The sequence below is a fragment of the Pseudoliparis swirei genome, chromosome 18 (genome assembly GCF_029220125.1).
Source record: "Pseudoliparis swirei isolate HS2019 ecotype Mariana Trench chromosome 18, NWPU_hadal_v1, whole genome shotgun sequence".
Taxonomy (NCBI): domain Eukaryota; kingdom Metazoa; phylum Chordata; class Actinopteri; order Perciformes; family Liparidae; genus Pseudoliparis; species Pseudoliparis swirei.
In genome coordinates, this window is record NC_079405.1 from 7,150,535 (window position 1) to 7,222,623 (window position 72,089).

Consider the following 72,089-nt stretch of genomic DNA (forward strand, 5'->3'; position numbering starts at 1 on the left):
GGAAACATTCATGAATCTAAAACACATTTTGAAACTTAATTTAAAGCCAAACTACATTTTTTAAATTTTTTTTTTTACTAAAACTAACAAAGTAGTTGTGTTGCCTAAACCTACACTACCGTTCAAAAGTTTGGGGTCATCCAGACAATTACGTGTCTTCCATGAAAACTCACTTTTATTTATCAAATGAATTGAAAATTGAATAGAAAATATAGTCAAGACATTGACAAGGTTAGAAATAATGATTAATATTTGAAGTATTAATTTTGTTCTTCAAACTTCAAGCTCAAAGGAAGGCCAGTTGTATAGCTTATATCACCAGTATAACTGTTTTCAGCTGTGCTAACATAATTGCACAAGGGTTTTCTAATCAGATATTAGTCTTCTTAGGCGATTAGCAAACACAATGTACCATTAGCGCGAACCAAACAGCAGAAGTGATGCCCCCGGTAACCGTGTTGTACTGCCGCTCTGTCGTCTCTCATTCTGCTCCTCCGGAACCCCCCCGTTGGCGTCCTGATGTGTGGTAAAGGCCTCGCCTCACATGAGGAACTGACCTGGACTCCAGAAGGTGGAGTTTTCACTGAACAAAAGATATAGTGCTGAAATCTGTTCTCTGACACACTCCGTGTTGTAGCGGATTTCTCGGCTAAGCTAGATCCAGTGGACACTGAGGAGTTTTCTTAGGAAACTGGACACAAATCAAAGAACAAATTGGCCGCGACTGTTTTCATTGAAGATGAGAATTAGAGATAAACCTTTTTATTTTTGTTTTTGGGGTTGGTGAAAAATTGTGACGAGGACAAGCAGATTTTAGTCGGTCAATGCAGTCCGATTTGAAAATGATGTAACATCGATTCTCTTTCTCAAGCATTTTTTTCTGGCATTGCACGTGCATGCTATGACCAATGAAGATGTAAAAAGATCAAATCAGCTCTAATGCACATCCATCTTCAGCTGAGAGCTTTTTTATTATTAACACCCTTATCAAAATGCATCCTGTCAGTTCTTACGAGGAGACCACAGCTCTTCTCAGAAACCACACACACACACACACAAACCAGTGCTTCATGTGAGCGAAACTATTGCTGCAGGGCACTGCAGATAGCGAGGTCCCTCCCCTAAATTTTATTAACTGTTTTTTAGAGTGAGAGAGAGAGTGATCAAGGATCTGGAGGGGAAGCGATGCGCTGAAATCCAGTCTTGCTCAAAGCTTGAACAAAATGCTGAGGATTAACTGCTCAACATCCTTTCGGGAGCACAAGGGACACACATCGTGTAAATGTGGGAACGAGAAAAAGTACTTCTTTGAGCTAGAGAAAACACACATCTTGGAAGATGCTTTTGCTGAATCAAAACCCAAAGTGGAGGTATGACGTTTTAACGACCAATTTACCGATTTTTTTTTTTTGAGTCGTAGAAATGTCTTCTTCTCCTGGTATCAGGCGTCGGGAACATGTGGACATGATGTACATCTCCATTGAGACGGCTATTGCGCTGGCCTCTGTGGTGGGGAATGTGGTGGTGGTGCTGGCTGTGTGTGTGAACCGGGCTCTACGCAACACCACCTTCTGCTTCATTGTGTCTCTGGCCGTGGCGGATATCGCTGTGGGGGTTCTGGTCATCCCTCTGGCTATTATCATCAGTCTGGGATTTAAAACTCAGTTCTACACCTGCCTCTTCCTGTCCTGCCTGCTGCTGATCATCACCCAGAGCTCCATCCTCTCTCTGCTGGCCATCGCCATCGACCGATACCTGCGCGTCAAGATTCCCACCAAGTGAGGATCTTTTGCGAAACGGTTATACTTTCATTTTAAAGAGTTGCAAATTGAGAGTGAGACATAATGATGGAAAGTAGAGATTAGTTTGATTAAGATGGTGTTGGATGGTGGAAGTGGTGAAGACATTGTTTAGAAAAGCATTACAGTATCGAATTGCTGTGTTTATTAATGTCTTTACGGTAAGAACAATAGAATATTCATGATTGAGAGTAATAGGAAGCGGATGTCATTTTCACGCTCGTTATCTATGACTGGTTGTGATTTCCTGTTCGAGGACAATGTAGCTTGCATGAAAAAAATAGCCTCTGAAATATGTAACTGACGTGCTATTTATTCACGATCATATTTTCGCGATACGGCATGCATCAGTGCCTTACAAGTCAAATTCAGTACATTTGACTAACTTTACACACAATTACCAAATTGTCTCTCAGAATCAACATGTAGGTGAGTTGAATTCCTTCCTCAAACAGCAAAAACCTTCAATTTCCTGATAATCCTTCGATATCTAAAGTCACCCGAATAGTAGTAAGAATTTTATTTCCTCTCTATGCTTTTAGAGTCTGGGCGAGGTGGCTCTCAGTGTCTGACATGGCCATATATCTGTGTAAGGTTTATTGTAAATCAATGGGCTGGACACCAAAAGCTTTTAAGAAAATGAAAACGTTCCTGTCTGCCTAGATAACGGACTTAAGCACAGTTTGATACACGACTTTGGCATTTGCCTATATTACTTTTTCTTTGCTAATGTCAAAGCTGGCACTTAACCCTCCTGTTACCTTTAGGGTCAATTTGACCCCATTCAATGTTTAATGTCGGTGTTCTTTGGGGTCAATTTGACCCCAGGCTGTTTTTCACTGTGTAAAACATATAAGAAATATCAACTTTTTAATATATTTAAAGGGCTATTTAGGTAGTCAACAAACAAACATAAAGTACCTCACACTTTAACTTGGAAAACAATATTAATTCTAATAATTTTCTGGAGGTTTTAATTGCTGGGGTCAAATTGACCCCGAGGGTAAAATATGTCAGTAAATATAAAGGTAACAGGAGGGTTCAACATTGAATGGGGTCAAATTGACCCTAAGGTAACAGGAGGGTTAAGAGACATCCGAATAATAATCTATGGAATGGCGTGTTAAAAAAAACAACACCAATGTAGATGGGCAGTATGCATTTTAGTTATTAAAATATAGACTTGTCTTCATTTGTGTTCCAATAACTTTGCTCAGGTACAGCACCATAGTGACCCAGAAGAGGGCGTGTGTGGCAGTGTGTCTGTGTTGGATCCTCTCCTTCCTCACTGGATTGGTTCCAATGATTGGATGGAATAACCGCAATGCTCAAGGAAACCTCAGCAGTTCCAGCGACATTGTCTGTGAATTCACAGCGGTCATGAGGATGGACTACATGGTGTACTTCAACTTCTTCGGCTGGGTGGTGGCGCCGCTGTGCATAATGATCACCCTGTACGCCGAGATCTTTCGGGTGATCCGGCGGCAGCTTAATCGGCGTGCTGAGGCCACGTGCGACGGAGAAAGGTACTATCGGAAGGAGCTGAAGCTGGCCAAATCTCTGGCCCTGGTGGTCTTTCTCTTCGCCGTGTGCTGGCTGCCGATACACATCATGAACTCCGTTCACTTCTTCTGCCCGAAGTGTAGCATACCCAAGTTTGCCATGTACTTTGGCATCTTCATGTCCCACGTGAACTCGGCACTCAACCCGATGGTTTACGCATTCAGGATAGAGACGTTCCGGGTCACGCTGATCAAAATCAGTCACCGCTGCATCTTATGTAAGCCAGCGGAGCCCACCCGGTGTCCCACCGGCCCTGACGGAGAAAGTGGATGTAAACCTTTAACAAAGGACTGAAGCACCTCTGGGACAGCAGACAGCGAGATGGTGCAGCGGTGACAACCATGGGATTATTTGAAATGTCAACCTATTAACCAACACAAAAGCAAAGCACGTCATTGAAACTCGGGACAAGTTCATGTCTGACCCATTCTTGATTCATTGACATGGATCAATTTGAAGAAAATGTGCCTGCAATCGTAAAAATGTAAAAACATGCATTAATTATTATAATTATGCATTGATTTTTTTCGCTCAGGATTTCCTTAATTGATTCATATTGAATTATAATAAATATGTCAACATAATAATTGATGCAACACACATTTCGTGTGAACTGGAAATATATCAGAATAAACATGCATAGCTTCTTTTACATTACATTACATGTCATTTAGCTGACGCTTATGTCAAAAGCGACTTACAATAAGTGCATCAACCATTAGTACAAACTCAGAACAACAAGAACTAGAACGGCACTCGGTAGAGCGCATACCTTCGCATATCACAAGATTGGGCATTGAATTATGAACATTTTGGCATTAGTTGCATGCCAATTGGACAAAAATGTATCGTGCTCTGGTAAAAAAAAGATGTTGACCTTTCCATGACCTTGACCTTGACCTTTGACCCGATTGATCCCAAAATCTAATCAAATGGTCCCCGGATAATAACCAATCATCCCACCAAATTCCATGTGATTCAAGAAGATTTGACCTGTTCATGACCTTTGACCTTGACCTTTGACCCGATCGATCCCAAAATCTAATCAACTGGTCCCCGGATAATAACCAATCATCCCACCAAATTTCATGCGATTCGGTTCAATACTTTTTGAGTTTTGCGAATAACACGCATACAAATAAATAAATAAATACAAGGCGATCAAAACATAACCTTCCGGCATTTTCAATGCGAAGGTAATAAAGAAAGTATCGTTAATTAATGAAAGCCACACTACAAAAATACCATAAGTAAAAGCCATGTAAGTGCCACTGAAGTGCTAATCTGTTTTTAAGTATAGTCTTCATTTAATATACCAACATTTCATTTATAACAATGCAAATACATTCTAAACAAGAGTAAGAATCTACAGCTCTGCCATCAGCTCTGTGTGGGGCTGTATTTAGGTACAATGGTGCTGTGAGCTAAATGCTAACATGTTGATGCTAAGCAGCAACCTCCAGTGCTGAGAAATAAAGCCAGCGCTAACATGCTAATAACTGCAGTTCACCAAATGGCCACTTGAGAATGGCTCCAAAAGCGAGCCCTATGTTAAAACTTTACCTAACTTAACTTTACAGCAGAAATGAACATGTTATATAAGCTTAAAGTCAGGCATAATGATGGAGTGGTCGCTTTGAGTGGCAGGTGGGTGTTGTCTCAGGACGCTAGCTGCTAGCTTACCGCTATGCAGCGTCACCTTTCCTAAACTCCACCCGCAATCCACCTTTTTGCATATTTTCAGAGTTATGCTGTGCCATCACTGTCAAGATGGCGACGGCCGGAGAAACCCACTGTCAAAGAGATTTCGTCAATATTTAACCATTTTAGACTGATCAAAATAAGGAAATTATAACAAATTTAATTATTACAGTTCATCCCGAGGGGAACGTGAAGTTCTGTATCCACTTGGAAACCCATCATGCAAAGAGAGATATGTGACTGGATAATTAAAAAAAACGTTGACCTGCTGGTGGCGCTAGAAAACAAGTCAGGAGATCAGCGAGGATTCTCCCTGTGGACGCCATATACGTCGGTACTTTCTATCATGACAACCCATCACACAGATACACATGTTTCTTCCCTTTTTTCCCAGTAAAAGGTATTTTTCTGTTTTTTGAAGAGTTTTTCCTGATCCGATGTGAGGTCCTGAGACACGGATGTCGTATGTGTACAGGTTGTAAAGACCACTGAGGCAAATTCTGGGCTACACAAAATAAACTGAATTGAAATGAAAAGTGAGATTTTTACTTGGTATACAAACATTTTCATGTGAAAAAAAAAAGCAGAAGTCAGGATGTATTGGGTCGGATCAATAGAGAGGACAGTGTGTTCTGATATTTTATGTTTCACAGAAAGCCATTCATTATACAGCGAAGGGGAAGTGCTCCGCCTAGAATGCAAATTAACAATAAAGTCACGAAACCAAATGGGACAGAACCCCGACAACATTAAAAGCAATCCGGAAATGAGTCTGTATCACAGGATGCCAGCATCACTTTGCCTAATTCAGCTGGTTTCAGACATATTTCAATAGCTGTGACAGACATTTGAGTAAATTGCACAGAGATCTTTATGCTGAAGTCATTTATTCCAACTCTAAAGCTGAAGCTTTGGCTAAAGCAGTTCTGCTTGGTCATCAGTTTGACTTCTGCCTGTTTTCTGTCCATGTAACACCACTTCAACTCATAGAACGTAATGCAAGATGGAAAAAAGATGGTTTAGAATGAGCATGTATAAATGTTTTTTTGTCATTTGATATGTGGGTTTATTTTCCCGTATGCTGCTCCCACCTGAGACGTTCACACATGAACATGTTTGCGTCATACGTGTGTCACCATCTGTCGCCTTCATCCTCGATGAGGGATTTGAAACTGCTGATGTGGTCTAATCCCCAGCCCTCGTCTTAGTGAGTGAGGTGCTGCATAACCGACGAGCCTTTATACTACATTTACAAACCCACACTCCCGTGGCTGCTGGCCTGTCGAATGCTGAAGGGCCACACATATGATGTAGCTGTGGAGACAAAAAAAAAGCCAAGAGTCTCAATTTTGCGTGAGAATCTTATCTTCTTCCTAAACTAATCTTCTTTGAGGTAAGATCCTTCACATTCATTCTACAAAAACAGCTTGCAAAATTAAAGATTTGTGAAGTTCCATACGGTATATCTGTATTTTAGTCTCCAAAAGCAATATATATATATTGGTATTTTTGATATCCTCAGACAGTCTGAGGGAAATTTTCAGCAGCGAACTATCAAACACCGTCAAATGGCTGACACGGACGAAGCAGAGGGGGGTCAAGACCCGGAGGCCCCAGAGGCAGAGCTGGATAGCGAAGATGCGGCCCTGAAACACTTTGGGAAATACTTTGAAGACCAGCATGCGCAACCATGGGAGCAGTGGACCTTCAGAAGAAAGGCTAACTTTTACATGGACCGCATCTTCCTCGGGTTCTTGGTCATTTGTTTCATCGTGTTTATGGGAGAATGTACCTATAAAATATGGTATGTGACAAACTTGAAGAAGATTGCAGAGTTTGGTTCAGACCTGGTGGTCTTTCTGTTCGACTGGCTCTTCGCACAGGACAGACAGGAGGAGCTTTTTGAATTGTAGTTTGTGAATGTGAATGTGACCCATGCATCATGTTTGGGTGTTTTCTACATTCTGGCATTACAAATGGCAAGTAAAGAAGTATAGCTCCGTCAACTAGAGATAGAGTAATGTATTGATGATGATTTATAAACTATGTTTTAATGGTGAATTAAAGGAAATAAATGATGCAATCAACTGAATCCTTGTTTTGTCATTGAGTATACTGCACACACCATTTTTAGAATCTAAACACACAATACATTTAAAGTCAATCGCGGGACAATTTAGAACGAAGAATCAGGTTTCAAGGGGTATAAATTGAGCTCTGGCCTAGAACACTGTTTTGAAGTAGTTGTACTTTACTTTTTTGCTCTTCTCCATTTGTTTTACATCTAGTGACCAGTTACTTATCATTTCACAATCACAATCAAATCATATTTCCTCGTGAAATAATGTTTTAATTATGCAGATCATCCAACCTAATTGTTTTAACATCATTTTTGAGAAGCTACATCATCAATATGCTGTGCCTCAGTAATAATACTCCTATAATATAATATAACAATCTAAGATGGGTCATTCTGCTGCCAAATGACTTATGATACTTAAAGTACAGTTTCCCAGGAATACTACATGTATACGTCAACAATATTATGAAGGATTTTTACATTAATTGCTCCTTTCACTTTCTTAAAATGTATCAAAACCTCTGGCACTACTGTAACAGATGCAATACGCCATTTTTCTTCAGAGATAGATTGTACTATTATTATCCAAAAATTATTAGATAAACTGTTGACATGATACACCATTTAACAAGCTGACAGAAAATGGATTTTTCATAATTTTAAAATGCTTACGTCATTTTCAGTGCAACAATAATGAACATGTGATGGTTCTTCTTCTCAAATCTGAGAATTTGCTTTTTCTTTAAATTATTTGTTAGTTAATATATAATAATATAATTATTTTCATAATAATTTGGAAGTTTGTTTTCTTTTCTTTTTTCCACATTGAGTACTTGTAATACTTTAAGTACATTTTCTTCATTATACTTACATACTATCACTTTCAATGTAATACATTCAAGTATTTTTAAAGTATTCAGCAATTACTAACCTATTAATGTAAAGGATCAGAATATTTCTTCGACTACTCAATGTACACACTTGTGGTAAACAGTTTAACAGCATGTCTCCATCGAGGCTTATTTCAACATATTCCTTACAACACTAATGCAAAAAAAACTATCAATAATAATGACAATAATAAAATAAAGCAATGAGTTTAATAACACACTATATATATTCAGAAAGTTGTATTGTAAATACTAGATAATCACAGTGTTTTAGTAAATAATGGAATAAATGAATACATTTCTTTAACCAATGTATTTAAACTCGTTCTCATTGGTTTATCGAAACGCTGACGTACATCAGAACGAACCAATGAAATCAACACGCTATACCCCTACGTAACTTCCGGTTTACCCTCTTCCTCCTTCCCGGATTTCTTCTTAGCGTGACCGACGTTTCGTGTCTCTTTAGACTTAAAGTAAGTCCATATTTGACTAATGTAACATGCGTGTGTAAATTAGTTGACGTCAAACTGTGTTTTTAAATGCGACGCGTGCTCGAGGCTTGGTTTTAGTTCCTGGAAAATGCGGCGCTGCTTGGAGGAGAAGCCGATGTCACAAGCGGAGGGCAGCTGTCGTTAGAAAAACACCAGTCGCCATGATTTTTTCTTTTAGCTTTAACATTATATCACAAATGAATCACAGCGGCACAGAGTGACGCTGCTGGAGAAATAACGTTACAGTTAAAAACGGTGAACCTCTTAACGTCGACATTTAGTTATGGCCGTCTCGTGTCCAGTCTAAAAATAGCTTAGATTTACGACAGCTCAAACTGACCTCAACATGGGCTCCTCCCTTCACTCATTGCAGATGAATATTATATTCAGCCCATATATGGATGAATACTATATTCAGCCCATACATGGATGAATATTATATTCAGCCCATACATGGATGAATATTATATTCAGCCCATACATGGATGAATATTATATTCAGCCCATATATGGGATAAATATTATATTCAGCCCATACATGGATGAATATTATATTCAGCCCATACATGGATGAATACTATATTCAGCCCATACATGGGATTCTGGTGTGTAACGTCACGCTGCAAAGTCGTAACCTTATGTTTGACGTGACGTTAGTTAAAAAAAAAAGCTGCCAAGTGGAGTAAGCATGCGTAATGACAGCATGATAATACTAAATTAGGGTACTTTTTTCCGAAAATATATTTGTATTCGTTCAAGAAAAATTCAGTAATATTAACGTGAGATGATTGTGTTTAGTCAGTTACTAAATAAATAAATGCATGCATGAATAAATCAATAAAAAAATAGTAGTTTTCCTTTTGTCTTCTCTGTATGAACTGAATGTGTTTTCTGATTTGTTGATAATAAGCTATCTGAATACATCAACTTGGGCTTTTTGTGCATTTAAAATTCAAATCTAACCAGGAAATAATCAGTGGGTTAATTGATAATGGAAATATTTAGCAAAGAATATTACCATCTATTCATTATTTGCCAAATTCATCATTCTAAAATAGTGACAACTGGCCATCACTATCAAATTGGTTCAAGTTTATTTAATCAACATTCCCAAACCCTAAAATAATGACTGATTTGAGACAGGAATTACACCACATCTCACCCCTCATCAGCGTAATGATTTGAAAAGCAGGAACCAGAGAATTTTGGGCAATTTAGCTTGAAAATTAATCATATGTTTTCTTGCTGCTTGGATTTATGAAGAGGACTAATAATGTATTCTCTAAATTAAGAAACTGGCTGTTTTAAAATGGTGTATTTATCCAAATAAATTCCTGTCTTCCTTTAGTTATTTGTGCTGTATTTTTAGTGTATTAGGATGGAGTATAAAGTTCCATCAGCTTTTAAGACATGCAAGCCTGTAGTGTTATTATTGTTTTACTCTCTCTGAGTTGCATAACTTTCATAGTTACACACAAATTGTTCATGTTGTGCATCTTGTCTGTCGATACAGAATGCGTTACGTGGCCGCTTACCTCCTGGCTGTGCTCGGTGGAAACACCAGCCCCTCTGTAAAGGACATCAAGGCCATCTTGGGCAGCGTCGGAATCGAGGCTGAGGATGAACGCCTAAACAAGGTAGGCCATTTAACAACGCCATATTATGAAATTACAAAAAAGTATTTTTGTGAGTTTTTGCCTAATATTGTTCCCCTTCTGCAGGTCGTTAGTGAACTTAATGGGAAAAACATCAATGAAGTCATGAACTCAGGTAAAGGCCTCTTCGTGAACATGCACTGAAGCTTCCAAGATGTTGTATGGAAGAGCTCCCAAACGTATATTTGTTTCCTCTGTCCACAGGCCTCTCGAAGTTAGCCTCCGTACCAGCAGGTGGCGATGTGGCGGTGGCTCCTGTCGCAGCTGCTGCTGGGGCTGCACCTGTTGTTGGTATGTGTCCAACCCTCATGCTTAGCTTCAATTTGATAACTTGATGTTTTCAGACTTACTTTAAGTTCTAAATTGCATTATCATTTATTGCATTTTGATGGCCTTAACAAATGACTGTGGCCACATTTTCCAGTTCTACAATAAAAGTTACCTTTATTGGACATTAGTGCTGCTAAATATTCCTCCTGGCGTCCATCTGAAGTATTAACTGAAATTTTTTCTGCCGTCTCGTTTCCAGCGGAAGAGAAAAAGGAAGAGAAGAAAGAGGAATCGGAAGAGTCAGACGAAGATATGGGCTTCGGACTCTTCGATTAGTCTGTGTTCTGTTTCAAAAGCAATAAAAATGTAAAAGGTTTACACGCATGACATTGTTTTTGTGTCTTCTATAATTGGTTTAGAATTGCTCTCACAACTTATTATTATTATAATAATTTTAAAGGATATTACCATTAAGGGTTCACAAAATAGGTGGTCTGGCTTTTTAAGAGTTTGATGTTAACAGTTATTTTGTCATCGGCTAAAAATAGTCCAGACAGGGCAATGTTTCATCATCATTAGGCAATCAGGACCCTGCATGTGGTCAGTCTGGCCAGCTGTTGGCCAAAACCACATAATGGCCCCGGCTTAAAGGGAGAAGACTTGATCCAACACACAGAGTCCAGACCACAACTCAAAAACCTGCTGCCACTTTGCATTGTACGGACACTTTGGTCATTTCATGTATTTAATAGCCAAAGTTAATGTTTTGTAAGGCCTCTAAGAGCTTTATAATAATAATATATAATAAACATTTTATTTTCAAGGCACTCAAGGTCGCCATGCTTTGTTCTTATTTCCAGTCATTCAAATACTGACAAGTTGAAATGTTTTTTCTTGACAAATTTAGAGAAGAGGTCAGGTAGCTGGTAAAGTTCCTCAATAAGTAAGGATTCAAGTGATCTCCATTTCGAAGTTCCTCACGGTGGAAGTGTACTTTTAAATGAATAAAAGCATAGAACTAGTCGCGCAGCAGAGCCGTCATTAACGTGTTTACATATTTGAGGTATCGGCCTGTGATGCAGTATTTGCCCTGATAGGATCAAGTTACTGGATACGTGGTGTGAAAACAATTCGTCAGTCAAATCACAATTCGTCTTTTGTTGGTTCATTTTTAATTAATTCACATTGACAGCTCTTCCAGTCACTGAACTTATCACTTACGCAATCCTGAAATGTGACCGTAAAAAAAATGTGTCAACATAGTACAAAAGTTTTGTTCAAAATGTCACTTTTACCATCGGGAAAAGAAGCGCAACAATGTGAAGGAAGAAAGAAAAAAAACACACTTGGAACGTATTATGAATTCAAAGATCTCGCTTCACAGTCGCCACCAATTTGCATCCACGTCTCATTTCTCTCCAGCCTGCCGCCATCTTTTCCCCGACGTACAGTTACACGTGTTGCTTAGCGCCGTGCTGCCGAACGCGCTCGAATCCCTCGTGAGACCATTAGTTCTGGCGGGGTGGAAGTGGGAACCTGTTCCACAGGTGAGAGGCATCACTGCACAGTGCACACGCTTTCCATCATACAACTGACAGTCACATCTCATAATTACATCTTATAAATAAAAAATATTGTACACACACGTCTGACGTTCAGCTGATCAAACCACACCGAGCACACAGCCGATACCGGGACATGTTCATTTCAGTCCTGCAGGAATGTACCTGTTTGTTTAATTCTTTCTTCTTTTTAATTTTTTTTTACACTTTCGTGCATGCAGTACAGAAGGTATGTGGTACGACTACAGAGGTGTGGCAGTCAAGGTCTCGTTACATAACTAGCTGTGCTTTATCTATATATATAAGACACACACACAACACACACACACACACTCCCATCTGAAAGCTAATCCGGTATGAGCCTCCAGCTGTTTGACATGACTCATTCAATAAAATGTCCCTTTGTCTTCTAGCGAAAGGAGGGATTAGATTCCTTGGTATAAAGGAAAGTAGACCTTAAAAGGAGCAGTCGAGGACAGATCTCCGTGAGGCGTGTCTGCTGGAAGGAGACGTTATAAACACACTTCTTTCAAACTCAAAACGCAAATGACGACGACGTTTGAAGTTATCGTGACATACAATGTTGCCCAGAACTAAAAATGCAACTCTCCGATCAGTCCGTTGTTAGCTGTTAACCAAACAACGCCGATCAAAACAACACATTAAAAGTGCGCTAATTGCTTTGCGTGTCTGGGCACAATGTGAGATTTGGTTTCATTATGACAAAATATCACACAAAATTTGAGCATTAAATTAAACATTTTATTTGAGTATGTGATATGGATGCCAGCATTCATATAAAAAAAACAAATGGTGTCACATTTCAGTCTAGCTTCTGTTGTACAACTCTAGAAGTGTAAAACAAATATTGCAGTCGAGTTTATATACATATATATATATATATATACACTATAAATCAAGAACTTATAGAATTTCAATGGTGGATTTGTATAAAAAGCGTCACATTTTCATTGAGGAATCAACTTTCTCAAATATTGCCACATTTTAAGACAGCACTTAATATTACAGTTCACAATTTGAAAAGTAAACTTTCAAATCTACCAAAGGCATTCAAGTGGTTTTTTTCTTGCAGAATATTTACACAGATTTTCTATGGAAAAACAGCAAAAGTGGAATGAATTCAATCTTACAATGTGCGTTATGTTGTGTTTGTGTTCTGAGAAAAGGAGGAATTCATAGTTGCAACACATCCATAACCACATCTTTGGTTTTCAGTCATCGCCGTCAGACCTTGGGTGATCTGAACACGCCTGGAAAAGAGAACAAAAAGCGTTAAACCAAAACACATGTTGGTGACTGTATATACGTTTGTGCCATTTTGCCAATTAAAAAAAATATAGAAACTGAATCATTTTGCAGACTGAATACTTAAAAGTATAGAGTCGTCTCAGTTCAATAGGTCTGATTCCCACCTGTTGGTATTCAAATCGGTCTTGTAGGTAGCGGTACCCCAGGCCGGTGATGTGGCCAACGTTCTGCTTGTTGAGCCCGGCGATTCTGGCTGTGAAGTCCAGCGTGAAGGCCAACTTCACCAGCTCCGGGGCCGTCGGCAGCACAGAGGGAGGCTTGTGAGCCGGCGACGCTTCCGTCTCCAGGTAGGCGTCGGCCAGCTTCTGGAAGGACGAGTACGACATCCCCGTGAAGAAGTCGCTTAGGCCCGGGTAGTCTTTCAGCTGGAGGAGACGAGGAGAGGAAGGCCGTTAGTAAAAGGACGGAACACTTTCACTGCGAATAAACACATACTTGAAAAAAAAGAAAGAGGAACAACCTGTAAATCGCCTGTAATACATATTTTATAGTCCCCTTTTTTCGTTATCGATTAATCTTCGTTTGGCTCTCTCCGAAGGCGGTCGCATTTTTCTCTCCCTCTCCTCCCCATGACCTTCCCTGCTTGGCTCCTATCGTCATGTCTTGTCTTATACTTGAGAGACTCTCTCCGCATCGCTCTTCGAACTAAAAACCATGGATTTGATCAACTGGACTCTCAACGCAATTGACACCATCTTCTCGACGAGAAGCTCGGGTTCGAGGGAACCTGCCCGTCCTGCCGGGACGTTTGCAGCTGGTTACACGATGGACGCGTGGGAGCGTCGGCGTGTCGTGTTCCTAGCGGCCCTTTCCGTGGAGGACGTAGAAGACATCTACCTATTCGGAACTATGATTACAGGATTTCTGCTGTTTGGATTTGGCGCTGCCCTGGCTTATCGGAAAATTAAGGAAACGGTGACAGCTGTTAAAAGCCCCCAAAGGCTGCCCGAATGCACTGGGTAGAGTTGTTGGCACTCAGACTGTGGCATTAAACCGCCAGAATGATAACATCGTGGAGAAGCTGACGGCTCTGCAAATGAATTGGATCGATTTGAAAACCTATTGGAAAATGGGAGGAAAATGGAGGGATAGTAGTTGCGCAAATTGAATGCAGCTTCTGGAAGACCAAACAATCCCAATCTTATCTGCTTTCGGCTCCCCCAACCAGAACGGGCCTTGGCCGAGGCCGCTACTGGAACAACAACTCCCCTGAAGAGCTCTCTCATTCCCTTCCCCCTATCCACAGACACCTGTGGTTGTTGTCTCCCCAGGACCTTTCAAGGCTATCTCCATGGCAACGACCATCTTGCGGACTGAGAACTCTGTCTGTTGTGGCCTGGGGGAGGACGACATACCAGGCCACGCACACACGAACTTTCAACACACTGATATGCATTCACTACCCTCACCCCCATCCCACGCCTTCGCCTGCTTCGTACCCCCAGTGTGACCGGACGGGGTCTGTGACTGGCGCCGTAATGGCTGCTGGACCGGCTGGCTGCTTGTCTGTGCTGGTTACCTTCTGCCCCCCAATGGCTGGCCTTAGATCACCCAGTCTTTGGCTTACCCCCCCCCCCCCCTCCTCCATGTTGCAAGTCATGTTTAAAATGTTTGCGCTTATGTGCTCTCTCTCCTCATGTTATGCTGTAATCTTCATCCTTTCTTGCCATTTCGTTGCCTCTGTACCTGTACTCTAGCAACGACAATAAATTGAATCCAATCCAATCCAATCTGCCTATTATCTTCACGATCAATCTTTTTAAAAAAACGTTGAGAAATGGTGGTGAATCACAAGTTCCTGGAAGCCCGAAGGCGATGTCATCACATTGCCTGATAAACGCTGAAGTCACAGGGCACGCTGTATTTTGATCGCGCGCCTCGTGACTCTCCCTACACTTATCACCGCTGTGCACCCTCCCGCCGCTGAAATGGCGTTGAATGATTTGTAATTTGTGAAATTGGGCTATACAAATAAACTGAATTGAACTCGTGCGGAGATAAAGATCAGGTCAGCTGTCTCAGGCACTCACAAAGAATCACAGGCTTGATGACAATCAGATGTATGAAATGGTGACTTTTCCTTTTTAAAATAAAAACTTGTGTCATGGAGTTTGTACTTTTTATGAGCTTGACTTTAGGACCACATTTATGGTTTAACGATGTGGTTTCGCTTTCTGTAGAAACTGCTGAAGCTCCAATATACTTCATACATTCATTAACTAATGACATCGTCTCTCGGTATTAATCCCAATCGGTCCGAAGCGTTTGAAGCAAATTATGTAAATATTCCCCAAATGATCACCTCAAAACAGAAATGAATACTAACCTTGTCGTCTATGGCGTCCCCCTCCACCTTTGTCAAAGCAATGATCCTCTCGATTATTTCCTCTGAAACAAAAACAAGAGGAAGTATGATCAATAACGCACGAAGTTATCATGAGAAATGACTCATACACAACTTTCCCTGCTCATGACGTGACACGCCGCAGTCATCAGAGAAATGCTGGCGTGAAGTCAACCGATTGGCTTTGATTCATCACAAGAGTTACGGTCAAATTAAAAATGAATGCATTCTAACGAGGCGTCGATGGTGCACTCGAAATTGAAAGGGAAAAGAAACCGGTTCTCACCATCAGAGAGACGTTCAACTTCCTCATTTATTTGGACCTCGTGGACAATTTTCTCCAGTTCCTCCGTCACGTTCTCGTAGTAAGTGTATGTGGGCTCCACGATGACGGCTGCAAAGAAAAAAATCAGTTCAACGAAGACGTTACGACTATTTCTGATCAAATGTAATCATATTTGTCATTTCTATTCACGCAAATAAAGCCCTTTCATGCCGTCACCGTCATTAACCCTCCTCTTACCTTCACATTTACTAACATATTTTACCCTCTGGGTCAATTTGACCCCAGCAATTAAAAACTCCAGAAAATTATTAGAATTACTATTGTTTCCCAAGTTTAAGTGTGAGGTACTTTATGTTTGTTTGTTGACTACCTAAATAGCCCTTTAAATATATTAAAAAGTTGATATTTCTTATATGTTTGACACAGTGAAAAACAGCCTGGGGTCAAATTGACCCTAAAGGTAACAGGAGGGTTAAACCTACCTTCAACTAGAGTGATGTCGGCGTGGGTGAGATCTCGACTGGCTCTGTTTAGTTTTGTGGGCGATATCCCCCTTTTGGAGAACCTTCTTCTGAGGGATCTGCTTCTCGACGACTTCTTTCTGCGCAAGTTGACAATCGGTGGGGGCCCGGAGACGTCCCCGCTGTCGGAGGCCTCCGCCACCGGGGGGCCCTCGGGTATCGTCAGAGCGCCGTCCTGCTCGTCGTCTTTCTCCTCGCTGCTACCCCTCCGGGAGAAAATAGCCAGGAAGCTTTTCCAAAGCGAGGGCTTCTTGTTCTTCTTGGGTTTTTTCACGGGTTTCTCCGATTCCGATTGCGCCGGACGCGTCTCGGGCTGGTCCGGTTCCACCGCGGAAAACGTACCGATCTCCCCGAGTTTTAGTCCGCCGCCCAAGTGAAGGGAAGGGTCACTGGAATGTCGTCTTGGCTTTCTCGGCACCGTCACCCACTTTTCTTTCCCCGGTGGCCTCTTAGACCGCAGGGTGCCTTCATTGAGGCTGAGGCTGCGCTTCACGTACACATCCAGCAGACGCATTGTGTCCTTGTGAGGCACGTAAATCAGCTGGCCGGCAGAAGGCCGGGGTGTTTTTGTATTCGTTTCCATGGTTGGAGGACTACAAGAAAAAGAAAACATCACACATACGTTCGGTTAAAAATACTTTCTGTCAGAAGATACTCGAAGCTCTTTGGAAGAAGTCTTTGCAGCCATAACAATTAGTCGATCGACAGACAGATTGCTTGTCTCAGAATTTGCTGCTTTTGTGACAAATTGTCTTATGTAATAATAAATGGAATACTTCTGGGATTTGGCCAAACAAGCCACTTTAAGATGCCAATTAGTTTCCCCCCCCCCGCTATTTTCTGACATTGTTTAAGCCAAAAGATTTGTTCATCATAAAGAATAAATCAAGTTAATGATTAAATAAGTTGGTTAAAAATAAAACAATTCTAAATAAATCAGGAAAATTGTCAGCAGATTAATTGATCATCAAAGAAATCTGTCACAGAGGTTCCATCCAAGTAATAATCTTATTATCAATTATTTGTCTTGTTTGGTTAATCATTTGGTCTTAACAAATGTCTTTTTTTAAACAATTATATAAAGCCCATGCCGACTTATTCAAATAACTTATTTAGTCTGAGGAGCAGAAGAACACCTTAAAAGGTATTCAGATTTTCACCCCCAAAAATATTATTTGCATAATTAAGCAATTATCAAAAAAATTACCAACTAAATTAGTTCGTCATTTCAGCTTAAACACTACAAATATAGCGAACTACTGTTGTACAACTTGCTGGTCACGTGGACCACACACAGTCCTGCCTTGTATTGTATAACACTCTGCTACTCTCTGATGTCGCCGCGGCAGAAACGTTCTCCAACTGCTCCAAAAGAAGAGGAACGAGTGAAACGAAAGCAAAGAGACAAACGTACGTCGCCATTAAATGTTCCTGAATGAAACCGTGTCGGTGAACTCACGTCTTCTCCCTCAGCTGCAGGAGAACGGCGGGGCTCAGTCCCGGTGTCGGTGAGGAGACGCGGGCGTCGTGTGATGGTTACCGGACTCTGCGCAGCGGGTCTACCTGCTCACGGTCTCTCCGCCCATGTTTGCACACGTCTCTGCCCTCCTGCCTCACCTGGAGCCGGTGACGTCACTGAGAGAAGTGCGGCTGAGGACAGAAGAACTCTTCCTGCTTGGCGCGGGCTGACGTCATGTTTGCGCACTTGTTGTTGGTTTCGCCGCAGCTCCTCGGTTCAGCTGTCAAACTTCCCCTCCGCGCGCCGGCCGGCCACGTTTTACAGGAAGTAGCAGCTGCAGACGCCATTTCCTATCAGAGGCGCCGGCGGGCTCTCCGTCCTCGTGCCCAGTTTCGGCCGTTTGATTAACCGAGATGTATCGGGCTGCAACTATAGTCATTAATCGATCAGTGGTTTGGTCAATACGATGTCAGAACACAGTGAACAGTGCCAATCAGGGTTTCCCAAAAGCCAAGATGATGCCCTTAAATATCTTGTTTTAAATATCCGGTTCATTATAGGAAATATTTCACATCTGAGAAATGTTCTTTCTTTAAACATTTTTTTTTTTTAATCACTCAAACTTATTAATCGATTACTGAAATAGTTGGCAATTCATTTACGAGTTGAAAACTACTCAATGCATTGTTGCAGCTGTGCTTGGATACATTTAGAAGTGTGTCATAACAACAAAAGCTGCAGACCAATGGGTATGCTCCGTAAGGTCTGTGTTCAGTTGATGGTCAATAGCTATTCTTTCAATATTTGCATTGTGCATTCGCCATATTGGTTTTACGTTGCATGTTCATGTCTTTCAACTTCTTGGGACCATGTTGGACATAATGCTTAGAGGTGAACATAGTTTTACTTCCCTCACTTTATCTTATCACCTGTATCGGTGCACCTTTGTAGATCAATATACACATACAATCAAAAGGAATTAAGAACTGGAATAGGCCGATAGTCGGCCCATTAGCTTTGTTTTGACATTTTTAGTTCATGGTCAACTCCGATGCTGCAGTTCAATAGTGTTGCATTATGCTGGCAGGTGTTTCTAATAGCCCATCAAGATGTCAACAACAACAAAATAATTCTCCCGATCGAGAGATAAAGAGATCCCACGAGGCTGTTTTGCACTTTTATAATCTAATTAATCTTTTAACACAAGCAACCTGCCGGTGAACTGACTGAACGGACCCAGCTATTATGACTCAGACAAGGGTTAACAACATTTCGTAATCATGGGTTTTCTCTCCAGTCTGCAGATATGAACTGGGATCGGCCTCATACAGTTGTATTGCCGAGAGTTCCGGAAAGGGGTAGTATGAAAATCGTTTTTATCCCAGCCTCCTTTTTTCATACCGATGAGTGATCTCTAGCCTTCTTTCCCGGAAACGTGAACGATTTTCTGGAACCGAAAGCAACATTACCAGTTGTTTAGCTCGAGGTGCAGCTGGGTTTAGAGTTAACAAAGCGGCTTCTTGTTTATTTGTGCTGCGTCGAGAGACAACAGCAGACTGTAGTTTGCCGAGAGTTCCGGAAAGGGGTAGTATGAAAATCGTTTTTATCCCAGCCTCCTTTTTTCATACCGATGAGTGATCTCTAGCCTTCTTTCCCGGAAACGTGAACGATTTTCTGGAACCGAAAGCAACATTACCAGTTGTTTAGCTCGAGGTGCAGCTGGGTTTAGAGTTAACAAAGCGGCTTCTTGTTTATTTGTGCTGCGTAGAGAGACAACAGCAGACTGTAGTTTGTTCACTAGTGGGTCCTTGTGACTCCTATCAGCCTGAATATTATTTTTCCTTTGTCATACGCTTTAAAATAACATGAGATTTTTCTGATCTGGGACACAAAGCCGTTTTTTTCACATTTATTGCAATATTTAGACAGAAAGTAAATTTTAATGGTCAATTAATCCACTTTTTGTCAGATATAGTTTTTTTTAATGTAATTTACAACGGACCTTGGAAATAATATATAACAAATCCATTCCTGGATGTGGGTTTGCTTATGTGTAGTACCACAATAAGGCCACAAGGTGTCATGCTTTAAACAGTCTTATCACTGTAGAAGAAGAAAATCTAATTCTGTCCCCATAAAATCAATATTTTTCAAACATGTCACTTTTCTGTCAGCAGAGGTTGAGTGCACCCAAGTACATTTCACTGGAGTATTGACATTTCATGCTACTCTATACTTCCACTCTACTATACGTGTTGTACTTTTTACTCGACTCTATTGATTTTTACTTTACAGATTCACATTTGTCACACAAAACAAATGTTAGGCATATACAATATGATGCTCTATGATATATATAATACCAAATAATCTACATATTCGTAAAAATGAGCTACACCAGCTAAAAAAATATTCAAAAAAACTCATAAGAAAACTTCAACTTTTGATATTTCTTTTGAAATTTTGCAAAGAATGATAATTATGTACTTTTAGCTAATTGAGATTTTTAATACAGGACATGTAATCATGCATTTTTATCTTGCAGTATTGGTAGTTTTACTTAAAGAGTACCTGCACACGTAAACATGTTTTTTAAAGGTCTCAACAAAAAGATGAAATATGATTTAATAAAACACATCAATGCTGGTGTTAATATTAATATTTCTAACCAAACTTCTAACAAATATATTTTCATGGTTGGAAATGGCTAAAATTCCTTGCGGAGAAGCAACACACACAGGAAGACGTTTATCCACTATCCCTTTATATATTAAATAGAAGGGCCAAATTCAATATTCAGAGCATCAATATAGCATCAACAAACTTAAATGATCAGAATTATTCACTCGCCATGCTCTCACAGTTCATGTTGAGATTTTAAATGCACGGTTACACAAATTGGATGCTTACGTATAATGTAACAATGCAGTTAACAACTAAATATTTAAATGATTTATTACTTCTGGAAGCTTTGGTTTATGTACTGCAGTATTTTCCATTGTGTGAATAATTGAGGTAATTATTATCCAGATTCCTCTTTGTGATGCACTAATCAGCTGGATGACCCTCACTCATTTTGTCTTTCTAAAATCTCCATTGCAAACATTTGTGCTCGTCCCAGATGTGAAGGGCGGCCTGTGGGCGCCTGAAAGGAACCCAGTCGGGTCCCGGGTGATACTTCAGGACACCGTGTTCATCTTTTCTGGGCGTTAAGCAGGAAAAATGTGGGACTCACATTTCGTCCCCCATTGACCTGACAAGGCTGGCGCACTGCAGCCGAGCAGTCGTCGTGCAGTTACCTGTCATAAATCTCTCTCCTTGAATCATTGCGTGCCTTCTCATGGGACTCCCCTCTCCAATCTAAAAAAAAACTGTTTTATGGGAACTGGTGCATCCAGGCAGAGCAGAACAACAGAGTACATTCAGATGGATACTGGACAATGCAATGGCTCCATTAATGTATACACCCAGAATTATGAATTACCTGCGTACTCCAAATGCTTTATTGTTTGGCTATTTTAATTATGAAGAACTGGACATCACACATGTTACTTTAAATCACTTTGAATTATTTAAAATGGACCAAAATGGCTCTTGAATAATTGAAACCTTTTCAAACAAAGTCCTTCTGCCATAAACTCTCCATCAGTATCACAGTAGTTCCTTGTTATGTCACCAAATGGAGAATAAAAGCTCACCTGTTGATGTGGAACATGGTTTAATATTTCTCGACAGCATCTGAATCTCCGCTTATAAAACTAGAACGGGCACTCGGTAGAGCGCATACCTTCGCATATCACAAGATTGGGCATTGAATTATGAACATTTTGGCATTAGTTGCATGCCAATTGGATAAAAATTGACCGCTATGGTAAAAAGAAGATTTTGACCTTTTCATGACCTTGACCTTTGACCCGATCGATCCCAAAATCTAATCAAATGGTCCCCGGATAATAACCAATCATCCCACCAAATGTCATGCGCGTCAAGAAGATGTTGACCTTTTCATGACCTTGACCTTTGACCCGATCTATTCCAAAATCTAATCAAATGGTCCCCGGATAATAACCAATCATCCCACTAAATTTCATGCGATTCGGTTTAATACTTATTTAGTTATGCGAGGAACACGCATACAAATAAATAAATAAATAAATACACGCGATCAAAACATAACCTTCTGCATTTTCAATGCGAAGGTAATTAACAGCTAGTTGAAAGTCAAACTTAAACTTGATGTATGAATGTTGAGGTAACGCAAATACAGAAAATGCCTGTGTCTGTTATCTTTGATAGCTGGCATTACATTATGCGGTTTGTAATAGCCCTGCATTGGCTCTGACTACTCTTATAAAACCAGGTAATCACAATATAAAAGATGCTAAATAATTTTCTAAAACTGGGCACTGCAGTTTCTAGCAAAGGTTTATGATAAGTAAACGGTGTAAGTGTTGGGGACTATTTTCAGCCTCCGCAGCAGCATGATGGTGTGAATGGGAGCAAAAATAAACCACAGCGGTCGTATAATGAAGGAGCATTAAGGCCGACTGGTCTGTTTTTCTTTAGGCTTTTTTGGACAACAATAAACATATTCAGCACAGAGGGAGGAGGCACTGGACACTGACCTCGTCCCCTTGTTATTACATCTATTTTTTTCCCCAAATTATTTTGTGCAGGAAGACACAATAACTGCCCTGGTTATTTCCGTAGGATCACTTTATGGTTGATTTTGGTCTTTGAATGAGATTTGTTGACAGCAAGAGGAATAAAGAATGACACCAGCCTTACCCATAATAACGGATGGAAAAGACTGATTTACTGTTTAACCATCACCCGGATAACATCAGTAAATATATTCAGAATCATAATATCATTAATTTTCCAATGCAACACATTCTACAGAAATAGAATAACAGCTCGGGACAAGGAAAACAAAGCTGGACAAATCAGTATAAATGATAGACATGACTGTTATGTACTCAAGAAGGCGCATATCACAAGATTGGGCATTGAATTATGAACATTTTGGCATTAGTTGCATGCCAATTGGATACAAATTGAACGTGCTGTGGTAAAAAGAAGATTTTGACCTATCCATGACCATGACCTTGACCTTGACCTTTGAACCCAAAATCTAATCAAATGGTCCCCGGATAATAACCAATCATCCCACCAAATTTCAAGCGATTTAAGAAGATGTTGACCTTTTCATGACCTTGACCTTGACCTTTGACCCGATCAATCCCAAAATCTAATCAAATGGTCCCCGGATAATAACGAATCATCCCACCAAATTTCATGCGATTCGGTTTAAATCTTTTTTTGTTATGCGAATAACACGCATACAACTAAATAAATAAATACACGGCGATCAAAACATAACCTTCCGCATTTTCAATGCGAAGGAAATGACGGAAATGCAAAACCCACGTCTGATTGTTCCTAGTAAGCAAAGTCAGGGCACAGGATCAATGGCTCAAGTTATTCTGCAGGTGAGCGGCTGTTGAACTTTGATCAATATCAAAAACCCACGAGGATTGCGTTGACACTCTTCGAGGCGCCGCGAAGCGGCGGCGCGTTCGCTCTTTCATCAAAAATGTAATGGCAAGGTCACGGCACACGGCGATGGAGCCCGACGCCACCGCGCGGCCCTGTCCCGCATCCAGGAAAGTTCACCGTCACCGGCGGCAACCGGAGACTTCGGAGGGATTTAATCCCAACACTAGCTGCCCCGTTCCAACTTTGACTTTGCCCTCTGCGGGGCGTGAACCACAGGACACAACCTGCTATCTGTGCCCTTCTGAGATTGGCTGAGCAGTAACCCAATCCACCGATATGACTCCGGAGCTTTCTCGTGAGACCCATCCGATGTCTTTTCTCGAAGCAGAACACCGACTAGAGAGCAGACAGAAGAACGCCGCCCTGCAACGCTGGTATTTTTAGACCCATTAGGGGTTGTATTGTACAGCCTGCTGTGTCAAGTGATTGGACACTCGCATCGGTCGCTGGATGGATTTCTTGGGCTGAATCTTTATCAGTGGCCGGATGGATGTGATCTCTTCGTAGAACACCTGATGAATTATAAATGACAGCCTCGCATTAGCTCTGACCTTGCCACAGCTACCTGTCGGTTAAATGCGAAAATGCCCTCAGGCCTCGTCTTCGGGGGTATCGGCGTACGATCAGTGACCGGCAGGGCAGATAGGGCCGCTGACCTGACCGCTGACCGTCGACTTCAACAGCTTCGTCTCATTGAGTAAGGAATCAGCTCGGACGCCACACGGTGGGCTCGGATCAACAACAAAAAACATTGTTTCAGGGCTTTCAATGGTAAGATGTCCTCGGTGGGACGGTTTGGGACCGTGAAGTATCAAATGAAACCGCCAGCCCCCCTCAGCCTCGGAGGCCAAGATAGATGATCTTATACATTATTCATTCACTCTGCATATTTAATTTGGTGCGTTTGCTTCTGTAGACATCCCAGTCAAAGACATAGCGGAGCTCACGACACAAAAATGTCCCCATCTAATGGAAAGAAAACACTAATTTGATCAATATCCCCAACAACAACAACTCAACATGTTAGCTTTCCATCTCCTGCTTCTTGTCCTTTATTTCTAGCCGTGTTTTACCCTCCTCATTTGTTAATGAAATAACAATCCGATCCCCCAGTTTGCTATCTACACCGTGGCACCAGAGATATATATTGATATAAATATATTATTAAAATAACAAAAATACACTCAACCTTTTTCCCTCTTCTGATTGGACTCACTTGGGGATCATTTTTGAATGGGGGGGGGGGGAGAGAGAGACAGACAGAGAGAGATAGAGAGAGAGAGAGAGACCATCGTGATACCATCCTAGAGAACCCGCCGTGAGAGGGCGTTTTAACAAGAGGCATGAGGTGATAATGAGTATTCAGCCCTGCAGCAAAGCACACTGACACCTCTATCCATCACTATTATTTTAGTTTAGAAACTTTTAACTTCACTCGATGTCACAAGTCCAATTTATCACAGAAATCATCAGAGGGAAACTTCTCACAGTTAATATACATGTTTAATGGAAGGCACTCTTTACAGGATAAATAAAACATTCTGACTCTGTCTACAGTTCAACGTTGACACGTACAGTAACAGTCCTCAAATATGAAGTGCTTCATAACATAGTAAAGTGCTGAGTACCAATGTGACTAACTGATGTCACCTTATTGCATTTAATTTTAATTTATTAGTTATTTCTCTTTCAATAGGTGAAAAAACATTTGTTTTTCCACCCACACGTCATCATTATTGCATATTGTAGGATTATTAGAAAGGCATTGATTGTGTTACTACAACTGTACATCCGCTGCCATTCCTGTACAAGCTGTATTTATATTTAGAATAAATTCACATACAGTACATTTTCAAGATCGAAATGTGGCATGCATAAATATAACCAATTTCTCGATGAGACAAACCTCATCTCTTGTTGTCATCATTTCACAAATCCACTTGAAGCATCGGCTTTGCCTATCACATGGAATATATTGATCATCACAATACGATTGAAAGACTAATATATTTAGGTACATTGAATATATCACACTTTCAGTTACTGATAATAAGAGTGAGACCTGTTTTCGGTATGCCATGCAATACAAAGGAGATGGTAAATGGAGAAATGGTCAAATACAAGTGTGCAAAGTTGTTGTTTTTTGTCTTTGTTTGTATTCTCTGTCAGACAGAAGCATACACACATCTCATATTTCGATGCACTTTGAGAAATGTGCTTTCCCTGCCAACAGCTGATGGTGTAAAGCTCCGAAAGTACTCGGAAAATAAGCCTCCAGCACAAATAATTGATCCGGTTCTTCAAGAGTAAATTCACATTGTGATAATATCAGGAGGTGATAATCTGGTGCAAAATGCCAAATAATATATTGGATACAAAATAAATAACTTGTGATTTTTTTTCTCCAAAAGCTGCATGCAACTACTGCATGAACGATGATGCGATGAATCTGAGTGCAAACGTATATTTTGCATCTACAAGAGGAATAGCAGACGAGCGACTACTTATCGCGCAGATATTGTTACGCTGCGTCATACGGAGAAGTTCTGCCGGCTGAGCATTCACAACTCTAGATCTGCTGATAAGACGACGTGTGCTCTTGCCTTACACGGGACGCATTCACCTGTCCTTGAACATCTTGCCAAGTTCTATCTCGGTTCTGCTGAATATGAAGAAGGGGAGACAAACTTTGAGCTCCGAGTTTACTTTCGACTTTTCTTTTCTTTGGTGGGAGGCACGCGCCGTTATCCAGACCCTCCGGGATCATTCTGGTCAAAACGTACAACTTGATCACTCTGACGCCTACATTCTAAATGCTAACAGCACAAATGAGCCATCACATTTGTCTTCAATTTCCACTGGATGAAAGATGATAATTATACTGCTCTTCTCATCAGAGTTCACTGACAGAGTAGTCGCTGAGTTGTGTTAATTGCACTTTGACACATCCATGAGCAGACAGACAACTTGTGTAAAGGCTGTCTCACCACACAGGGCCTGTTAATACTGTGATAATACGCACACGCGTTCGCCATGTTCGGAGAACAAAACAGTGAGAAAGATGAACTCACCGCTGGATATGTTTTTCATGTCCTTGATAAATATGTCCTCTATGAGTGCGTGCCATTTTTCTCATTCTGCCACGTGCCGTTGCTTTTGTTCAAAGAGGGCGTGCTCCCATACTTGTTTGCGGCGGATATTTTCAGGGCAGCCTCTGCCGCTGTGTCCAACACCAGTTTCTCTTCCTGCTCAGTCTCACGGTGGTAGAAGTAGTTAAAGTTGGAGACGATGACGGGCACGGGCAAGGCGATGGTCAGGACCCCGGAGATGGCACAGAGGGTGCCCACCATTTTGCCTCCGATCGTGATGGGGCACATGTCTCCGTATCCCACGGTGGTCATTGTCACCACGGCCCACCAGAAGCCGTCAGGGATGCTGACAAACTGCGTGTGGGGCTCATCCACTTCTGCAAAGTAGATGGCACTTGAGAATAGGATGACTCCGATAAAAAGGAAGAAGATGAGCAGCCCAAGTTCCCTCAGGCTGGCTTTCAAGGTCTGTCCCAAGATCTGAAGCCCTTTCGAGTGTCGGGAGAGCTTAAAAATTCGGAAAACTCTCACCAGACGGATGATTCTCAGGATTGCCAGGGACATGTTCTGGCTGGTGTTCAAATCCTCATCGGGGGTCGTAGCCAGCTCGGTTCCAAGGGTGACAAAATAGGGAATTATAGAGACGATGTCAATGGTGTTCATGATGTTATTGAAGAAATCCCTTTTGCTGGGGCACACCACGAAGCGGACACCCACTTCAAAGCAGAACCAAATGATGCAAATAGTCTCCATGATGAAAAAGGGGTCTGTTAGATACGCGAACACGCTTTTAGTGGCGGAGTGACGACGAACAGAACCGCCCAGGGTACCGTTGATGAGTTGTGTAAAACCCGGCGGAAAGTCAGTGTCCTCCCTGAACTCCGGCAGAGTCTCGAGGCAGAAGATGACGATGGAAATGACGATGACGAAAACAGAAACCAGAGCGACAGATTTGGCTGCACTGGAGCTTTCTGGGTATTCAAACAGGAGCCAGAATTGTCGTTTCAGTTCGTTGGTGGGCAGAAGAACCTCCGGCTCTTGGACGAAGCCTTCGTCTTCGCGGAACTGCTGCATCGCCTCATGGCCCAACTCATAGAAAACCATTTCATTCGCAAAAACATCTAACGGAACGTTGGCTGGTCGGCGGATTTTCCCCCCCGACTGATAGTAGTACAGAATACCATCAAACGACGGGCGGTTCCTGTCAAAGAAGTACTCGTTTTTCATCGGGTCGAAGTAGCTTGTCCTCTTCATGGAGTCACCCAGCAGCGTCTCTGGAAACTTTCTCAGGGTACTGAGCTGGGTCTCAAACATCAGGCCTGAAATATTGATGACAACTTTCTCGTCTTTCTCCTCAATTACGTGCTTTTCAAACAAGTCTTCGTTCTCGTAGACGCCGTCGGTGGGAGACTCGCTGTTGATCAGGAGCTTCAGATTAGAGATCAAGCTGCAGCTGCTGGAGATCGCTTTGGTGGTCAGAGTCGGAGGAGAGGACGGCGACAGTCCTTCTTGACCGGAATGATGTCGACGTCGTCCCCTGTGCGGCGTCTGGGGAGGAGAGCTCAGACGGTGGGTGAGCAGATCGTCATCGGGGACCTCTGACGGGGGTGACGTCGGGTACCCCGAGTCATTCGGGTCCCCCAGGTGGATGCCGACATCGTCCATGTTCTCAAAATCAACAAGCGGCACCTCCATTGCTCACTAGCTCCGCCTATCAGCCCGGTTGGGTAGCAGGAGACGGAGGGGACACCTCAACCGGAGCCACGCTGAAGAACCTGGCAGGGTCTCCCTCCTCCTGGTTATCATTCAGGCAGCTGTACGCTACGTTTGGATTCAGTCCTCTTTGTAATCTGGAGAAGAGGGGGGGTGGAAAGCAGCTATGTTATATTTTGTTATGTAGTGCGATACAGTTTTGTGGGTGAAGAGATCTTTCTGTCAGCTCGTGTTAGCGTCAGCGCATAACTTGCCATCTGTCACTGTGCTTCTACAGTTATGTTTCTTCCCTGTCATTCTCTCCAATGAACTAAATGAAAACACTAGTTCTGTTGCGATGATGCTTACACGGGATATGGGTATTATTGCTGATTATGTGCTAAAAATTTGAACATCCTGTTACCTTTACATTTACTAACATATTTTACCCTCGGGGTCAATTTGACCCCAGCAATTAAAACCTCCAGAAAATTATTAGAATTAATATTGTTTCCCAAGTTTAAGTGTGAGGTACTTTATGTTTGTTTGTTGACTACCTAAATAGCCCTTTAAATATATAAAAAAGTTGATATTTCTTATATGTTTGACACAGTGAAAAACAGCCTGGGGTCAAATTGACCCCAAAGAACACCGACATTAAACATTGAATGGGATCAAATTGACCCTAAAGGTAACAGGAGTGTTAAGAAATATCTAAATGAAAAATATCCGAGGTTTCACTTATGAAGCAAAAAACAATTAAAACCAAAAATACCCCCCTTTTTGGGCGGACCGTCAGCATTACTTTGATTCGCGGTTTATCGTTCCATTAGTCTGGCTCCGACGGGTAACCAAATCCCGACGCACGCTTCCCAGCTGCAACCTCTGAGTCCACTTGACACCGAGGGCCCTGCGCTTCTCCGGGAGACTCATCTGGTTCTATTTCCACTCGCCTCGCAGCAGATAACATATCAGTCCGGGATGTGGGACTGCGTCTTCTCATCGAAGGACGCCGTGATGCGGCTCGTGCAAAACAACCACGCATTGGTTGTGCCTTGTCAGCGAAGAGAAAGGACGGTTGAAGACGCGGTAAAGAACAGAAAAGTGAGAATAGATCTACACTCGCATTTGAAGACACTTTTTAATTGTTTCTGCTACATTGCAACTCAAATATTCCCAGTGAACAATTTAGCCTCATCTCAAACACCCACTGGCATTAAATCACGACACTTATCGCCCCGGCAATTACATGCAAATATATCTTTAAGTACGTGTAAAGTTTAAATCCAGCTGTGTGCAGATGTCCGCACCACTCACCAGGTCCTGCAGGCGTTGTTGTGCCCTCTCTACGTTGCCTCGCTCCGCTCTGATCCCCCCTTCAATCTCTCCCTCACCCAGACTCACAATCAAGAGTGCCTCTAGCTCTATTAAAGCTTCCATTGGGTAATTGAACACCCGACAGGAAACCAGAGATGCCAGAGGTACCCACACACAATCACAAACTTACGCACACACACACACAAACAAACAAACAAGAGACAAACATGCAGGGAACTCACTGTATTTCCAATGTGGGGGGTGACCTGGGCTTCGTTCTCCCTGCTCCCTCTTCCGCCGGTGGGGTAAGTGAGGATGTTATAGGAAGCTCCCTGATAGGAGATTTACCCCGCAGGAGCCAATCACTGTTTGACGTGGCGATGGCAGAGTGGGACCCTCTTTCCTGCGGAGTAAGCATCTACATGCGGGATCATCCAATCCACCCTCACCTTGGGGATTAAAGTGCATTCTTCCCCTGTTACAGCACTTGTCATAGCTCTCGACACCTGCAGCAGAGCACATGTGCCTGGGGGGGGGGGGGGATTCAGCCTCCTCTTGTTGACATCCTCGGTGACACACGCTGATGCAAAGTCATATTCACATCAATATCATCGGAAAATGTGAAAAAAATATTCAGTCTTCCCTAAAATCTCAATCAAGCTTGAAAAAAACATTCTTCGACAAATTAGTCCTGTATGCCTTTGAGAAAATCAATAAAACCTACCTCTGGAACAACGATAATTAGGCACTACAATAAAATCTGTTTAGTTGATAAATACCTGGAGTTTTCCTTGAGGTCGGTTATTCTGGGCACACATTTCCCGTAGATGTGTTTAGTATAGATTTGTGTTGAGAGTAAAAAACATCCCTTTCCAACACAAAACTCCTGCAGATGTGCTTTTTAAATGTATTTCTGTGGTCCCGGCCAACTCCAGCAACTCAGCGCCCTGCCAGCTCCGGTTAGTCAGATTAATCCAGTGGCACTGTGGCTTTGAAGAAAAAAAAAGGTGTGACGAGCCTAATTAAAAGGTTATATTCAAATTACAGAAAGGCTGCACATCCTTTTTTTGTTGTTGTCCTGTTGAAATCACTCGAGGAGCTTAAACTTTAATCAAACTTTAATCTTGTACTTTTTCTTTCAGGAAGGGCAGCCAATTTGGCATTAAAGGTTGAATATTGTGTTACCTGATGGAGAACCAGTTGCCTGGAGTCCCACATCATTGCCCCGTCTCCCTCTCCTCCCGCTGCAGCCCCCGGGGGGGGGGGGGGGGGGGAGTTGGCTGTAACACTGCGGCACGGGGCTTCAAGGTCACACACGACTGTTTTAAAGACTTGGCTTGTCGACGCTTCGCCATCATCACCACATCATCGCACGCAGTCACCTCAAGCGATCTCATTACGTGTCCTCGCGGTAGTCGTCGCGCACACGTGCATCAATGAATATAAAGTTCACATGTTTGTACCTGAGGTAAACCTGCAGGTTTGCCCTGTGCACGCTGAGAGTTCAGAACGCGGGGACGTGTGCATTGAGGGCACAGACTGACATCACTCAGTGGACTCAACATGCTCCATAAATATATATATATAGGGGGGATTTTTATTTTTCCTCGTGGGATACTGCCGTTCAGAAGACAGTCGGCTGAGGCATTACCCGACACTTCGTAATGGAATTTGCTATCGGCGAAGAGAGGCAGGAAGACAGACAGCAGGGCGATCATAGACTCTGCGAGTCCGACTAAGAGGGTAAATAATCGATCCACTCCCCTGCTCAACGATTTGTGTCAGTAGGAGAGGGAAGGGGGGTAAATGGGTGAGGTATGGGCTACAAGACGAGGTGGACTGCAGCCACTGCAGTGTCACTCGTCTCTGGGCTCCTGACAGCGCAACAGAAGGATAACGTCCCTCCATCCATCATCCCTCCTTCACTCCCTCTCTCCCTCCCTTCCTCGCTGCCTCCAGCCCCAGCCTCGATGACACTATCACCTTACTCGTTAACAGACTGTGCCGACGAAGCAATTTCACCATCAGCGCGCTTGAACTGTACTGACACATCAGTACAAACAGCTCACACTTTCACAGAGCTCGACTTTGAGCCTGATATACATGTTGTTTTTCCTAAACAAATAACATGCATGATGCTTTTTTTTTTATACTCACATTAATATCCTCCTCTCTTTTTAGTATTTCTCTGCTTCTAAACCCAGATTTTTTAAAGTATTACTATGATTTAGCTTGCCTGTCACATCTGTCACACAACAGATGTAAAGTTGACCTTTGGCCAGTTCTGGCATATTTACAGCAAAGTTGAACCACTTATTAAATAAAGGAAAAGAAAGACTCTCAAGTAAACCCGTAATATATCTTTGGAGCCAATCTTTACCACAATATAGATTGCTGGGTGGTTAATCTACAAAAATGGATCAAATATTATGATTATTTTCAAATATAAACTTTAGTTTTCTTTGTTTTTCTTCTTGTAACAGCGACAGTAGAGATGAAATGAGGGAAGGAAGTTCTCTAGTCGGGCTCCACCATGAAACGTGGCGCGTACGTGGTCAGGGTCATAAAAGGAACCAGTAACTCAGAACCTGTAAATCTATCAAATCAGTATCTAAAGCTGTCAAATACGTCTTGCGCACATTACTCTCTGAAATATAGTAGAGTAGTATATTAAGGAACATCACATGGAAACACTCCAATAAAGTACATGAGAATTGTACTTTAAACCTGCAAAACTGCTGTTTCCGTGAACACAACATCCACAGACATTATGAGAAAAACATGAGCAATCATGGAGTTTCTTTCCACTTTGAATATTTTAGTTCTGTTTTTGGTCTCCATTTACCTCAAAAGGAATTATCTGGTTCTTTAGCTGCTGAATGTTCCACTTTGTAATCCGAGCTGCTCGCCGGCTGTACAGCACGTACAGCAAGAAGACGTTCTGAGAGTGAACAAAGACAAAAGAGGATGGTCAACTGAATAATCAGTCAAAACTCTCCATAAATGATAAATCCAATCACAATTTAGTTGTGTCAATAACAATATTGGCAATAGACATAACTGTTTTTTTGTTGTTGTTTTTTTTCATGTATTAATCTGACCGTTGGATGGCCAATAATTTAGGCGCTCTGGTTTCTGCCAACTGGCCAAACCGGTTATCATTTAGTTTGTGGATACGTGTGTGTGATGTGATGACTGTTTGCTGTGTATGATGCGGGTGTGTCTACGTGCAGATGTGCCGGATATGTGTGTGTTTAGGTGCGTGTGTATGTGTAGACGTTTGGCTCGGCGAAATGAGGTGACCTTTTTTTTTCTTCTTTTTTTTTAGGTATTTATTTTCCTGTACTCTAGCGGGAGGGGTGGGTGGGGTGGGTTTGTTGTATGTTTGTATGTATGTCAAGAAAAAGATAGAAAACAATGGAAGTGTCAGATGAAGTGAATCAACATTTTAAAAAAAGAAAAAAAGAAGAACAATATTGGCAAAGCGTTGAGTAATAATCAACAAGCGCCACCTTTCTCACATGATCACTGTATTCGTATCGTGAAAACATTTTGTCGGTATCAATACACCTGTTGGCTCATTGCCAGGTTGTACCTGCTGTTATGTCATTTATAATTCTCTATTTATTCTTTTTCTATGTATTTTCCCATATTTAAGTTGTTCATGCAATTCCTTCTACACATTACCGTCACTGACATAATGTATTATATTTGATGTGTTCCTTTATAATATATAAGCATTCCCCTATATGAGAGTATCACACAGTATAATCCAGCCCTGCTCTGATTGGCCCAGTCGTACAGATCCCGACCACCTGAGGGTGTGTGTGTCTGTATGTATTGCTTTGTGAATGCTATTGGTTGTATAGTGATTGGTTACGGCAGATGATGAAGGGCTCTGTTGGATTAAATTAGCTGGCAGCTGTGCAGATATCTTGTCTTTCTGATCCAGCACCTATTGGGAGGTTCCCTACTCTCTCCGTTCGTCTTCGTAAAAGACAAAGTAACTAAATATGCGCTCTACTCGTCTTGTAAGTAATTCTACCTCAAAAGCCTGTATGCTCATCCATTAAGGATGACAGGATCTCAAAGTGCATGTCAGGTAGCACGGATTAGATATTCCAGCCTGGTAATCGTATAGCAGTTGTGAAGGCAGCTGGTTATTCAAGTCTAGTAATCCTATATATTGCGGCAGAGGTTATCCTCATTGCAATACAAGGTTGGGTCAGGAGTATACAAGGGCAAAACAGCCACCGTATATAGAAACAACCTCCAGTGTGTTCATCCAAAACCTCGAGAGGGCCACAAGTTCATTTGGATTCAGTGTCAAACAAGTGAGCAGGGTTTCTCAATCACAGGCTCATTTTTTACTGTTCACCTTTTGACACAATGCACCGCTACCGCGGTGATCACAATTCCACCGGAACTGAGGGACTTCTTCTTCGGTCAGGCAGGCGAGCAAGGGATGTCGGAGGAGGACTGAGACAACACTACAACATAGCAGGTATGATCCGTCCACCGCGCGGTGTATGTTTTGTTATTTTATTATATTACATATATTATATATATATATATTGGTATATATATTCAAAAATATATATAATTATTATATTTACGTTATATGTTTTGTTATTTTATTACTTTTATTTTGTGGATATATTCTTTCTCATTTTTGTTTTTTTTAGTCTACTGTATACCGTGTCTGTTTACATAGAAGAACACTACTGCTACTTAACCATGTATAAGGGGATGATAAGAACAAAACGGAGTTATAAACTTGGGATCCCTCGTGGCTTCACTTGATATCTCAGCGGGGTCACGGCACACTTTAAAGACTAAATGATTATGGTCATTGTTTCATTAAAAAATAAAAGTTTTTGTAATATATTGTCTGTACTTTTCAATTCATTTGGAGACTGTGGTGTTGACAATATAATACAATAAAAAAAATTGCAGGTGGCTTCAACATGTGATTGCAATGGCCACCCTTTGAGTTAAAAATATATATAATCTAAAGCCTCAGTGAGAATACAAATACCCTGTTTTAAGTGTGCTTAGGCCAAGACAGGCAGCAGCAACAATTATAAAGGACATGAGACGGATACACATAATATGAAGTAAAATCTGAATTAAACAGAAATGCAATTCATACAATTTGGATTTAATCCTGTATGACAGCTTAAAAATATCCCAAACCATAAAAAATATCTAAGAGTGATCCAAAATATTAACTTATTCAGACGGATCAAGATTCTAACACCAAAACACTGAAAGCCAAAAGAGAAGAGCGACCACTTTCTGTTTCTTGTGACTTCAATTCACCGGTGTTGTGTGTCCTCTTTCCTCGTTCCCGGTTATCTCTTTACGATCAATATGAAATAAAGTTAAGAGTTAAAACTCTAAAATCACGTGACAAACTGAAAACTCATTAAAAAAACGTCCTTGCCCTCGTGAAATTAACAACGTGTTACCGGACATAAAACAGTTCATATACTGCAAATGGTTCACTGTGATATACAGCCTCATTGCAACATAGTTGATCACAAGGAGAAATACCACGGTTATATTTTGTGTCCAATCAAATTACATTTAGTAATTCTTCCTCATTGACTGAATAAGCAAATATATGTTCATCAATGAGCACGGGGAGGTTTCACGTCTTATTGGCCTTCGCATGGGGACAGTAGATGACACTTGACACCTCCACGTTCTTTGTCATTGGGGTATGTGTGTTCACCTCTCTCTCGTCCATTTAGTCTTTGTTAAAAGTCAGTGGGGTTCGACGATGAAGCCAAAAAAAGCAACGAGAAGGACGCGTTGATGGGTCGAGGGTCACAGAGCGTCACGATGTTTTACTTCATGGTGAATCTGCTTTATCCGATTCGGTAAACCAGATGTTTTAATTGCTTTCTAAATTATGTCCAATTTCAAAACTTTTATTCAGAACAAATATTTCAATATTTTAAATATATACAAATATAACATAGAATATCACATTGCAGGAAGAGGCTTTTAAAAATGTTTTTTTTTTAACAAAATTACAAACCTAAAATAATAAGAACTTTATTTATATAGCACCTTTAAAAACAAAGTTTACACAGTGCTCTACAGAGAGTCACAGCAAAACAAATAGAATGGTAAGATACAAATATAAAATACAAAATACAAAACAGACAAACTAACTTAGGGAACCAAAGAACTGAATAAAAGGACGACATCACTTAAAAGCTGTTCTATAAAAATGGGTTTTAAGAAGTGATTTCAAAGAAGTTACTGATTTTGCAAAAAATTCAATGAAATATAGATAAGACAGACAACAAAAGAAAAAGATAGAAAGAAAGAAAAGCTCATAAAAAACATAATGTAATTGTGTGTCCATGTGCGTGCAATAAAGATCAAACTTTTTACTTGACTAATGAAATATATCTCAACGCCTCATTAAACAAACCTACAACAATTTGGTATAGAAATAATGTATGTCCCCATGATAAATAATAATATCTATGATAAAACCCCCTGACTTTACCCAGCACCACCATCAGGTCCACATTATAATTTGTCCAACACTGTTTCTGACTAAATACCTGCCAAAATAATGGCAGGCTCATCTGTAGCCTAATGTCTGCTCAGTGCTAACGAGTGAATATATTAGCATATCATAGCATCATATGCTAATATATTCATCATGCTAAACAAAGATGGTGAACATCTTGCAAGTTTGTGTTGTCATTTTGAGCATTATGGGATGCTGATGTTAGCATTTAGCAAAGAAAATGATGCGTTGATATCCCACAAAATAGTTGTGTATGTTATCCACGTAGTCATGAACGAGGTTGTATAAAGACTTCAACCGTCCTCACAGAGCGGGTGGGAGGTGGAGGTCAAGTGAACACAGGAACAGGAAGTCAACGTGGATTTATTGGTCACGTGACTCGGTACTTCAGTAACAAAAGTTTGATTAGCTATTTGTCAGATATCATACCAACAGTTGTATGAGGACATGTTGCCCAGTGCAATCGTATGCATTGCTGCATTATGTTTTGACAGTAGTTAGTGGTGCTCTAAGACGCACCCCATCCTATAAACGAAGAATTTACAGACAAAAACAATGAAGGCCAAAACAAAATGATTAAAAATAAATGTGAAATTAATTTCAATGCTTAACTATATTGTGATCATTACTCAGGGGCAACTTGTATTCATGGTTGATGACACTGACAGGCTTTAATAAACTAATACATATTATAATTGTGAATAATAATAAAGATAATCGACATTCTATTAATACTCATTTTAATTCGAGGCCAATATTTGCCTCATCGCCACAGTGCTGCTCTAAAAAATCCACACAATTACCACCATGCAGTCCCTTGAATATCTCCTGGAATCACATTTCTTCTTGGTTTATAAAATATGTCTGCCCCCAAAATGCGTGTGCCGAATATATCCGAGGTCTCCGGTTGCCTTGTGAAGCCTCCGTGTATCGGTACTTCCAGGAAACCGATACCCCGGCATTTGTGCGCCTGGAAGGTGCTGAACAAATCCCCGGTAGCTGCCATGTCACCGGGGACAGACGGACAGCTACTGTATTCAACTCTGAACACGGATATCTTCTTGTCCAGGGGAGCACGGTCGGCCATTGTTGCGCCGTGCTGTGGCTGCGTGGGGTCGGGACAACAGAGAGGCAATAAATCGTGAAGATTGCAGAGGTGACGGCGCTGGTTTTTACACACCGTAGTATATGTATAATAAAAGAATGAATGGGTTTAACGTAGTTTATTGATAAGCAGGCATATTCCCGCTGTTATATGAATCACTGCCCAACAGATATCTTATTACTGCCGTTTGAAATAATACTTTGAATAACATTCATGGCATGATTGCATGTGGCAATCCCACAGATTTTCAGTTAAATAAACGTCCGTTAAAATTCCCTATCTGATGCTGATTGAGCTCATGACCCATAGACGGATGTATTTTAATACTTATATTTGCAATATTAAGAACTGGGTGTCTTTTTTTATCATTCCCGCGAAAAACCAATGTGGTATTTATATTTTCCTCCATTGTAGACACATAAAATGGAACTATGCACACACACACACGCACATACACACACACACACACACACACACACACACACAGACTGCTAAACTCTGAGAACACTACCTTCGTTTTCACTCAAAAAGAAATCCTAAAATCAACCAGGACTGAAGTGGATTGCCACTTGAAGGCTTTCTTCACCTCCAGGTGGTTTTCACTGCATCACTCTCTTTGATCAAACATGAATAATGGATGAGGGCAAGCTGCTCGGCCTCCTTCACGATCTCTCCTCCCTGTCGCTGGCACCTGACATGAGCGCTCCACCCAGGAACCCCATCATGTCAGCAGCCAGCTCCAGTTTCTTACATCACGATACGGAGGTTCACTTCTTCTCATTTTATTGAAGGGTCAGGCAGGACAGCAAATATTTAGCTGCATTGCAGTCAAAGCTGCACTAATCGACATGTTTATATATAGACAATGGGTCAAATGACTGTGCGTAATGTGAGAGGAGATGCAAGAATACACTTGGCAGTTCCCCTCTAGAGGGTTTCAAGTCTGATGTTTTGGTTTTCTCTGACCTTTGTTCCGCTCGCCTAAGTAACTAAAACCTTTTCACTGATATGACGGATAATCTCATTCACTTTGAAAACGTGTCTTTATAGTTTGTCAATTTTGGAAAGGCACATTTGTCACTTTATTTAATTTTGCGAACAGAGGGCGACTGCAGGTGTTTATTCAGACAGTATGAGAACAATTATGTTTAAAAAAAAAAACATTTTAAAGCATGTTAACATATTCTAGTGGAAACTCAAAATACAAGTAGATGAACCTGATATGTCCCCTTTAATTTATGGCGTGGGCCTTTCTAGGGCCTCTGATGCAAGTTTTCCTACAATGGATTCGAAACCCACGCACACACAGACACACACAAACACCGACACACACACACCGACACACACAGCTGGGCTTCTATCTTTGTGGATTTGGGCGAAGCAACACAAGTGGCGTCATCCCCACAGCGATGACGCCACCGAGGCAAGAGGCTCTCTCCTCATCAAGAGATCACTGCATACATAATGAATAAGCTTCGTGAGCCGAGTGGGAAACATTCAACATCCCCCCCCCCCCCCCAAACACAATAGGAGACGCTGCTATCCTTCTGCTTGCCGAGCTCATTTCTCTGTTTGTCATTTTAAATTGGACTGCTTATCGAGCACATTTAAATGTCCTCGTTTCATTATGATTTATTTTTCCCTCCAAGCGACTCCGAATCTTTCGGATAAGACACTTTTTTTCATATCAGCCGTGACAGCGTTTTCTATAAAAGGGAACATGCATTACTGAAGCGATAAGCAGAAAGAAGGCACATGATGTGCAACATTACCATCATACAGGAGGAGGGAGGAAGAGGAGGAGGAAGAGGAGGAAGAGGAGGATAGGGGAAGTTAAATAAAATGCATTTGAGGCATTAAAGATCTCCCGTTTATTTCTGTGGGCACGAGCTCGGAGTTGGGAGTGGGATGTAAGAGGGGGGGGGGGGGGGGCTGGAACTGAGCTGTTGATAAAATATTAACTCACACAGGATATTTAAAGCCTCTGACATTCTCTCCCAGGTCGACATGTTCATAAGGCCTCCACCAGATGTGGCCAGCTGGAAGGATATAGTGGTAGTTAGTACCCAAAGATAATTAGTGATCAAGATAAAGCATCCAGGTTAAAGATGTACTGGAGTCATTTCGACTCATTTCATCACACATCGGGCTGACAGCAGGCTCAATGTTTGATATGCGTCTTTTGGCCGTCGCGTTAATATCCGTCATTTTGAATACAACAGAGAGCTGACGACAATGAAGCGTTTTCTTGAACGCTTTCAGGTGCTTTCACGTCCACTCAAGTCAAGTCAAGTCTTTTATTGTCAGATACACAGAATGACACAGGGTCAGACTGGGCACTGAAATTCTTAGGACAAGGCACCACACAACAACTATCATAGCCGAACATAATATAACATGACATACCCACTGTACAAGAACTCTGAACATAATACTAATAACTAAACTACAGACGGTAGTGCAATAGAAAGTGTAGTGTCATTGAGCAGCCTGATGGCTCCAGTCTCTGTGTGCGACCGGATGTTTCTCAGCTTCCATGGACGTTCACTGAATTGCCTCCGTTTATGAATGTTTTATGTCACTTCTAGGTGCTCGAGACACAATGTGGAAGTCCTTCTGACTATACCCTGGTATTACATTTAATTATTGCAGGTTCATTTTTCTTTTAAAATACCAACTTTGACTTGTGGTACCACCTTCTCATAAGAAACATTTATTAAGTGTTACGTTGGAACTATAGTGGCTTTATCCTCGGTTAATAAATATTCTGCCAATACTTCATACACCGGCGGGTTTCAGGTTGAGAGAAGTCCCCTTCACTGGTGTTTATAATGCATTTTAAAATGTTGGTGATCGGTTATAGATATTAAGTTAAACATTCTAATAAGCTATCAGTGTCTAGAGTTATACATGTTTAAATAATACACTCCCTCCCCCCCCCCCCCCCCACTGTCTGTGTATTCAATATACAGCTGGGGCCATTGGTCAGTTTAGCTGAAAATAAATAAATAATTGTGTAAAGTTGTGTTTTTACCGGAGGGTTTAGCATCCAATTACTTCTTGCCGGCGATCTTCCTAGCAACCGATTGCCGTTCCAATTAACTCAACAAGAAAGCACACATTTACATGACTGTTTTACTTATTCCTTTATTAATTTATTTTAAAAATGGATTTGAGTCCCGACATTCTTCAAGGTCCACGTCAGGCGAAACGCTGCAGGCGGATGAGTCACTTACCATGAACAAAGCCCTGCTACTTAGAAAGCAAGAAACTGAGTTTTTAACTAAACCCTGTTCCACTTTTACAGCCACAGGCGGTTGTTGTTGTTGTTGTTGCCATTCATTCATAAATCTCTCTAACCCTGTGGCACAAACAGCTCGAGGCTCCTAAACATGAACCTGCTCCATTTCTACGCCTCAGATGACACAGGATTGCCAAACCTTGCCTCCCTGACCGAGGTTGCACTTCGACCACGAGGATGACCGGCGGAGTCCATCGACCCCTCGGCGCCTCGGGGTCAGAAGGCCGTCGAGTAGCGCGCAGACGCCACACGTTGACACCTGCTCGGGGAGCTTAACGAAGTCCCTCGGCCTGACAATCTCCGGGTTCCCTGTGACCTCTTCCCACTTTGTTTATTCAGCCAACCTTGTCATTGTGCACAAGAGGATTTCCTCTCCCCTCCGTGCTGGTCTGCTCTTTCACATAACTTCATGTCTCCTGGTCGTGTGTGTGCTTGTAAGCTCGGGAGCATCTGTCCAGTTTGTGCTCTCACAAGTTCACCATCTCCCATGAGGATGTTGGCTGACCTTAACCCAGCCCATTGGTGACCAATGTGTGTGTGTTTTTTCCAATATGGCCCTCACACTATCAGAGTGTCTTGATCCTCTGCTCTGGAGGGAGGAGGTGTGGTGTGTCCTATTGTGTCTGGAAACCCAACACTACTTTTACTTATCTCTCCACTAGAAGAGACTCAATTCATGATTAGACCGATGAAAACATGCTGTGATTATGCAGAATTAATCCTGATTGTTGTAGTTTTTTTATACTTGTGGAAAATATTGCTTCTTCATTTTCTTCTATTCTGCAGCTTTTAGGTCATTTTCATAATAATCTAGTGATTCCTAACCCCTCTCTTTCTTATGGCCTCTTACAACAAGAATACTAGACATGTCTAGCTGTCACATTCCATATATATATATATATATATATACGAGTCGCTTCCCCTCGGACCTTCTCTGTTTTATGCACAAATGTGAAGCCCAAAGAGATAGACTCATCGGGTATTTCACAAAAGTAGCAGCGGTTAGATAAATGAACAACACATTAATATGGATCTGTGAGGCAGAACTTCCGTCCTCTCCCATAAATCATCAGACCACACATCAGATTTTTACAGCACGGTAGCCAATATAAAGAATTTCAAACTTGCTCCATCTCGGGCAGCTTAAACAGAAACAGGCTTCTTACACATTGATGCATCATATTACTGTAACAAAGTAAGAGCATATTATAATATATACATATAAACTCAGAGGGGGTAACATTAGTATGTTTATTTTTGTGACGAAGTATTCTTTGATAATACTTTAACTTAATCACAGGTAAAAGTCGTTACTTGAATATATTTGGATTCTTTCATGTTTGTAAAGATCTGATTTAAAATTTTAAAATAAAAAATACTCGGTTTTTGTCTGAGAATCTGAGGTAGGCCTACAGTGTGGCTTTTCCACAACAACACCCCTAGAGGGCAGTGATGCCGCTCCATTCATTTGTCCTCATCCCTGCACCAACAAGGTTTCACATTAAACTGAACACCCGTCAACATTATTTTAATCTTCACTGCGAGCCAAAAAAAACACCTCGGATTCAGACACCGCTGCTCGAGAATTATCTGAACCCGACAGGCTGGCTGCATGGCTCCTCCGGGGTGATACCAGGGCAGCAGGAGTTGATAAGTGTAAAACATCTGAACACCTCCTAATAATGAGGTGTGGTCCGGCGCCAGGGCGGTCCCCGTCGGATTAGCAGCGAGTCTCACGGCGCTCGGCTCCTAATTACTGGCTGCTAAACACAGTGCGAGCCTGTAGGACTGCTCCACCGTGCTCCTGTGGGCATGCTACCTATCCCTGACAAACAACTTACACACACTCCTCCCTAACACCACCACCACCACCAACAACAACAACAACAACTACAGGCATCAGCAGCCACCTGCAGCCGGGCCTGTGTTCTGGTTCGCCTGCCTCTCCCTGGTTACCGCAGAGTGATGCACTGCATCGGCGGATCAAAGCGAGAATAATGAGTGCAGCAGAGACGTAGCTCCATCACCGAGGCCCCCGAGTGTCCCCGCCTCGCGATTCAGAGCTTTAGTTAAACCCCGAGCGGACTAAAGATAGCGCGACATGACGGCAGCTATACCTCGAAAAAAAGCTGTGTGGGTGTAGATGTGCCCGTGAGGTGAGGAGAGGCACAAAATACACCAGATGGAGAAAACAGAGACATCTGCTTGTGTTATCCGCAGATTTAATGGATCTTAAAGAAATGAACATGTTTCCCCATCATTCCCCTAATGTGGACGTCGGCACCGTGGAGAAGTTCACCGTGAAGGATTTCTTTTGGAATTTCTCCGGCGGTGCCATCTCCTCTCCGCGCTGTCTCCTCCTCCGCTCACGTTCATCCTCCTCCTCCTCCTCCTCCTGCTGCTGCTCCTCTCTCTTTCTCCAACAAAAAAAAAGGCTATTAATAGAGTCCCCTGCTCTCTCTTTTAACTGCGGGGAGCGAACGCCGTGCACTTAAAAAAGGGAGGAATAAGCTAAAAATAAACCAGGAGACGGTTGAAAATGTCCTCCGCACATACACGGTGGCTACAAAGACGCTCGGTGTCCTAAAAATAACAACAAAAGGGCCTCTGATCGCTTCGTGGCGTTTTGCATCGGCGCAGACGCTCCTCGGCTAAAATTATCTCCTCAAATCATTCGTTGGTGACTAAATACCTTGAGCACAATGTGAAGAGTTGTGCAGAAACATTTGTTCTCCAAGATGTCCCCTTCACACTGAAAATCACTTGGGCAATAAAAGGTGACACACACACAAAACACACTGACCACAACGTTTCAGTTTGAATTATTATTGGCTTCATTATTGATATTACTTTGTCAGGGTTATGATCATTTGGAAGGAGTATATGCATCTTTTTTTCAACATGTTTTTCTTGTCCACAGATTGTCCTTTTTGTCTTGTAAAGTGCAGATAATAGCCTACTACGTTTTAAAACCAGACTTCACATACAGGATGCAGTACATGTTTTTTGCTCTTCATCATCCATTGGTTACTATTTACATTATTCTCTCACATTTCATTTCATAGAAAGAAAATCCGTTATCCACTGTACCAACGTTGATGGATGTTTTCAGGCCTCTATGATATGGGGGGGGGAGGAGGGGGGGGGGGGGAACAACTGTACATATTGTTTCAGTGGATGCCACACTACCAGGCTCTGGGGGTCAAACAAACAAAAAAGTCTAATATTCGTCCTCAAACACACACACATGCGTACAGATTGCATATTGATCTTCGTGTTTCCCATGTATGTGTCTGTGAGTTTTTTTTATTTTTTATATGTGTGAGTTGTCTCAAAGAGCTGACAGCGCAGTTCAAACAAACGGAAGTTCAGAAAGCATCGCGTTCACGCTCGGCCGACGCGTTAGCGTGTCGGACGTCCGGCGGCAGAATGTATCGCAACGTGTTTCTCTCGCGGTTCGTTTCGTCAAATGCGCCATCAGCTTCTCGTAATCATCGCCGGAATAAAACATCCTGCATTTAAACCTCTAACTACCAGCTAGTCGTCATACTCTGCATAGATTTCTCAGTGTGTTCACTGTTGGGCACCCTTTTCGTGGAGTGGATTTGCTGGTGGGTCCCCTCAGCAGGTAAGAGAAGTTTTTTTTCTATCTTTTTTGTTGTTTTTAGAGGCTATGGTGCAATACAACATGTTCTTATTAATGGACTTTCGTTTTCACTGAATTAAAAACATCTCGCAGATTAAATCTGCAGGTCTACAGGTGAGGATGCCTCTACTCGTCTTTGTGCTTTAAGCAACTGTCGATATTCAACGCGTGAGTCGCTACAATGAATTTGGCTGAGGTCTAGTGACGTGCCCAATTTCAAACATAACAGATAAATGTTGCATGTATCTGTCACATTCATCACAAACGTGTACGTAAATAAAATAAAAAAATGGAATGCAGACAATAAAGATACAATGCATTTGCATGCATAGACAAATATTTTTGGTCAGACTGTGAGTGTTTTTTTTCTTTCCCCCGACAGATACAGATATATGCAAATGGCTGTTTAATAAATGCAGCTGTACAACCAGGTTAAGACACTGACATTCTGTGGTACTCTCTTTCTCGACCATACACACTTTCACACACACACACACACACTCACACAACTCCTACATAGCTGTGCATCCACACACCCACAACAATACTCAACTGATGATCAACGAGATCTTGGTTGGACTGTGGAGGTCCATTAAGCTTCATTCTTTTTCCCCCCCAAAAAAACAAACGTCTTCATTCTCCACACAGACCCCTCCACCAAAGGATTATGGGAATATTGCTAAAATAATTATTTAAATCTGGTCCTACCTCGAGTCACGGACCATTTTTAACCTCTCGATCCATCTTTATGCCGCTCGCTGGAAAGGTAACAAATAGAACTGCTCCGCAACCCTTTCAACGTACATGAGAGTCGACACGGAGATGACGTCAGGAGCCTCTTGCCAGGCAGTTGGACGAGGCGTCCTGAGCACATATTGGCAGCGATGGCGTCAACACATTTCGCTCCTGCAGGTTACAGACCGAAGTGAGCAGAATGAAGAATAAAGATGTACGTCCGGGCGTGACGGAATACGTTTAGACAGTTCTCACTACAGGCCTTCTCCTAACCTGTCACCTGCCTCATTATAACTAAGACGTCTGTGAAGAGATGAAGAAAGGCAAGAAGAGACTCAGGGGTGAGGTCAGAGGACCCCCTCGGTTAGCCAATATCGACTACACTGCTGCTGATTACCACTTCCCATATTGATGTTACTGCCTTTGACTGTTACTGTTGGCAGTGTTGAGCGAAGGGAGGGATGAATCTCGGCTTGACAGGATCCTCGCATCACGACCAAGTTCACGCGCCAGCTTTTAAAAGGCAGATTGAGCTTCTGGCACCATAAGACTTCTTAGAGGACAGCCAGGCTCCATTTCAACTTCTGAACGATTTAACGCCAATCAAAAATCTCGGACCTGACTTTCAACAATGAATTCACAGAAGGCATTTCTACACTTGAGTGAAGCAGATGTTTTCTATCGAAACGTGTGTCAGGTTTGCTGAAAAAACCCACTCGCAAAAATAAAATACGCATTTGAATTGGCTCGTAAGAGTGCGTCAACAGGCTCTGAAACAGGAGGACATAGAAACTGTGCTCGGAACAATTATTATTGTCATTGAAAATAAAATAAAACAGGCAATGATCTGCGCATTGTGGAAAGTTTCTTGCTTTCTCTTAAACATTGCTATTTTAAGTTGTTTAACTCTCCGCTAAACGTTTATGTGTATATCTGTATACATATATTTTATATAAGTAAGACATATATCTATTGTGTGGCTTCTTCTTGGATCTTAAATGCATGCTTCTAGGAATGTTTGTTGAGGTCATGCAACACTAAGATTAGCCAGATAAAAAGGCAGTTCGGGGGGAGGGGAAGCATTGTCCTATACACAAATCCTTAAAAGTTGCTATTTTGATCACGAGCACATGGTCTTGAAACAAACCTGTGAAGAAGACAGCGCTGCAGGTCTACCGCAGCTGCAACTGGGATTGAAGTTCACAACCAGCGGGGGGAGTTTGCACTGAGAGTCTCAGCCCAGCTGTCTGCAGCCTGACGATGACTTCTACATGGAATGTTGGTATCGACGCGGACGCTGCATCCTGGTACAGGTGGGATTTTGCCTTACGATAATTGCTTAAGAAATCCTCTAACATACATCTCCCTTTTTTTTTTTTTTTAAGTGTGGATGTGTACAGAAGGCAGTGTACAGACTAATATACAGTGCTGTGACGAAGCGAGTGGCAGTCGAGAAACGGGTGGAACTTCTCATTCAGATAAAAATGGCATGCAATAATCTACTGACTATATGTTTACCAAAAAACAGCACCTATCTACCTACCGGCTATCAGTGAAGTCACAGTTAACCTACTATTTGTAATACGTACTGTGCGTGTGTGTGTGTGTGTGCGTGTGCATGTCTGCGTGCGCGAAAAACTGTGCGAAACAAACAAAACAAGAAGAAACATTCAAGTTGTCCTCAAAGCTCTGCAGTAAGACCAGTTTTGGGTGAATGGAAGGGGGGAAGCTTGCATTGCAATACATAGAGTAAGACCGAAAGCAGTGAAAAGTCAAAGGCCATTCTCAGTCATTCATCAGATACTGATGTCTGCCGGGAAAAAAAGGTGTCGAACCATAAGCCAAGCGCCAATGGCCGTCATTCATCCTTGAAATAACGGGGCGTGCTTCACCAGCAACCTTGTCCCAAAGTCGCCCACGGGTCGTCTCACGTGTAGCTTGCTTTATGCTCGCTCGTCCTCTTATTTCTAAAATGGTACAGCGGAAAGAAAGTTCTCGCTTCAGTGGCTCCAGGAAGCGGCGGTCTGTGGCGCACAAGTAGAGCTCTTCAGAAAAGCGCATTGGCAGCAGAGCAGCGTGGGAGATGAGGGGAGGAAAGTTGGGGCTTGTGGGGGGGGGGGGGGGGACGACCAAAGCGTGTGGCTTTTTTTTCTTCTTCAAGCAATACTTGGTTGTAGTTTTTCCTTCTTGCTTATTCTTTTCTTTTTTTGTGCACTACTCTTGGCTACTGTTGTGAGCAGGACATTTTCTGGCATTGTTATTCTTATTTCTTTTTAAACAGCCACACACACACACACAAAAAGAAAAAGAAAAAACACTCCATGCAGAAATGCTAAATTTGAAACGTCCCTCTGCTCGACAGTTACCAGGAGTTTTAAGAGCAAATTGTGAAGAGGGAAGACAGGATGAGCGAGGAGTAAGCCGCTGTGACGGGGAGGAGAAAAAAGAGAAGAAGCGGAAGACTACACGTCTGTGAGCATTTTAGTGATGTTTACATAGTTTGTGTTGGCCAGTGTGCAGTTGGCCGGCTTAATGTTCTCCTCCTGGACGTCCTCGCGGCTATTGTTCACCGCCTCCTCGATCTCCATATAGTCCGATTTACTGATGGAGGAGCCGCTCCGGCTCTTCTTCAGCTCCTCGGCCGAGTCGGCTTTGGGCACGTCGAGCTGCAGGTACTGCGCCTGCTCTTCGCCTTCGGTCTCGCGGTGATAGAAGTAGTTGAAGTTGGACACGATGACGGGCACGGGCAAGGCGATGGTCAGCACGCCCGCGATGGCGCAGAGGGAGCCCACGATCTTGCCGCCGATCGTCGTCGGGACCATGTCGCCGTAGCCGACTGTCGTCATGGACACCACCGCCCACCAGAACGCGTCCGGGATGCTTTCGAACTGCGACTCGGGCTCGTCCGCTTCGGCGAAGAAGACGGCGCTCGAGAACAGGATGACCCCGATGAAGAGGAAGAAAATGAGCAGGCCCAGCTCTCGCATGCTGGCTTTCAGGGTCTGACCCAAAATCTGAAGACCCTTGGAATGACGGGAGAGCTTGAAAATTCGGAACACTCGCACCAAGCGGATGACCCTGAGAATGGCTAAAGACATGCCTTGCTGGCCCGCCAGGTCGTCGTCGTCTGGCTTTTCCGCGAGCTCTGTGCCGAGAGTGATGAAGTAAGGGATGATGGCGACAATATCAATGATGTTCATTATGTTGCCAAAAAAGCCCGCTTTGCTGGGGCAGGCGAAGAAGCGCACCAGAAACTCAAAGGAGAACCATATGATGCACAGAGTCTCCAGGATGAAGAAGGGGTCAGTGAAGTAGGCGGATGTGTAGGTGATGGTGGTGGTGTTGGTCTCAGGTGAATAGACTTGAGACATGATCATATCGCCGTCATTGTCGAAAATGGGGAGGGTCTCCAAGCAGAAACTGACAATAGATATCAGGATGACCATGACAGAGATTATGGCAATAATCCTAGCGGGACCTGAGCTCTCTGGGTACTCAAACAGCAGCCACACCTGTCTCTGGAACTCATTTTCTGGAAGAGGCCGCTCCTCCTCCTTGACGAAACCCTCGTCTTCTCTGAATATCTCGATGGCCTCGTTGCCGAGCTCGTAGAACCGAATCTCCTCTGAGAAAATATCAAGGGTGACGTCGACCGGCCTTCTTAGCCGGCCCCCTGATTGGTAATAATACAATATGGCGTCAAAGCTCGTTCTGTTCCTGTCGAAAAAGTACTCGTTCCTCAGCGCGTCAAAGTACCGCATCCTCTTCTTGGGGTTCCCCAGCAGAGTCTCGGGGAACTGGGAGAGGGTTTTGAGTTGAGTCTCAAAGCGCAGCCCTGCAATGTTGATGACCACCCGCTCGCAACACTCGTCGTCGGCCTCCGGGTCGTGGTCCCCCAGGTGTGCGGCCGCCTCTTCAGAGGGGTTGCAGGTGGCGACAGTCATTCTGCAGGGCGAGGAGGCTGGCACTGTTCAGTGAGTCTGGGTCCTGCAGCCTGCAGGGGCCCGGAGAGGGAGGGGGCTCAACACCGTGAAGACCTGACGGCCCAACAGGACGTCCCCTAGGATCTCACTGCATGCGGGACAGATGAAGCAAAGAGAGACAACAGGGTCAGGTAAACCGGAGACATGACGCAGCACTCAATACTTCTGCCATTAAGTCCGGCGCCGGCAGGAATTTGCTTTTAACAACGGAAGCTAGATGAAACCAACCCCCCCCCCCCCCCCCGCCTTTCTCCTCCCTCTGAAGCAATGTCGGTCGGTTCGATATGACTTATTTAAAGTTCAACGCAATCGATGGAACAATGAATCAGCTAATGGAAACTTGAGGCTGACAGTCCTGCTCCTGACTCTGGCAGATGAATATGTAAATAAGCCCTCCGCCTTGCATTTAAATTGCTTCAATGCAGGTAAACTTTAGAGGACTGGCACATAAAAAAACATACGGACACTCGTAAATTAGGACACCAATCTGCTGCAATGGACAGAATCCACTGACGATGTTTGTTTGCAGTAAAGCCGTTGCATGAATATAGCAATGCAGCAGGCAACCAATTTCAGACGGACAGCATCCTGTATCGAATATCATAGAAATCCACTGCAGTCTGAACACAAATGGATGAGACGCCTTTTGAGATTGACCGCTGTACTGAACCCGACACGCACGTCATACTACCCGACTTCAGTTTGGTTTAGTTGGAGCATTTTAGTCTTGACATGGTGCCCGTCTCTGCAATATTAAAAAAACAACATGTATAAATAATTTATCCGTGGAAGGAAATAGATTCCGAGAGAGACACGGTTCATCTCTTCCCTGCATCATCTCCACTCACAGAGAGGCAGCATAACATCGGTATGAAACATATGCATCAAATCTATAACTGCAGGTGTATCGCTCATTATCACATATACATAATATGTGTGTATATATATATATATATATATATGTATATAAATACATATTCGTTTTCAGAGATGCTGCTGTATCGTGATCTTTAACATACCTGCAGGCATCTTTTTCATCTCTGTGAGTTGATGCTCCTGGTACCAGGAAGATGAATAACCAGCTGCGACAATCCAATGTGGGGCAGTCGACGCTATTCACCTCATGTTGTCTGCAGCATCCTTGCGGTGTGCGCCGGGTACAGTATGTGCGGGTGTGTCCTTGCTTTCCCCTCCCAGACTCCTCTCCTCCGGGTAGGCTGTCGTGGGATGGCGATCGGCAAAAAAGAAAAGAAGAAGAAAAAAAGAAAAAGAAAGGCAGGAGGGAGGGAGGGAACCGATCAAGTCGGTGCTGGTGCTTCCCTTCCTTCCTCAACCAAAGGTGCTGGGATCAGCACAAAGATGTGTGCCTGCGCCGTTGCCCTCCACGCCGGCGTGACTGTGACGAGCTGCCGCTGCAGACAGCCGCAAAGGTAAAAGGGCTCCCGACGAGGCGCGAGGAGAGGCAACATCTGCAACAGGGAGGGAGGAGGAGGAGGAGGAGGAGGAGGAGGAGGAGGAGGAGGAGGAGGAGGAGGAGGAGGGCGAGGGCGTCGACAACAATCTAAAAAAGATCATCGCATTACCAATAATTAGACGCGTTCAGGGACCAGCGCGTCAATAATGACTTCCCCTTTTCATGTCAGCGTGAGAATACATGTGCAAATCACTCAGCCAATTTACATGTGTATTTATTATGTTCGGCACGCCACGTGAAACATCATCAAGACTCCCACACCCGTGTGTGTGTGCGCGCGCCGCAGATATACGCTCGTGCACGCGCGTCCAAACGCTTCGTGCACGCGGACACAGTTCTGAGAGTCATCCCGAAGAGCCGACAGAGCGGCGTCTCCAGACACTGACACCACATGCATGAAAGGAATCGCCCAACGTCTAGTGGGCTCCGAGGATATGACAGTGAGCACACACACACACACACACACACACACACACACACACACGCACACACACACGCACACACACGCACGAATATAAAGTGGCCTTGTATTGGTCCTGCGTGGAGGTGGGAGAGTTTATTTTCTTTCTTGTTTTTCCCAGTTGAAAGACATCTGGGTGGAACATGATTCTGTAGCAGTCAGCAGTGGCCGCTGGTGTTTTAAAGGTTATAGTCAAAGCTGCATTCGGGCACTGCTGTGCATACCAAGAGCCGGTGCTATAGTGATGGAGAAGGACAAGGGCGAAGAAGCGAGCTGCGCTCTCCACCCGCACTGACGCCTACAGCACCACTCCTTCTACCTTATCTGCAGTGTGGGCAGTTTAAAGTGGTACACATCTCCAGGATCGATCAGCAGCACTGCACGAGCTCGAGTTACGGGAACCATCTGAACGAGTGTGCTGCACCAGGAGGAAAATACTTTGGAATGTGCATTTGTATTTGTTCCACGCACAATGCATGTTTTAGTGGGACGTCTTCCTCATTCCGGTGTCTGCAATAGGCTTTATTGCTGACATTATAATAATATCCAGAGGCAACGACATGCACTCACGTTCTATCTTGTTACAGCAGTTATATTCCTTTTCCTGGCGACGAGCGGCATCAATAATAGAGGGGAGGGTGACTAAAATAGAGCAAAACCTCCATCATTGTGCTCTGCTATGTTCACAACGAGGATCAAACGGATCAATAGTAAATCCTTGCCCTAGCTTTCTATACTGGAGCTGGGAATCAAAGGGACCAGAAGCCAAAGGTCAGCGGGAATCCCTCTGATGTGAAGGAGGTGAAACGAGGGCAGGGGGGCCGGATGATTTGTGCGAGACTCTGCTTTGCCAAGGTCACTCCTGGCAGACCCTGAGACCGCCGCGGCGCCCCGCCTCGGCCCTTCTGTCTGTCGGCCCGCCTGCTGCCACACGTGCAGACACCTCTCACTATCTTTTAATTGCTTCCCTAAGTTCCTCATGACAGCATAGCCATTATTTATGAGCCGGGGGCCATTTACAAAGATTGTTAATGCAGGCTCTAAAGCTCTGTTCACTTTGCACTAGCTGGCCTGGTCTCACTTAGGGTCCCAGCAGTCACAATCTTGTGTTTCCTGTCATATACCGGGACATGAGAAGGGGTGATTGTGCTGTCCAAGTTGGCAAATGAGGGTGTCAACAATGAATCTGTTTCCAAGAGGTATTGATTTCAGGACTCCATCAGATGCTGTGTTGGCGCATGAACAGAGGGCGGATGAAATGTACTTGACTGAGAAAATGAAGGCTCATTGACACTGAGCACCCAGCTTCACTCTGCTGTGGGACCATTATTTTAGAAATGAAAAGGCATTTTGGGTTTATAAACATAAAACTAAACAATGATTTCTCACATCAAATAAAAAGCTGCTTACTGACCAGTTCCATCGGAACCTTTGACCAGTAAATAATCTCTACAGTAGTGCAGTTAGACTAGTTTACATTCAAGAGACTTTAAGTATGAGTGTGTATATCTGAGGTTAACCAAATATAACAGGGACCGCCTTGGACATAGGCCGTTTCATGCACTTCCATAGTCTTCATTACGGGTATGAGAACAACACGAGAAAAGATAAACAATGTATTATTATTCATTTAACTATTAATTCCCCGCTTTGTGAACCACTGGCGTGTATGATAGCTGAGTTTACTTCTTACCATGCCTCACGATGACGTACATAAACAGATTTCTCCACAAAAAAAAACGTTTTCATTGAATACAATGAGCTTAAAAGTTTCTGTCGTGTGCGCTGTTCGTGTCGCTAGCACCGCGAGCCGCGAGCACCGCTAGCCCTCCATGTTGAAAGCGTTGAGTCAATACATATGTTCTGAAGTCCTGAGATCCTTTAACTTCTCAAATATAAACTCATATCAACTGTGTGAGCGCTGCTCTGCCTCGGCGGTCCCTACTGCAGTGCTCTTTTTAAGGTCTGTTGGACTTCTTTGCTCCTTGACACTGCATTGCAGCAGCCACAGGTTTAAAGCGCACACACACACAGTGCATATATATATATATATATATATATATATATAGATATATATATATATATATATAGATATATATATATAGATATATATATTGTATATATATATATATATATATATATGCACTGTGTGTGTGTGCGCTTGAAACCTGTGCTGTATATATATATATATATATATATATATATATATATCCCTGTGTGTATTTCCTCATTCTTCCATACAAAATCATCACCATATTCAAAATGAGAATCTTGTGTTAAATGGAGCCCGTCCTATTTATTCGGACATTTTCTCCCGTCAACAAATGAAGAAGAGTGTCTCAGGTGAACAAACATATGGAAATGCAGCTCCCCGTGTCCTTCTCTGAGCCCCTGGGAGCGAACGGTATCCCATCTAAGGCGGGAAAAGGAAGAGAGGGTAAAGAAGGGAGGGATGGAGAAAAGACAGCATTGTACAAAGAGAGGGAGGAGAAGACACACAAAGGGAAGGAAAGGTGAGAGTCGTGCTCATGCGATTGAGGCCCAGCAGGCTGGGAGAAGACACTGGAAAAGAGCCAGGCACCAGGAGAGACACAAGGACACGGGTCCACTGCGGCATACTGCCAAGCTGCCTCTCACGTTTACCCAGATAACCTCACAGAGGTCTGCACACACACACACACACACACACACACACGCTGCAAGAGCTACTGGTCCATACACTCACAGCTCTGCAGAATACCAGTCGCCACCTGCGGACATGCTCCTCGTGATTATCGTGTCTAATGCCGCTGATCTGCAAATCGAAATCTGCGGCATGAAACATTTGACTGAGACAAACAACTTTACTAAACAGCTTCTTCATTTGTACCGACAGCTGCAAAATGACAAAAGGGGGGAGAAAATCGAGGCTTCATTGAATTTAGTGAATTACCCTGTCGGACAGAGTCAGTGTCACTGCTGCAGGGATACCAGTGTGTCTGCATGGCTGTGAAATCCAAGTCAAACTTCGTGCTCACTTCCTGTTATATTACACCAAGGTCACCGGCCACAGGATACCTTTTATTTGAGTGGGAGTGTTTGTTTTTGCCGCAGCACAGATGCACATTATGGGACGTGTGTGACCCGCATCTGTGTCTCTGAGATGATGCAACCCTCAGGTTTCTCTTCTTTGCCAGGGACTCAAGGAACCAAAATATTTGCCCTCAGCCTCGTGCGGCAGTCTGGTCCGCAGTCGACACTGCAAAGCAACGAGCCAACGTGGGGCTCCACACACACATCCAACTTTCCCCTCCAACATTGACCTTGTCCGTCAAGGTTGAGGTGAACAGATTCCTGGAAAGTGCCTGAAAGCACCACAGAAATTGCCCAAAGTCAACATTGTCACTGTATCCGGGTGAATCTTGTACTCAGCCTCATTCGGTTGCTACGGAAACCATCTCTAGGGGCATCGGTGGGAGGAGGCTGGGCGGTGACATCACGCCCACGGCATCTCTGGTGCCGCTGGGATATTTCAGGTAACGTGTACAGCGCGATGACGAAGCACTTTTCATTCGCCGGCAGTCAGCTGCATTAGCTGAAGATGAATTACTGTGTAGAAGAAGAGTAAAACATGTGGAGCATCGTTTCACACCTGGGGCACGCTTTCCACCAGAATGTCGCTGAGAGGAAACTAGTTTCATTGTGAGGTACATCTTCCCTCTGGGGGTGGATGCTCTTTCTCTGGCACACTTCCTGGCTTTCCGTTCTCTCACTGAAAGCCCTGAACACAGCCTTGATGTAGATGAGTGAACTTTTATGAATAGCCCCCAGAGTGCCATTCCATTTCTTCTTCTTTTTTCTTTTTTTAACGTTCTCTGAAGAGCAGATGGATGAATGGCACCGAGAGAAATAATGGCAATGTATCTTATGGTTTCTATTTTTGACAGCACTGAATTACAGTTTTAGGGCACACATTGTGCCACGTAAAAATAGAGTCAGAGCAGGAGGACGACTGGATCCCTCGTTCTCTACTCCATCGTCACGAACACGCTTTGGTAAAGTTCAAGGCTGACGAGCGGAGTCCGGGTACCATCGGAGGTAGCGAGCCGCTCCAAGGCACCACTCCAATCATGTGGCGAATGCTGGCATGGTGAGGAGGGCGAGGATGGATGAGAGGAGGGGTGAAGCCCGAGGTCCCGCCTAACTACTAAATTTGCCTCAGAGGGCTTTACAATCTGTACACGTACGACATCCCTGACCTTTGACCTCACATCGGATCAGGAAAAAACTCCCAATTAAATGGGAATGTTAAAGTCATGACGGTCCCATCCTGCTTCTAACCTCTCTCTTCTTACTGCTGCGTTCTTGATGTTCACTTAGACCTCTAAAGTGACATGTCCATCTTATATGTCATGACACAAAGAGGGTTGTCAGAACAGATAAGAAACATATACACTCCTCCATGACTTTCTTTGCGTACAAACTTTAACAAGTTTATTGATGTTCTACAAGGAAGATTCTCAGAACACAAGACTTACAAGTTTCATGATATTCTCATAATATCTGAAGCTTTCATCACTTTGCTGCCTCGAAGCTGCGTGTTTTTCTTTTTATGCTCCGGAAAGACCTTTCAGCCTTGATAGAGGCCAAAAGTGGATTTTCTTAAAGAACGTAAGCTAAAAAGACTAAACACAAGCAGCCTTTATTAAAAATAAATGACTGCCGATTTAAATGAAGAACTATCTGAAAGAGAGAAAGTAAACACTGAATGCGTTAATGTTTTTAGCAATAGTGGAACACACCCAAATCCCAACACTGGCATTTTATCAGCTTATACATTAAAGAGAACATGTTTGTTGTTTCTAGTGTTAAGATGTCGCTCTCCTTTTCGCTCCTTTGGCCTCTGCAAAGTTCCGAGGCCCAGATCTGGCTCTTTCGCTGCTAAACGCTCCAGTATATGCACCAACTATCCTAACTTCTCACTATCTGCTGCTTTGTGCGTACCATAGTGTCTGCCTCTCTCAGCTTTTTACATTTTTTCCACTTATTCATAAGAGCAGAGTGTGCAGGTCAGAAAAGAGCTGAAAGATGAAAAAAAAAATCCTGACGGAGACAATTCTGTGGTAAAAAGAGACATATGGATTAATGTGGCTTACATGGCAACTCCTGCTACTTTGATTCTATTTGTGATATCGAGTTATATATGGAACGAAGGGGCAATCAGGAAATAATGTTATTTTATTCATTTAAATACTGTAAAAGTAGCATTGCTCTCGCCCTGAGGCCACACCAGAGCGCACCGCCATTGGGATTCTCACCTCTCCACAAACCAGAATTAGACTGAATTGCATGTGCTCTCCGCAGCAGACGATTAACATAAGTAAGTTGCAGACACGCTTTCATTTCCGCCGGTTGAAAAGGCATTGAAGAAGGACTTCAATTCCAGTTATGACAGAGGGAACAAAGCCACTCAGCAGTTCCCAGAAATAGATTCAACCTGGCGCTGAGGGCCACATGGGACCTGTTCTACAGGACGGAGGTCCTTAACGCCCCGCGGGTACAACTGGGTGGACGATATTTAATGTGGAAGGTCATATAATATGTCCTCGCCTTCTGTGCCACCTTCTTCTAAAGTGGTGCTTTCCTCACTTCAGTGGTTTTATTTGTGTTGGTGTCGAGGCTTTGTATACACAAATAAAATGGGGGCCACGTGTTACTAAAACAGGGCGATTTTGTGAAGTTTGGCATTTGAATCATTGTCATCAAGACCCAATCTGACCAGAGGACAACACAACTCACCAGATTAATGCTGAACGTGAACTCAACCTAAAAGCCACTGTCCAGTATATTGTAAATGGGATAATACAAAAAAACGTCCAATATGTTGTTTATTTCATAGGGGATTTGTTCTTCAATTCGTTCTATTATTTATAGCTTTTAGTCTTTTGTGAAAACGTTGCGTTATAAACGGACTCTGTGAGCTTTCATGTGATTCTCCAACCCCGGCTGCTGCTTCGTGACAGCCGAGCGTTCGGCAAAGTGAGTTTTAAGTAACTCTAACATCCACTTCTGTGCTCGATCGTGTGCGTATTCAAAGTCGTGCAACACTCAGACTCACAAGCTGCTGTATGGGGGACATTTTCAAGGTAGTTTCCTGATCCGCATGACAAATCCCAGCAAACCGTCACATGACCATAAAGGCATCGTTAGTATACCAATAGAAAATATAAATATGTTTTATACATTGACAAAAATATATATTGGCTTAGAAAAAATGTAAAGTTTATTCACAAATAAATAAGTACAGTAGATTATCCTATCAGAGTTATTGAACATAGGAGTCCAATAAAAGAAACACATCTGAAACAGACGTCTTGAACATTATACATTCAAAATCCTCTTTTGTCAAGTTAATATAACAATGATTTTGTTTTTGAGTTGTTAAAGGAGACTCAGGGAACACGTGTGTATGCCACGCATGAATATAAAAGACACAATAACTGATTCACCCTCATAACTAATAAAACAGGGCTAAATATTATCAGCACAAACTCAATATTAAACTCCTTCCCAACAGTAATATCTCATCACATCCACTAGAGGGCAGCCATGAGCCATTTTCAGCACGATGACGCTCTTTTTAATAACACCAGTTAGCTTAACATGACTATACCTATAGTTCAGCAGCAATACACCATCATTTAAACTACTTAATGATCATTTAAACTACTTAATGATCATTTAAACACAACAGTTCATCAAAACGTTGCTGTCTTTACTTTTGATTTATGAGCAGATTTCTCATCTAATTGGTTTTAATTGCCATTTTATTGATTAAAAATGATTGATTAAAATTTAAAATAGTTGTTAACATTATATGATGTCATTTTCTGCAAAGTGTAAATGATTTTTCTATATTGTCATCCTCATCATTAACTGAACACATTTAGATGTTGGACTGTGTGTTGAACGAAACAAGACATTTGAAGACATAATTTCGGACTCCGAGAAACTATTACCAGCATGTTTCATTATTTTAGGACATTTATCGATGAAATGATCATTCAAGCTGACCGAGAAAGTAATGAACAGATTACTCGATCATGAAAATTACAGGCTGCAGCCCTAATTGTGAAAGTGAAGTCAGAATTGCCATTTTAAAAAACATTGCTCTTATTGAAGAGAAAGCCCTGTGATTAGCGTAAACTCCCTGGAGTTTCTCTGTTTGTTGGCGTCACTTCAGCTCTTTGTACCCAAAGCACTCGCGCGACCGTCTGCTGGAGGGGATGAAAAGTATCGCTGACGTCACACTGGTTGTCATGCCAACGTAAGAGAAAGAAGCTGCACGTCTGAAAGACAGAGCAGCTGAGGCGGTGATGGAAAACAGAGAAGAGGACACAGCTTCTCATAACAGTGAATGATGAGGAGTTATCCACCTTTGAAAATAAATAAAAATAAAAAGACACATTATTATATTAGTCTGACATATCAAAAGCATCCCCCTGCATGTGTTGCCCAAGGGCACGCATGTAATACACTGTTGAACAGTTTTTTTGTGGAAATTCAACACAAGGCACGGTAACATCAGAGGGAGTTACCCAGGAAACCACCGTCGTCATGGAGACTGCATCACAAGGCGGCTCCAGAGATGCACGAGGCGGGAAGTTCCGCGCGCACGCTCTCAGTTTATCCGGTGCGCGCATGACCTCAAACACACTTTATATATATTTCATATTGGACTGAATTTGCAATGATATTAGATATTTACCGACAGGTTGTAATAACATTTTGAGTCGGGATCAGTTCATTTCCGGTTTATTTAATATAGGCTTTATAGGCAGCTCTGAATACAAATACAATTTTAGGAAAAGCTTCTCATGATGTTTCCATCTGCACCACTCTGTGTTATTACCTGAATAGTTATGTGAACAAGACTCAGAGTCCAACATCTCGACATGTTATGATATTAAATATAACATAAAACAGACATGTGGCTGTATCAGTCTATTCATCACATGACTGGACAATGACACTTTTTCTTTCCACGAAGCACAAAGTCATATTTTTGGTAAATGCGATATATGCTACACGTGTATATGAACACTAACAACTCTCGGATACACATCAAGATATAGGCATCGAGTGACTGTACACACATTCAACACACCGCTTCCTTCACGTTATTGTTGTTGTTTTTCCAGCTGGAGCCGAAATCACAAAGCTATACTTCTGCAGTGCGAATCTCTCCGGTTCTTATTAATACTTCTTGATTTCTTAGAAATACTCAAAACATGTGAATCACATGGAACCAGTTCGCTTATAGCCTACATTAATAAAATTAAAAAAACGTGACGCACGCATGCATCCACATGGACGGACACATTATGATGGGCTATATATTCATATAAATATAATATTAAGTATTCATGCTCCACTCTGGGGTTCATTTACACGTCTGTGGAGATCTTGTTGATGTTTACACAGTTCTGGTTGTTCTCGGTGGAGAAGTTGGTCTGTTTGAACGCGCCGTGGATGCTCTCCTCGATCACCATGCACTCGGACTTGCTGAGGGAAGAGGCGCTGCACGCCCTCTGCAGCTCCTCCGCGGGGAGGTGCTCGCAGCTGCTGGTGTGCACGTACTGAGGATGCTCCTCTCCGTCCGTCTCCCTGTGGTAAAAGTAGTTGAAATTGGACACGATCACTGGCACGGGTAAGGCAATGGTCAGCACGCCCGCTATTGCGCACAGCGAGCCCACGATTTTCCCACCAATCGTCACCGGGTGCATGTCCCCGTACCCCACCGTGGTCATGGTGACCACCGCCCACCAAAACGCATCCGGGATGCTGGTGAAACTGGACGAGGGGTCGTCTGCTTCCGCAAAGTAAGCCGCGCTGGAGAAGAGGACAACTCCGATGAAGAGGAAGAATATGAGCAAGCCGAGCTCCCTCATGCTGGCCTTGAGGGTCTGTCCCAGAATCTGGAGTCCCTTTGAGTGACGCGACAGCTTAAAAATGCGAAAGACCCTCACCAGTCGGATCACCCTGAGGATGGCGAGGGACATGGCCTGCTGGCCGCCGTTGGTCTCCTTCTCGGCCAGCTCGGTCCCCAGAGTGATGAAGTAGGGGATTATCGCCACAATGTCGATGATATTCATGATGTTTTTGGAGAAGCACGTTTTGCTGGGGCTGGCGAAAAACCGGACCAGCAACTCGAAAGAGAACCATATGATGCACAGGGTCTCAATCACAAAGAAGGGGTCTGTGAACCGGCTCGGCACATAGGGGGCAGTGCCGTTGGCCGCGAGGGCCACTTTGGATTGGTCTCTCTCATCCCGAAATTCCGGCAGAGTCTCCATGCAGAAAATAACGATTGAAATCAAAATAACAAGCACTGACACTATGGCTATCCCCCGCGCGGGTCCAGAGCTTTCAGGATACTCAAACAAAAGCCAAACCTGCTTTTGGAAATCTCTTTTGGGCAACACGCGCTCTTCTTCTTTTATAAACCCTTCATCGTCGCAGAATTTCTCCATAGTCTCCTCTCCGAGTTGGTAGAACCGGATCTCCTCGGAGAAAATATCAATGGGCACGTTCACGGGTCTCCGTATGCGCCCTCCTGACTGGTAGAAGTAAAGGATGGCGTCAAAGCTCGGTCTGTTCCTGTCGAAGAAGTACTCGTTCCTCAGCGGGTCGAAGTAGCGCATCCTCTTCCTGGAGTCCCCCAGCAGGGTGTCTGGGAACTGGTTGAAAGTTTTAAGTTGCGTCTCAAAGCGTAAGCCCGAAATGTTGATGATGCACCCTCTCGCAGCATCCCTGGCGACCGCGCGCGTATCGATCCACCGACAGGTGAGGCGCCGAGAGGACGGCGGGCTCCTCCAGCATGTTCTCCGCCGTCATGACGCCCTCCTCCACCTCGGCATAACCCCGGCCGTCGGTCGCGTGCAGGCTGCCTTCGTGCCTGGCGGTGGTCGAGCGGGGCTGCAGGTCCGGTCATCCATACAGGTGGTTTTCGGTGTCTGGAGGGGGAGGGGGGGAAGAGGGGGCAGAGCGCGCCACGCCTCTCCCAGCCAAAGGCACACCAGCTTTGGAGAGCTGATGCCGACGCCACTTACATCTCCTCGAACCTCATCTCCACACACTGGAAGCGCCGCGCGCCCCTCTGCGCCCCCCCCCCCCTCTCCTCCCCCCACTCTTTACAAACACGCCGACATCCGCCCACCGCGCGCATGTCTGACACCTTATCACCCAATCGGAAATTAACTCGACACTTAATGTCGCACGCGCACATTCATTCATTCATTCATTCAGGTGGTGGAACAAAACCACGTGATGAACTCACATCCACACCTGTTCGGTCCAACTTAGATTATTTATTTGTGAGCTCGTTTTAGATTTCGTGCACATTCTGTTATCATAATGTTGTAACACGTGACATGTTTCTGTCTGTGGCACTTGAGGCTAGTTTACTTCAAGAAAAATGACAACTAAAAGGACGAATTATGTCTGATATCGATTCAGACGTCACATCTCACAAAGAAACTGAGCTTTTGTCATGAGAGGCTGAACTGACCTCCATATGTTCACGACATCACATGAAGGACAATATTAATTTGCTTATTTTTTTTGCCTCAGGTGTCTTGTTTTTGTGAGTGTATGTGTGTGTGTGTGTGGGGGGGGGGGGGGGGGGATGTTGCTCTCCGTGGTGCTGAAAACAAGCGCGCACCAGCTTGTGAATCGATGCGGGCACGAGTGTTGTTGGGAGATTTGCACACAATCCACGTGTATTCGGCGAAAGATGCTTCTTTTCTTTTAAAGATCTGCTATCGGGAGTGAATCTCCTCAAAGAATCTCCTCACGTGTCGGACAGCGGATTCAAAAGGAAAACGATAAGTCAGTGTCGTTTATTCTGACAAGCTATACATCAAAGGCGTCCATCACTGTCTGTGGTTTCAGGAGCACATGTGTTACCAGTTCGAATGTCCAGGCATAATGTACAATCTCCTTTTACCCCTCCATTTTCAATGTCAACATATCAAACCCCACAGGAAAACGCTTACAGCCTCTATTCTGTCCAAACATGGGAACATAGTGTGGACTGAAGATATGCGAAAATCCTCTTAGAGCCGATGGCACTGATCTAGAAAAACCTATTGATCTCTTTTACGCTGAAAAAAAATATGTGAGGAAAAACCTCTCACTGTGTGCAGCATGTGCATGAAAGGGAAAAGCTTTAGCAAAAACACAGCTCAGGCATGAAGCAGAGAGCTAAACATAAATAATTATAAATAAATAACATCAGTAAAGTAAAAAGGCAATTATGCCCGATGTTATGAGATAACACTATGACCTCTGACCTCTGAGTAAAGTAAAAGGGCAATTATGCCCGATGTTATGAGAGAATGACCTCTAACCTCAACCCCTCCGACCCGACGGACCAAACCTGAACCAGGTTTCTTATCCGAGCTGAAACAATGAGTCGATTAATTGATTGACAGATAATGAATCTTTCAAGTAATCTATGAGGCTCCAGAATAATCGGTTTGCAGCTTTCTTAGTTTTATACATTTATGAACTGGATCTTTTTTGGTTTGGAACTGTTAGTTGGAGAAAATAAGACATTTTAAGATGTCAGCTTGGACTCCTCGAAACTGTGATGGGTAGTTTAATTAAACTAAATTAAGTTTATTTTATATAGCTCAATATCACAAATTACGAATACCCCTCAGAGGGCTTTACAATCTGTACACATACCTCATCCCTGACCTTTGACCTCACATCGGAGCCACAGAGGAGGATCCCTCTCCAGGATGGACAGAAGCAATAGATGTCATGTGACCAGAAGGAATCATTACAAAGTTACATAAACATGTACAATGAATATGACAGTTTACACTATTTTCCAAATGATTAATTGAGTCATCAAAAAAACCATCTACAGGTTAATTGATAGTGAGTGAAATTCTCTGATGCATGAACTATATCCATAAATACAAAAGACACACTTATTATCATACAGTGGATACGGAAAGTATTCAGAGCCCTTTAAATGTTTCACTCTTTGTTTCATTGCAGCCATTTGCTAAAATCTAAAATGTTCATTTTATTTCTCATTAATGTTCACTCAGCACCCCATCTTGACAGAAAATACAGAAATCTAGAATTTTTTGCAAATTTATTAAAAAAGAAAAACTGAAATATCACACGGTCATAAGTATTCAGACCCTGTTTTTTTCTGTCAAGATGGGGTGCTGAGTGTAGATTAATGAGAAAAACACTGAACTTTTCAGATTTTAGCAAATGGCTGCAATGAAACAAAGAGTGAACATTTTAAAGGGGTCTGAATACTTTCCGTACCCTCTGTATATAGGACGGACAGTATACTTTCTTTATTCAAGGTGAAGCTATACTTTATCGTTAATCTCGGGGTTACAGAGAGACTCCTCGATACAGAGATGTATTTCGCTGATGGTTCTGTGTGAGGAAATAGATTTAATTAACTCTTCTTCTAGTGGTTTGGTTATGTTCAGATAATGACACTTTCTTTCTAATCAACACAGTACAATCGCTGCGAAATGTGACGACATTAAAAATGTGTCAGCTGCAGCTAATAACAACTTCCCAGTAGTTGCTTCTCAGGAAGCATCGGATGTTTTTGTCTCGCGTTTCTTTTTTTCGCGGTCTCCATGGCAACAAAATACCAAGTGTTTTGTCAAAGGGGAAATGAGATAAATTGAAATAACATCATTTCAAGTCCAACTCGTGCAGAAACCGAAGACTATTCATCACATTTCCGCCGCATGAGGAATAAATAACGTTACTTATCAGGAGTAAAAAGGAACCGGGCTGAGGCTGTTGTTGTTTTCAAGCGTCGACTCAAAGGCCGCTCATCAAACACGGAAGAATTGGCTCAATAAAAAAAAAAGGAAACAGACAGCAAGCCGAGACCCTAGGCAGGAGACACACTTTCCTTTTGAAACATCGCTCGTTACACAAACAACCTTTGGCTAACAAACCCCCGGATCCCTCTCCGTTCCTTTCATCCTCTCGATTCACAAATTGAAAGTGAACTCCTCTGAGCATTCCTCTGGAATGCTTGTAAACAGAGATTTGTCGATGAAATACGGTTCTGGTCGTAGATTGCGATGATCGATGGCCGCTGACCGACTTCGACATTCGGTTAAAGTTCCCGATTACATTGTTATGTGACTGAATACCCGTGTGGGTTTCACAGCGGCGGTGTAATGGAGTTCCCATGAAGATACCATCTATCTAAGAGGCGAGGTGTCAGACTTCATATCAAATCTATTTTATTTCACAGTCACAACTGTACAGGTGATTTATTGTCTTGATGAACACGAGCCAAAGTTCCCCCCCGAGACGCTGACCTTGTGGAGCACATGCATAAAGCCCAATCTCATATATTCATATGTTGAATAGAGTTTTCGTTCCACTAGGTCATTCAATCTATTTTCCTAGCCCATTCTGCTGGCTGCCGGCTGAGGATGAAAAAAAAGAAAAAGGCAGATTATGTATCCACACCTCTCGAACTGAAGGTCGCGAAAGATAGACTTTTTTTTAAATTATGCTGGTAAATTAAAAAATGACTTATTAACGCTGGCAGAAGCTGCAATTATAGGCAATGTTACAAATTACTTAGGGAGGGAGACGAGGGCATTTGATATAATAATCCATCCGGAAGATCTGAAGTGCATTTTTCATTCTCTAACGTTTTGGACAGTGTCTGCGAGAAGAGGTCTTCATCAAATATGACAATGGGTGGACTGCTCGGCTTTTTGTCTCTCTGCTCAGGCATATATCAATAGAGAGAGAGAGAGAGAGTTATCGATCAGTCATGCCTTGGCTGTGAGCCCTGCCAGTGTAGAATCATTACACGTTCACATTGTCCGCATATGAGTCAAGGTGAAGGCCAAGGTCATAAATAATGCAACAACATTATTTCTCGCCACAATGGGAAGCCGCCGGGTTAAATGACGAGAAATGTAACCGGTTTTGAAGACTGCTGATGGTGACAAATTCAATCCAATCAACACTTCAAATGTAATAAAAGGCCCAATTAATAAATCGGATAATAAAAAGGCAACCGTGTCATAGAAATTACGTTTGTATATTTCTAATTTATTCAGCACGCTGGGCAAGGTTTTTTTCCCTGATGGCTATTTAGGCACACTTGAATATCGGTTGCAAAGCTTTTACAGCAATCCCTCGAATAGTTGTCAAGATGTTTCACTCAAAACCCAAATTGTCAACGTCATGGTGGCACTGAGCAACCCCGTATCACGAAAATGACGTGCAATAATTTATTTTTATTTACTCATTATCAATTCTCATGACACATATTTGACACACAGTGCTGTAGTTGATGTACATTTTCTGAATTTTGAAAAAGCACACTGTTAAAACATTTTTCTCTGATCTTGAGAGTCAATGTTCATCTTTTATTGAAGAGTGAATTAATGACATCTTCAGAAACATGTGCTTCAGAAATAAATCACATTAATCTTGCAACCATTCAACAAAGCATTACACCTCATATTTACCACTCCAATTTAAAACAAGTTCATAGCTCCATTATTTCTCATTAAATTATGTTTACCTTCGCATTGAAAATGCGGAAGGTTATGTTTTGATCGCCGTGTATTTATTTATTTATTTGTATGCGTGTTACTCGCATAACTAAAAAAGTATTAAACCGAATCACATGAAATTTGGTGGGATGATTGGTTATTATCCGGGGACCATTTGATTAGATTTTGGGATCGATCGGGTCAAAGGTCAAGGTCATGAAAAGATCAAAATCTTCTTTTTACCATAGCGCGGTCAATTTTTATCCAATTGGCATGCAACTAATGCCAACATGTTCATAATTCAATGCCCAATCTTGTGATATGCGAAGGTATGCGCTCTACCGAGTGCCCATTCTCGTTTAAATCATGTTTTATGAACAATTCCCAAATGATTTCCCCCGAGATTTTTCGCCTTTTTACAGAATACCTGCTTTTTTGTTTTATGAGAAGTAAACAAGCCTATTGCTGCCATAATACGCGGGCCATACAACATATACAATAATAATAAATAAGACTAGAGTACGCTTTTTTTCATTTAATAACAGCATTGGAAAAAAGCGAGACAACAAACAGCAAAGATACGATGAGAGACGTATTCATACGTCAAACACAAACGTAATCGGGGGAGAAATACGTTTCAGTCAAACGTAATTGGAAATTACGTTTTAGTTCTGGAGGACTATAATTTTCATGGCACAAGGTTGCACTGAGGGAAAAGCATACTCGAGCCACTGAGCCATTACCTCATGTGGAGTAGATTCAGGTGGCCTCTCGTTTCTGGAAGATTATTTATGCAGTTTCAAATCAGTCGTATATAAACAAGGGTTTGTTAAAGGAGATAAATGCACAAGTGGTTTTATTTTGCATGGATCACAATATGTGTTCTGTCTGTGCTAAGATTTAGCATTTGAATTTCTGTACCCCTCAGGAAGTCTTTCACCACCGAGGAAATGCGAGCAGCTGCTGCCACAAGCGTGACACACATGGAAGTCGACGAGGGAATAAAACTCTGCATCTCATCAACTGTGTCTGTGCCTTAATGTGTACGGTCGCACTTTGAAAAACAAACACACCAAACACACACAGAGCACACACATGCCACTTACCAGTGCCTACTTACATCCAGTGCAAAATTGTGTTTGCACATAAACCAGACCACACAAGACAAACAATGTCCTGCAAATGTAGGCAGAGAACCAAATAAATTAAATGTTTTTAATGAAAAATCCCAAATTAATACTTCCAATTAGCATCCCATGACCTCAAATATGAATTTTCATCAGGGTCCTGTCCAAATACGGCATGCATCGTGGTGCACGCGTCGTTGCTATTCCAAACGACCTCCCTGCAGTGAAACGTGAAGGTCGCTGGCAAGGAGGAGGGCATATGTTGGGGGAAAGGATACAGCCTCCTGGATTAGAGATCCCTCGGGGGACCTGCATGACATGCTGTCACAGAAATAGGTTGGCGTGGCGACGGAGAAAGACCCCCCTGAGCATTGGACCGTTGCTTTATGTCTGACCCGAGAGGAGATTCCAGCCGGGGAAAAGACCACAGGCATGGACCTGGATGCTAATACGGTCCCTCCAATTGATTGTGGACTGGGCTCGGACGTTTAATTTGTCAAAAGGTTGACGGAAAGGGGAACACGTGGCTGAAGAAATCAAGGATTGTGGGCCCTCTGCCATTCATTTATAGGCTCGTCTCGATGAACAGATTCCGAATGAGAGTCAACGCCTGAATAGCAATGAGTTTTAATCACCACAAAATATATTCAGGAATTAAACCAGACTCTCATATACGGTGCAAATTGATTAGGCCATTAGGCCTGCGACAAAAAAAAGAGAAGAGATTTCATCATCAATTAATATGCAGTGATCTCTTATTTGGCTGATGAAGATAGTCGGGGGGGGGAAAAACATGACTATTTCCTACGGTCCACGGTAATGTCATCAGATGTCTGTGAGTGCGGTCGTTGAACCGTCACAGATGAGGTCGGACTCGAAGATCAATTCATCAGAATTCTTTTTTGAACATGAATTATGGAAAGAAAAGCGGAACTCTCTGAAAAAAAGCACAATACCTTTATACCCTAACCTACATACATAACATAGCAGTGGAGGTGAGACATGCATGGGTGTCATCTGTATATCCATTCATGGATGTTAGCCAGCTTAATCTTAGGTTTGAACCTAGAGGTCCATTATTTACATTTCAGGGAGAGATGCTGAGCACAGGCATCAGAATCATAAGTCCATATATGGAGATGGTCAGAACATATTGCAAGACGTTGATCTCTGTGAAGAAAAGAGTTGACCCCACTGGTCTACCAGATACACCTGTTCACCTGGAATGTGTCCAGCCACACAGAGTTCATCTGTGAATATCAGTATGTGCAATTCTACAACAGCGCTGGAATTATATATATGAATACATTGTGTTGAGACCTTTCATAAACTGCTACAATACTAAATAATGCCATTAGATTAGATATTCCTTCATTCGTCCCACAGTGGGGAAATTGCAGGATCACAGTAGCGGGTGCACATTAGAGCATTAATAGAAGATAAAAATAAAACATAAAACACAATGATAATACTAAATACTAATTCTAAAATACTAAATATACAGAGGAAACTAAATGCATACAGAAGGCAGTGACCAAAGTGAATTTTCAGCATGGTTAAAGTTAACCTTAGATCTTAACCCTGATACAAGAGATAGAAAATATCTCCACTCCAGTAATCTGAGACACAAAATATTTCTATATATAAAAGAATTAAAAGCAGCGAATTTTAACAATTGACAGGCTGCAACAAACAAATGTATTTTTGTTTTTTGCTGGATAAATGTGTAAAAAGTATTATTATTGCAGATGTATTTTCTCTCAATCTACTTCTAGACATTCTAACAATTCAACGACAAATGATTGCGCGGCCAAAACTAAAGTGGAGAATACTCTCAAACACTACACTTACAACAAGTAATTATAATTAGTTACCAGGATCAACAGAATAATAAATGTAGCTGGGGAGGAAAAAGCAAAAATAACTTTATTCCTTCAACTCTTTTCTCGTCTTAGAAAACAGCATCCTGCTGTAATAGTTCTGCAAATTAGCAGATCTTCCTGCAGGAGCCGGCGCGAGAGACGTGTTTGAAGTGCGAACCGCAGTTTGTATGGAGCAGATGGGCTGACGAATGCAACTCCTGAGTGGAGATGTGAACGTCTCGCTGCCAACTCACAGTGAGAGATAGCAGAATGGCTCATTTGGGAATGGAGCAGGCTGCAGCAGGAACCACCAGGATGGAAAAGAGCAAGAACTCCATTCAAATGGTTATCGCAATAAACAACCAGCAGACATATGCTTATTTTATTGTGGCTGCTGTAGATGTGGGAGTCTTCTAACATCTCAGCACCAGTGGAAGTACTCATGCTTCACATCACTGAAAAGAATATGTCTAGTTTGGGACTGGTTGCGCAATACTATTCAGTATTCCAGAGTGAAGTCGCCCGGAGGCACGTTGACCTTTCACGGAAAATCCATGTGCAAAAGAATCCACCCGGCACAATGTGTGTGCTGTGAGAGATGTGCACGGCAGGTCTATACATATTTTAAAGTCAGTCTTTCAAGAGTTGTCTTTAAATGTGAGGGCGCAATTGATTTAGCAATTACAGTTATGGTGTTTTCTAAATGCTCAATAGAGATTTATTTACTCACTACATAGAAGGCATCGGCCAATCCGTCTTTGATAAACAGAATACTGTATTGTTGCATTATACATACAGACACACATTCATTATATATACATATATAAATCTATATTTTTTTTAGGAAGAATAATATATATATATTTTTTTAGGAATAATATAAATATATATATATATTTATTTATAGGAATAATAATATATATTTTTTTCTTTTCTTTTTTGTGTCAAAATTAAACTTCCAAAGGAAAAAAAAAAAAAAAAATTCTAAATGTAAGATTCTTAATTATCCACTTTGCCATGTAGTACCTGTCTGGACAGTCAACAGAGAAAGTGTGTATGCAACATGCATAATGCATGTACATCTACAGCCATGCTCGCAGCTCTTTGAGGCCGATTTTGGCACAGCGGTGCCTTCAATGTGACTTTTGTAAAGAACTTTATTACTTTGAGTGCCATACTAAATACATATGATGTTTCACAAGTATAATGTTTACAATGTTCACCAACTTCTTTTATGGTCATGATATAATGTCATGTTGCAGGTGTATTGGACACATTTTGACCAAATGTCATGGTAATCCATTTAATAGCTGTATGTAGTCACTCAAATGTCAACCTCATGGTGGTGGACCAGCCAGTGGATTATCAAAGTCACGAGGTTATATCAAGTAGACGTTGAGCTATTTTACTGCAACACTAGCATGACTAAAAACCCAATAATACCATCAGCCAGTCCTGCCCATAATTTAAAACTAAAAAGTATAAAAGTCAATGCAAAATTCATAGACCTACATTTCAGTAAACGTTGAAAGTTATTCATGTGAACTAAATTAATCTGGATGGCTGCTAGACTCTGTAGGGACGCCATTAGAAGAAAGTGTCCTATATAAATTTGCCATTTTCGACCAGACTATTGTTTCAACTTATTTTTTGAAGGATAGTTAGGAAGAGGAGGAGAAGGAGGAGGAGAAGAAGAATGTGTACAAGAAGGAGGAAAAAGAAAAAGAAAGAAATTAATACCAGTCCTGTAGGTCCTGTTGCCCAACAATACTACAGCACGTTAAACTAATATCAGTGTGCAAACCGATGGCCACATTGCTTTGATGGTACTTTGGCAGGCTGGTGGTAGCCATGGTAACCATGGTAAAAAGGGGGGATTCCGGCACATCGATAAGGCAAAATAAATCTTCCTGCTCTGTTTTTCAGGCTGTAAGCTATAACTTCGAGATTACATTTCACAGCTTGCTTCCCTCTAAACACTGTTCTCCAAGCAGCTGAACTCCCACATGTATACACACACACACACACCCACACCCACACACACACCCACACACACACACACACACTAGTAGGACTATATGCAAAGCAGGATTAGATGCATCCTTTTTTGGCCCTCATCTTCTGCCATAGGGAGGAAAACCTAAACACTGTGTGCATTTACAGTAAACATATACAGCCACACATGTATGCTCACGAGCATGAATGCAAATAGTTCACCCACACACTCTCGTGAATGGACAGACACACATGGAGAAAAGACCCAGGCAGGCTTCACACAAACAACCGCCACACAACTGCAGATAATGATGTGGTTTTCTGTGAGAGATGTTGTCTTCCCATCAAAGGCGGCCCCAGGTAGAGTAGATTCTTTTTATGTTCCTGCCACTTTTGATTCACCGGCTCAGCATCGTCCCAAGGGCAGCAACATCATTAATACTCCAGTTGTTTCATCCTGGCACATGCTATACACTTTAGGAAGATTGTAAAGATTCAAGCACTCTGAGGCTAAATTAATCTCTTAAAGGGTCATTCTGATTCATCGCATAGTGTATCATATTTAACATGTAATCACAGATTAATTAATTGCAGAGTTTAGGCTATTTCTTTCTCATCTGAAAGAAAAGTACGTGGATGATTAAAAAAAAGAACACAAACGGTCCATCGTGAACATATTTCACAGTTCATAAACCAACCTTACTGTACTCTTCATGCCGTCGTCGTGTGTACATTAAAATACATTTCAGGTGGCGGTTGGCTTATTTTCAGCCTGTATAATTACATTACATCACATGTCATATCATCTGGCCACAACTGTTTAAACAGACCAGAACACTTAAAGGAATAGTCAAACATATCCAGACTTTAGCACGAGTCAAGCTCTTACACACTGGACCCTATGCCAAAAGGCAATTGCAAATACATATAGGCTACCCCATGTTTGTAACTCAGGCTTTCTGTTAAAAATGAGTCATCTCCAATCCAAAATTAACATAACCACGATGACATCATTCAGGTAGTTTTTCAGACTAGCCGAGTCCGTGTGACAAGGAAACTAATTGTGTGCGTAAATCAATGGAACGCCCCTTTAATATCTCTAGTTGCATCAGGCCACTGTCTGCTGTAGTCTATCTAATGAGGAGGACTGGCATTGATGAAAATGTTGCATTCACAGGATTACAGGATTTTTGCATTAATGTGATGAAGTTCTTTGATTTGTCATTTCCGTCATTTTATCAAAAGATGATATTTATTTGCATTTGACATAATTTAGATCCCTGTCATACACTAAAGAGATAAAAGATGTAATGCATATTGCACACTTCTATATCAGATGGCACAGATAATCTGTGGGATAGTATTAAATCAGTGCTCTGGGTTGATTAAAGGTGGATTTCATTTCCTGTTTAAACAAAAATAGTATATGAACTATATGAATCGAAGCTCAGTTTTCCGCGGAATATATTTGATGACAATTAGAGCTCACCGTTTAATCAATATGCTAATTAATCATCTTTCAATGTCATCATCTAGATATTGTGACACACATTTGCGTTTCTCAAAATGAGATAGGCCTACCATCTAAAATTGTTACTCAATCCAGGATCAACAAGACCACAGGGTTACAATCGCCAGCTACCAACACAGAGTAGCATATCGCCTGGTTTCTTA

At 42.4% G+C, this 72,089-nt stretch overlaps 5 protein-coding genes and 1 pseudogene across 6 annotated transcripts; 2 read left to right on the forward strand and 4 right to left on the reverse strand.

The window, feature by feature from the left end:
- The first annotated feature begins 645 nt into the window (after positions 1-645).
- Positions 646-7,155, forward strand: LOC130209074 (adenosine receptor A1-like; annotated as a pseudogene).
- A 1,274-nt stretch (positions 7,156-8,429) lies between these two features.
- Positions 8,430-10,828, forward strand: rplp2 (ribosomal protein, large P2). Its single transcript, XM_056437473.1, has 5 exons — positions 8,430-8,509; positions 10,041-10,164; positions 10,249-10,297; positions 10,387-10,473; positions 10,712-10,828. Exons 2-5 carry the CDS (start codon positions 10,042-10,044, stop codon positions 10,786-10,788), a joined length of 336 nt encoding a protein of 111 aa, XP_056293448.1. The 5' UTR covers positions 8,430-8,509; position 10,041; the 3' UTR covers positions 10,789-10,828.
- Positions 10,829-12,754: 1,926 nt separating this feature from the next.
- Positions 12,755-20,390, reverse strand: LOC130209023 (uncharacterized). Of its 2 annotated transcripts, none has more exons than XM_056438522.1 (6): positions 17,909-20,390; positions 16,456-17,087; positions 15,974-16,081; positions 15,670-15,731; positions 13,448-13,708; positions 12,755-13,285 (listed from the first exon to the last, which is right to left on the reverse strand). In XM_056438522.1, exons 1-6 carry the CDS (start codon positions 17,914-17,916, stop codon positions 13,247-13,249), a joined length of 1,110 nt encoding a protein of 369 aa, XP_056294497.1. In that variant the 5' UTR covers positions 17,917-20,390; the 3' UTR covers positions 12,755-13,246. The 2 variants fall into 2 exon arrangements, with proteins under 2 accessions (XP_056294497.1, XP_056294498.1); XM_056438523.1 differs by having other exon boundaries at positions 17,954-20,387.
- A 6,232-nt stretch (positions 20,391-26,622) lies between these two features.
- Positions 26,623-28,296, reverse strand: LOC130207887 (potassium voltage-gated channel subfamily A member 10). The gene has a single exon (XM_056436625.1). It carries the CDS (start codon positions 28,294-28,296, stop codon positions 26,623-26,625), a length of 1,674 nt encoding a protein of 557 aa, XP_056292600.1.
- A 19,116-nt stretch (positions 28,297-47,412) lies between these two features.
- LOC130208522 (potassium voltage-gated channel subfamily A member 2) lies at positions 47,413-48,894 on the reverse strand. Its single transcript, XM_056437701.1, has one exon. It carries the CDS (start codon positions 48,892-48,894, stop codon positions 47,413-47,415), a length of 1,482 nt encoding a protein of 493 aa, XP_056293676.1.
- Positions 48,895-59,293: 10,399 nt separating this feature from the next.
- On the reverse strand, positions 59,294-61,422 carry kcna3a (potassium voltage-gated channel, shaker-related subfamily, member 3a). Its single transcript, XM_056436626.1, is given in 3 exon segments — positions 59,294-60,640; positions 60,642-60,824; positions 61,417-61,422. Coding segments are annotated over 3 exon segments (1,536 nt in total).
- Positions 61,423-72,089: the final 10,667 nt, after the last annotated feature.

Bases quoted from the DNA above. Each gene is read 5' to 3' on its own strand.
- rplp2 (XM_056437473.1), top strand. From the start codon at position 10,042: ATGCGTTACGTGGCCGCTTACCTCCTGGCTGTGCTCGGTGGAAACACC. The intron at 10,165-10,248 runs GTAGGCCATTTA...CCCCTTCTGCAG, and splicing joins AGGATGAACGCCTAAACAAG to GTCGTTAGTGAACTTAATGG. The intron at 10,474-10,711 runs GTATGTGTCCAA...TCTCGTTTCCAG, and splicing joins TGGGGCTGCACCTGTTGTTG to CGGAAGAGAAAAAGGAAGAG.
- LOC130209023 (XM_056438522.1), bottom strand. The intron at 15,732-15,973 runs GTGAGAACCGGT...TTTTTGTTTCAG, and splicing joins AGTTGAACGTCTCTCTGATG to AGGAAATAATCGAGAGGATC. The intron at 13,286-13,447 runs GTGGGAATCAGA...TCTCTTTTCCAG, and splicing joins ACCGATTTGAATACCAACAG to GCGTGTTCAGATCACCCAAG.
- LOC130207887 (XM_056436625.1), bottom strand. From the start codon at position 28,296: ATGGAGGTGCCGCTTGTTGATTTTGAGAACATGGACGATGTCGGCATC.
- LOC130208522 (XM_056437701.1), bottom strand. From the start codon at position 48,894: ATGACTGTCGCCACCTGCAACCCCTCTGAAGAGGCGGCCGCACACCTG.